Source organism: Panthera pardus, unplaced genomic scaffold, assembly GCF_024362965.1.
Source record: "Panthera pardus isolate Hobbes unplaced genomic scaffold, ASM2436296v1 HiC_scaffold_20, whole genome shotgun sequence".
Classification (NCBI taxonomy): Eukaryota; Metazoa; Chordata; class Mammalia; order Carnivora; family Felidae; genus Panthera; species Panthera pardus.
In genome coordinates, this window is record NW_026526766.1 from 33120078 (window position 1) to 33192166 (window position 72089).

The 72089-nt window shown below is 38.0% G+C and overlaps 1 long non-coding RNA gene and 1 pseudogene across 1 annotated transcript; both read right to left on the reverse strand.

Moving 5' to 3' along the window:
- Positions 1 to 28691: 28691 nt before the first annotated feature.
- Positions 28692 to 31609, reverse strand: LOC109247119 (methylcrotonoyl-CoA carboxylase beta chain, mitochondrial-like; annotated as a pseudogene).
- Positions 31610 to 38753: 7144 nt separating this feature from the next.
- LOC109247110 (uncharacterized) lies at positions 38754 to 47841 on the reverse strand. Its single transcript, XR_002071592.2, has 3 exons — positions 46601 to 47841; positions 40140 to 43080; positions 38754 to 39192 (listed from the first exon to the last, which is right to left on the reverse strand). It is a non-coding gene; the product is annotated as an uncharacterized LOC109247110 (long non-coding RNA).
- Positions 47842 to 72089: the final 24248 nt, after the last annotated feature.

Below are 72089 nucleotides of genomic sequence, written 5' to 3' on the forward strand. Positions count from 1 at the left end.
CTGAGCGTGGATCTCACTTAACATTCTCTCTCTCTCTCTCTCTCTCTCTCTCTGCTCATCTCCCTGGCTGGCACACATTCTCTCTCTGTTTCCAAAGAAAGAAAAGAAGGAAAGAAAGAAAGAAAGAAAGAAAGAAAGAAAGAAAGAAAGAAGTGGTGATACAGAGGAGTAAGGAGTAAAAATGGGTTAAGGAATAAATGACAGGAAACTGATGAAAAGCTTTATGTCATAAAGTACAGGAAACATTTACAGCCACACGTAAGTTTATTCATGTGGAATCTTCCTTTCCTCCTTTGCATATATGTTTCCATCTGTAAATGATCCTCAGAGCTACTCCTCCACCAAGCTTTAAAGAGTCCTTTGCCCTACTTTGGCATTCCTTTAACAGACTGTAGGATTCCTTTACTTATCCATCCTCCACCTCCTCACCCACTCCCACATATTCATACATAGACACTGTTTCTACATATTGGAAAATAGGGTTATGTATGTCACCGTGGAAAGATCACCTCAGTTTGGGAATCCAGTTGTTTCTTGAAGACTATGATTCTTGGGCTTTGACAGATTGTAATTAAACTGCTAACATCCCATTAGAAGAATGGAATTCAAAATCATTGCCTTGCCATAGGTCAGATATAATCCAAATAGAAACTAATCCAACTAATCCAAATGCTATATGGAATTAGTGCTAAACTGCAGTGAAAGAAATACAGACAAATCATATCAAGAATCAAGGAGTTTATAATCTAAAGAAGAAAAGAGAGATGAGAACTAGCATTTAATTGTACCTTCTATGTGTTTGAATCCTGAGAAAATTCAGTTTCTTTTAAACTACCTGAGAATATTTAGTTTAGTGTTCAACTCTTAGTACAGGGTCTACCAGAGTATTAGACCTTCATAAATATTTGCCAAATGGAGGAATGAATGCATAGTCCTATGAGGAATAAAAAACTCAAAGGAGTCACATAACTCTGAGGTTAAGACTTACTGTACAAACAGTAATGGCTACCATTTATTGAGCATTTTCTGTTTGTTCAAACCTTTCAGTGCAGGAGCTTGATCAACACAGCAGCCAGGTACATAACTCTTTGGTGTTCAGCAGACATGGGTTTACATTTTTGCTCTGCCAACATAGGATTATAAGACCAGAAGCTTCACATTTCCAAACCATAGTTTCTTCATATATAAAATACAAATGATAGTACCTCTCTTTTGAGTATTTCATGAAGATTAAATGAAAGAATATGTAAAGTGCCTGGCATAATGCCTATCACAGGGTAGTAGGCGAACAAAACTAAAATTGGAACCTAGCTGTGGAACAATGGATTGTGGTCCCCCAAAGATGTCCATATTCTAATCCCCAGAACTTGTCAATGTCAAAAGGGACTTTTCAGATGTAATTAAGTTAAGGTTCTTCAAATAGACAGATTATCCCCAATTATTTGGGTAAACCCAAGGTAAGGACATGGATCCTTTCAAGAGGGAAATACAAAGGTCAGTGTCAGAGACGGAGATGTGGTGATGAAGGGGAGCTCAAAGTGATACAGCCACAAGAAATTCAGGAAACCTCTAATAGATGGAAAAGGCAAAGACCTAATTCTTCTCTAGAGTCTTCAGAAAGAATGCAGCCCTGTCAACACCTTGAATTTAGCTCAGTGAGCCCCATTGTGAAAAAATGTAATGTAAAAATTTGCATTGCTTTTAAGTTTGTGATAATTTGCTATAGCAGCCATAGGGGACATGTACATGCTCTTTCCTCTCTCTATACCTTGCTGCCTTTTGCAATCCTCGTGTTGATTTTCTTTTGAATTCCTATCCTCTACCTGTATGCTATTTCTCCCCTAGATGATTTAGCCGGTCTGTTTCCACTGTTTGATTGCTTTTTCTGTGGCCACTAACTTGGGAGCTACATGAAGGAGAGAGAAAAGGGGGAGGAGAAAAGCAAATGAAACATTGGGTGAAATAAGAGCTTTTTTGAGGAAAGGTAGATCTTCTGTAACTGACTCCTAAACTGGAAACTGTATGCCTCCCTTGAGAAGGATGTGTTTTTTCCACCATTTTCCAAACATCCTTCTTCATGTGTCTTTCCTGTCTCTCCCAGGCACAAACACAGAGAATTTTGGAGAATCTGGAAGCCTCATCTAATGGAGGCCTAGGTTTGGACTCCAAATCTCCTGTATATTTTTTTCCATTTAAAAATGCATCCCTTAAAATATTGTTATTGCAAAATAAATAAATAAATAAAATATTGTTATTGTAGTAAATATGTGGGAACATCTTGGAGCTACATTTAAAGATAGTCATTAATTTATTCATTTATTAATTCAAAAAATTTATTTTTGAGAACTTTGCATGAGCCAAACACTCTTATGGGAATGCAATAGTAAGTGAACAGGTCAGATATAGTTCCTTCCCCCATTCAATTAAAATTCTGGTGAGAGAGATAGGACAACACAAGTAAATACATTTAACATGTGTGTCAAAAGAATTGCAAATTGTGCTAAATGTTACTAAAGAAAGGAAACAAAGACTGAGATAGCTCATAGGGTGTATGGGGTGTGAGATGAAGGGAGAAGGTTGCTGTAGATCGGTTACTTAAAGGAAGGTGTCAGATATTTAAACTACGTGGTGAGGAGAATAAGCAAATGGGTGGAGAGAGATTGTTGATGCATGACAGAAAGTGGGTAGCTAGAAAAGCAATGTTTTTGAGAAGACAGGGAAGGACATGAGCTTGACCTTCTCTAGCAAGGACAGTGATGAGGCAGGGGAGAAGTGCAAGTGTCAATGGTAGGAAGATGTTGCTGTAATCACTTAATGGCTTTTATTTTTCAATGAATTTATGAAAAGTCATCAACTGAGTATGAAAGTAAAATAGGTTAGTAGAAGGTTTGAGGAAAGAAGAGAGCACAAAATTGTCTCATTTGAATTAGATAACTAGCTTCCCTTCAGCTGACTCCATGCTTATCAAACAACTCTGTGGTTGTAATTAGGCTTCCTGTGGGAGTTGCCTACAGAGAGATGTGCAGGGCAGAGCCTCCAAATGTCAGCCCAGAGAAAGTTAGTGTTCTAGTAAAATGTCTCTTGTGAGTTTGTCTATGTGAGCCAACCTGGTCAACTCAGAAATGCAGAGAAGTTCAGACTGGAGGTGTAATCTGAAATGTGATGACCTCACCAACTTTATATATGGTTCTCCTGGAAAAATCCTTGACTTACCCAGCACTGTTTTTAAAACATTTTTTTTAATGTTTATTTATTTTTGAGACAGAGACAGAGCATGAACAAGGGAGGGTCAGACCGAGAGGGAGACACAGAATCCAAAGCAGGCTCCAGGCTCTGAGCTGTCAGCACAGAGCCTGACACGGGGCTTGAATCGTGAGATCATGACCTGAGCCGAAATCGGACGTTCAACCAACTGAACCACCCAGGCGCCCCATCCCAGCACATTTTTTTAAACTTCAGTAGGAATTATATCATTTACCTTCATTAGAGAGGCAAGTAAGGCTCATTCATTTAGGCCCACAACAGACTGTGCATTCCATCTCTTAAACAGTATCCTTGAATAATTATTACTTATGATCATTAATAGTCTCATAAAAATATCAGTTTATACCTCCAAATGCTCCTGCCTTTTATCTTAAAATGGCAAAATTTATGCTCTCTAATTTTTGTAGAAATAAAATGAGTAAACAAATAATAGAGACAAGGAAGATCTGAGATAAGCCCGGGAATTAAGGCAACTTCAGACCATGTCCAAGCTTGCAGCTAAATTTCCCTTGAAGATTTATAAAATATCCAGCTGATGTGTTCTTAATCCCTAGAAAAATAAAAGAGGGGTAGAAAAGTCAGTGAAATATAAGATTATCTAACTTTAGGTTATAAAATCTTGGGTAACCCAAGTACTGGTCATCTTCCTGCTCCCATTATGAAGATGCTTTTGGTTTCTAAACATACAAGGAAATGTAAGGAAATGTAAGGAGAGAGAGAGAGAGAAAGAGAGGGAGAGGAAGAGGGAGAGAGAGAGAGAAGACAGAAAGACACACAGAGAGAAACAGAGAAACAGAGAGAGAGAAAATAAAAAATTTTGTTGTAGACAAAACAAAAATTGCCTTGCATGATTGAACTCAGCAGAAACATCAGATCACAAAAACATGGCAGTGAATTTATTCAAAAATATTTATTGAGCATCTAATATGTACAAGTCACTGAACTAGGTATTGGACATACAGCAGCATATAAAATAGACTTTATGAAAAGTCCTACCATTGTGAAAACTTAAATTCTGGTGGATGGCACCTGACTTGCCACCCCACTACATCAGTGAATAGGTATATATCCTTTACCAGAAGTTTTCAACACATTGCTCTGAGATCCAGGGGAGTTGAAGGTCTTTTTCTTTCTTGGGTCAAACACAATTTGGCTGGGTACTTTGTCTCTCTCATTGACGTAAATGACAAAAGAAGTGATTTTCAGGTTTATAGTGATAATAAAACTTGAGCAGAAGGGACTGATGGTATTATTTACTATAGAAAAGGAAGTATATCTGTAGAGTAGTGATATTAGATCTATCAAGGTAGCATGCAAGTAACAAGAAAGCAGCCACCAAATATGATTGAATCCTTCCCTCAGTAGCAATAACATTGTCTTCTGTTCTATTGTCTTCTTTTCCATTTCATTTTCTGAGGAAACAAAATATTCTCTCTCTTTCACTGGAAGATTCTCAAACACACACAGGCATTTTCTATATGTCTCTGTCTCTCTCTCTGTCTCAGTCTCTCTCTCTCTCTCTCTCTCTCTCTCACACACACACACACACACACACTGCTTCACGCCAGCTGCTTCTGTGATTCATCTCAAAGCTGTTATCTAGAAACAAAGCCCATTTTCTCCCTCTTATCAATCACCTTAAACTTCTCTTTGAAGTAAAATCAGAAGTTCATCAGAGTCATTTCCCTGGTTGCTGAAAATTCCATCCCTGCATTTTCACACCAGGATTCTTAGACTGCCAGCTTTGCTCTTGGAATAACACGGGAACAGTCTTCCTCCTTTTATCTTTGCTCATGTGGTAAAGGAAGCACATTAGACAACACGGGAGCACATTAGATCCACACTTGTCTCTTTGGCATCGTTTATAGATTCTGCGTCAACGCTCAAGATCCTCCATGATAACAAAGAGGGTAATTAGTCTATAATTAGCAGTTAATCACAAATCTATAAAAGAAATTTCAGCATATTGACAAAGGCTTTTCTTTAAGTGACATTTCTATGCATAGTTAATTAATTGCTGGCCTCAAGTTGGGTCACTAGAAATGTATTTTTCTGATCTCTAGTAATTTCTCATCTAGACACACTTAAAAAAAAATCAGAGTATATTTCTAGGTGTCCCTTGTGCAGTTGAGCTATATTGCAGTGGGAGAAAAGGCAAACCATATAGGACACGGTTAATACAGTTGCTAACAAATGACCATGGTGTAACTGATGCACTACTGGAGTCTACTTTTGTGAGTAACAGGACATACTCACCCTTTCTCAAATGGCATTTCCTCTCCCCCCCTCCAACTCCTTAGGAAAACCAATGAACCAGAAAGAGCTCACTGCACAAATGCGAATTGCAATATGTAGCACACAAGATTAATAATGAGTAAAAACGATAGGAGGAAGCAAGTCAGATTCTTTTTAACTCAGTATATTTATATAAATAAATATTATCTATAATATAGGTACCTGTGAGACTGTACTAAGTCTTGATAGATGGAAATTCAATGGAATTTTAATAGAAAAGAATGTGAGGATTGCTATGTAATTACATTGGTGTTATATTCACTAATACCAAATGCATTAGTTACACTTAATGCTGTTACCATTACTGGCTAAACAGGGGTGCTCACACCACCAATAATCTGCTGAAAAAGTTTCATAGAGACTTTCTATCAAGTAGTAATAAAAAATGAAATGCTTCCTGAGGCTTTACAACTAGGGAGAAAGATATGTTGGAATTGTGAATTAAGCCTGAAGCAATGTTCATTTCCTGCATCATGTTCCAGCTAAAATAACACAGCCATGGGCAAGTATGTCAGAGAATCTTATTCCATAGTTTGAGTAGTCCATGAGGAAGAGCCATCCATATGGTTCAACTGTTAAATCGCTGATTCATACCTAACTCCATCCACTGGTAAGATTTCTGCCCTCTGTATTATCAATGGGAAGCCATTTGGACAAGTATATAATGGTTCTCATATTGTTAAACAAAGGAGTTCAAGGATAATCTGTGCCCCACCCCTTGGCTGATGCTCTGGAACTATACAGCAATGCTAGTGCTAATGTTCTGTAGTCAACTCTATACCTACAACCTCCATGAGATATCCCTATGAGAAAGCTAAGCTGTTTTTCTGACTCTTACATGGCTCAAGAACTTGGAATTTCTGATATTTTATGATACTGGTATTTGCTTATTTTAAGTGTGAGGGAGCTGAGACTCAGAAAAAATTTAGTAATCTAAATAGCAAGTAAATGGAAAATTTGGGCATCAAATCCAAGCTGACCTCATGTCATGTTATCCACATGCTAACCTTATGTTTCTTCCAGTATTCCTGAAACTGTGGCCTAGAGCACTGGTTCCCAGGCCTGACTGCACATAAGACACATTAGCAGGCTTAACAAAAGTATAGACTCCCGAACATTCTTCCTTCTGATATTTTGATACAGCATATCTGGGGTAGAGCCCTGGAATCTGGTATCTTCCAATAGTATATCCGAGGTAGAGCCGGGAATCTAAGGTCTTCCAAGTGACTCTAATGGATACCTAGATTAAGGAACTGCTGATGTTGATCAATGCACCACATTGGAAACTCAGACTGAGATTCATTCATTGTTTCTTTCAACAAATATTTCTTGAATGCTGACTATATACCACGTACTGTTCTGAATGCTTAAAATAGAGCAGGAAATAACACAGATAAAACCCCTGCTCTTATGAAACTTACACTCTAAGCATGTGTGTGTGTGTGTGTGTGTGTGTGTGTGTGTGTGTATAGAGAGAGAGCCATGATAAATGTTATATAGAATAACAAAGCATGAGATCTACAGGAGATATGAACAGTGTGGCTGTTTGTGAGAAAAATTAGGAGAAAATGGTAGGGGATGAATCTGGAAAGGAGAAGGAATCCCCTTTCTGGTGGAAGAAGTCAACAGATTCATGGACAACTTCAAAATAGGTTGCTACAAAAGACATTTCTAGAAGGGAAGTGAAGATTTTTTAACTTTTTTCTCCCATTGTTGTGGTGACAAAGGTAACAACACATCTGCCCTTATTGGGGAAGTCCTCACACACCTCACACATGGAATCTTGACTCCACAGATTCATCTCCACTTCCTCAGGCAGCAAAGGAGAATTAGCTCAGCAGTGCTGATGAAGAACCCACTCTTTGGAATCAAAGATAAAGTTCATTGCCCAACCAAAGATCCTGAGGGTGCTTTAAAACCATTTGGTTCTAGGCAGTCCTAGTCCTGAGAATCCTTGAGGTTTCAGCACAGCAGTGAATGGAAGTTAACAGAACAGTTCACAATAGATCCTGGAGGATGCTTCTGCTGCTTGTGGCAGGCCCACAGCCTACACACAAACAGTCAGCATCTTCTATAAACTAGGAACTTTCAAGTGCAAGTTCAGTGCTTCCCCATAGTGTTTCCTAGGTGGTATCAGTGGAGAACTTGATGCTTCCAATTTCCACTAAAATTCTCCAAGATGCTCAGGAGCTATAGTCCCTACATATTACTAGAAGAATTTTGCAAAGTGTACTTCCTCAAATCATTACATGTTGAGAACAGAGCTAAACAGATTATTCCAGTCAATATTTATTTAGCTCTTTGATAGATACACAGGAAACTTCTTTGAGGTATTGTCAGAATTTAGGGGAAAGATCAGGAAAAGGTGAGTCCCCAAGAGAGGGAGAAACACACATGTAGGGTGTATGTTTCACATGTGGAAGTGCCTCATTTTCAGATGGTTTATAGTTATTCTGCTGCAGAGACTATGCAGATTACTATGGCCAACATGTGTCCCTAGGGCTATGTATAATTTCAGAAACAGAACCTAGTAATAATGTTGCTCCTTGCCTGGCTGAAGCAGCAAAGCTAATGGTAACTAAAGGGTGGCAGTCTTCATGGAAACTAGAAAAGAGCAAAATGGAAAGGAAGAATAAGCCTCTGTATCTCCAATCTTGTCCAAAACAGAACATTCTGTTCAACTAGCACAGGCATCCACTTAACCTTTACCTACTTAGACTGGAAATGGGTGTGTCTGGCCTGAAATCTCAAAAAGACAAAATCATCTTGCTCCCTTGACTCTGGCTCTAAGATAAACACACTGTATTCTCACAGAATTGGGGCATCCGTGAAGAGAATACACTGAGCAGTTAACTTAGATAGCTGCTTTGTCTTTTTAACATCTTTCTTCCAAACCTAAACTGAGTCACTACCCCAAGGCAGTTTTAGACATATTTTATACATAATAATATATGATATAATATATAATTTGTTTATTAATAGTGATGATATATTCCTAATAGTGATCTGAATAAAAAGTCACTCTTACTTTAGAGTCTGATGTAGTTAAGGTAAGAACAATAATATATATAATATACATATATATACACATATGTACAAGTAGTGAGTACATATGTGGAAATATAGATAATGACTCACCATTTTAGTACAGTAACCTAGTGATAAATTGATATCAGATTCCCGTTTTCTGGTCACCTGATTAAATATTCTTTTCCTACTGCTACCATACTATTGATACTATACTATTCACTTTTATTGATGAGTCCAGTGGATTAAGACACTTGCCCAGAATGGTATATGCCATTTTATTACTCTCAGTAATGTTACCTGAAAGTCAGCTGCAGTATAGATTTTATATATCAAACAATAAAGATTAATAAAGACATTTGAGAAAAAGAAAATGACCTATTTAATTTTTATCTTTATTTCAATCTTAGTTCCTGTTTTACAGTTGTCTTCTTCAACATTGTTTTTTTTTATAAGCTCACTTGCCAATTCTATCTTTTGGATAAATTTTTTCTGCCATCTATGTGTGTGTGTGTGTGTGTGTACAACTTTTCTTAAATGTTTATTACCCTTTAGTGCAGAATTATTTGTCCCTAGATTCTTTTGTTTGTGGATATAAGCACTGGGGTTATTTCAATATTGTAATGATTTGCCTTTAAGTAAGTTTGTTTGGATTTATGTCAGCAGTGTCTCATTCCCATTAAAGTAAGTCACCCCAAGGTTTCCAACACCATAAGGTCAAACTTATTGATGGCTTTAATTCTTAACAGCCAGTCTTCTTGTATTGCATGCAAAGCCTCAGCTCAGTAACAAGGTCTTATTACCAAAAGAAAGCATTAAGTGGTCATTATACTGGATATTGTTGTGATAGGTTATTATTATCCACTGAGAGAACTGCAAGTGTGGAAATTTGCTTGGAGTTCTGCCATTACTAATCTGCCTTAGATAAGCAACTGATTTAGGTGAGATTAAAACATCCAGTCCGTGGAAGACATATTGAGTTGTCCTACAAGAAATTGAAAATATGAATGTGCCTTGAGTGTTAGATGGTGAAAATCAACACTTGATGAATAAGGACAAAGATATAGGAAATCATCTTGAATATGTCGAGTGATTTCCATGATAGAATATTCTTGAGTGTCAACACATTTTTTTGTTTATTTATTTATTTTGGGAGAGAGTGAGAGAGCAGGGGAGAGGCAGAGAGAGAGAGGGAGAGAAAAGACCCCAGTAAGGCTCCATGCTGCCAGTGCAGATCCCAATGTGGGACTCAAACCCATGAACCATGAGACCATGACCTGAGTTGAAACCAAGAGTCAGATGCTTAATCAAGTGAGCCACCCAGGCTCCCTGATAATGTTAGCACATTTGAACCAAGAATGAATCAAAGCAAAGGGGATCATTTAACCACAAAGTGTAGAAGTGCTCAAAGCCAACAATACCCAGCAAGAGAGGGGCATGTCTCAGTGAATGTACATCAAGTTTGATTAGACGATATTCTGAGATATTACCAAATCCCCAATGGTATAGAATTCTGCCAGTGTTCTCATCTCTAAAATGGAAATTGAGAGCATCAACTTCATGGCACTGTTATAAAGTTTAAATGAGGTCTTGTATTAAAATGAGAATGCCCAGGATGTCTGGGTGGCTCAGTCAGTTAAGCCTCCGACTTCAACTCAGGTCATGATCTCACCATTTGTGAGTTTGAGCCCCGCGTTGGGCTCTGTGCTGATAGCTCAGAGACTGGAACCTGCTTCAAGTTCTGTCTCCCTTTCTCTGCCCCTCTCCCACTTGTGCTCTGTCTCTCAAATATAAATAATGAAAAAGAGAGAGAGAGAGAGAGAATGCCCTGAGTAATGAATGTAGGTTCACTCTCCAAGTCTGCATTTCCCATAAGTTAGTTGTATATTGTATCTCTTTCTGATTTCTGCCATTATAATATATGCTGGCCTATTATTTACTAATGCTTATCTTGAAAATAACTCACAGTCATGCTACCTGAATGGCCAGAAGATATAAATTACTGCAAAATAATAAAATTGACACCCAAATTTATGTAGTCATCTCTGAGAATCTGGTTAATATCCATTTAGAAACTTAGATATATTCTAGGTTTGTTGCCAACTCACATTTTTGAGCCTACAAGGTTTCAACTCAATCATTGTGGGCCAATGAGAGGTCTCATGTGGATGTGGTTAGTAAACCAGGAAAATTCCATCCAGTGAAACCAACCTCCCTCTCCTGTGCCACCTGGACCACAAATGTTATTTTATTATAAGTAAAACACCAAATCTTGCTGAATCTATGTCTACTGAAAATAATAAATAATCCATTGGTTCTGAGTCTCACCTAAAAGTATTAACTCTTTTATATTTCTGGTTCCTAGGCAACACTGAGGTGCTTTGAGGGTTCAGCTCACCAAGAGGCAGAGACCATTTAAAAACTTCATATCAACTCTTCCCAAGTTAGGTCACTACAGCAATAGGTCTATATGGATTCCCGACTCATAAGCAAGCTTTCTCTATTTTATGGTGAGTTCTGAAGACTGGCATATCTGAGAAATCCATCTGGGCTGCACCTGTGATAAACAGACATGTAAAAATGTAAGTGAGGGTAGAAAAAGACTTTGAAGTCCGGAATCAGAGAACACAAGAACTTGAGAACCAGGAAGGACTTTAGGGATCAACCAACCTAACTAACTTTTGGGACACTGAGGTCCAGAGTTGTGAGAGTTTGGCCCAAGGTCATGGAGCTGATGATTAAGTAACAGAGGTGGAATTAAAATCAGTCCAGATGACAACACTTTCACTATAGTGTATTCTTCAAAGCAGTGCTTTGAGCTAATTGCTATTAGAAAGCAAGAGTGATAGGGAAATGAACCAAGAAAGAGAAAAAAAAGGATAAGACTTCTGAACTTGGTTTTCCCTGAAAAAAACCTTCAGAGGTTGCTCTCGCTTTGATAGATCATGTATTCTTCCAGCAATATTCCACTTTTCTTTTCCTTTCTCAGCTGCATATGGTTCAGCTGAAGGTTTTGGGATTTTTCTACCATAACCATGGTACTATTTCTTAATCATTATTCTCCATCCCTTTTCCATTTATCAAGTAGTTCCACTGCATATTGTCTGCCTTGAGACTTATTGAACTCTACCAGCATGCAACCTTTCTCACCACCTACCTCTTACTGAGTCTGACTGCACTACTTCATTGCTTTCTATGGCCTGCTGACAGTCATGTGTTCCCCTCTGTGTTTCCCATCCCATAGCATCTCTGTCCCAGAACCTGGTAGAGCCAGGCTGGGGACTTGGAAGAGAGGAGGGCACATAAATGAAAAAGAAACTGTCTTGGTTTTTATACAATTTTTGTGTTGTTTAGATATAAAGAGTTTATTATTCTTTCTTCTCATGACCTAAAATCGGAAAAACTTTGCAAGGCTTAGGTGTATAGATTATTGAAAACTAAAATCCAGTGTCCACTGGGCACAGACTGCCATAAATTCATTCCCATTTAAGGGATTAAAATGTCAAAAAGGAAAATGAAATTCTCTAAAGGAATTTAAATCTTCTTCCTTCTAGAGAATTTAATGCTCTGAGTTCTGTTTCTAAATGTTACAGTCTTCAGTGTAATTCAAGAAATCCCGAACCTATTACCTTTAGCTTTTCCAGCCTCAAATCACTCCTATTAGGGCTCTGTGGCCCAAATGAAGTAGATGAAGCCAACTCTCGGAAGTGGTTCTATTCTATAAAATTCTTAATTTATACTCCATCAACCAAAAATAGATAATTTAACTTTTTCCAAAATGACAGACTTTTTTGGGTTTGGGAAGAAATATGCAATCACTGTGTCATCTCCTATAAAGATCCATCAAAAACCCAGTGATTAGTGTTGTTCAGTAAATTAATGGAAGACCCACATTGGGAATATTGGATGTGGGGTTTTTCTGGTCATGGACCCTCAAGAGAGATCAAATGGCACTGGAAACAACTTAGGGGATGGCAAGGGAAAGTAACTAAGGAGAAGAAAAAGCAAGAAAAATAAGGAAAACTGACATTAAAATAAAACAAAAACGAATCAATATTCTTGCCTAGAGAGATAAAGTTAGATATACTTGAAATTGAAAACATGATGAATGTAACAAACACAGATTCTTATTTGATAGAACATCTTATATGTCTGCTCAGTGTAAGGATCTATGTGGAGTGCTCTGGGGGAACAGAGATGAATAAGACAAAATTCATGTCATGGAGGGTGTACATTTTGGTGTGCTTAAATTTAGAAAAATAACTTAAACATCAGTAGTGCAAGCAGAACACTGCACATGTTTAATAGGTGTGTCAATAATGCATTAGAGTATTTCAAGGGAGGAACAATCCAATTGGAAGGATCAAGGAGGCAATAATTGATAAAGTTGTATCTCAAATGATGAATGCAGTCAAATGCGTTTATATTACAGACAAGGGCATATGATATAGAGGGATTATAGGAAACAAATTTATGTCAGTATATTAGTTAAGGAAAAGTTTGCTGGTGTAACAGATAAATCACAAAATCTCAGTGGCTTCACAGTATATAGAAATTTAATCCTTGCTTCCAAAATGGACATTCCTATTCTGTGGGTGACTGATAAGTGATGATTTAATGACCAGGTTCTTTCAATCTTTTGACCTCACCTACTCTTGCATCTCCAAGGTTGCTGTACTTACTTACCTATATTCAGCTAATAAGAATATAAAAATAATGGAAAGAAATGGTTAGGAGATTTTTTGGGGTCAGGTCTGGAAGTTGTACATTAGTTGTACTTATAGTCCATTAACTATAACCTAGTCATGTGGCCACACAAGTGTAAAGGATACTGGGAAATGTAGTTCAGTGAGAATAACAAAAAGAAAATGGGTTTGATGAATGAATAACTATCTTATCTCTTCCACTGGCAGGGAAGTCTAAATGGAGAAGTAATTCAATTTGGTTGAAATAGAGGATGGGTTGGTATGCAAACATGATGGGGAAGTAGAAGGACCTGAAGTTCCCTCATCCCTCAAACACAGAAGTGTTGAGGCCAAAGGACTGTGAATTCCAAGAGCCCGGGCTGCACAGTAACAAAGATGTCTCCTCGAATCCACGGGGCAACCTGGTAGGCCATAGGTGCATGATAGCGAATTGGGAGAGATAAAACAGGCTACGTAGGCATGGATGGAAGGGATCCCCTTCTGTGGAGAGACAAAGGGATGAGAAAGAGAGGCTGAGGAAGTGTGTAGGGCTGTATCTGGACAAGAGAAAAGCCACTGGACCAGGACAGACAAAGATCAAATCTCTAACTTGGTGCTTCCTCAAGACTGAGGCCAGCTGTCCAGTTCGTTCACCTGGGGAGGAGGGACACCAGCTCCAGCCTTGGTAACTAGTTCAGAGGCATAGTCCACAGTGGTAGAAAGCAATACCCTCCCTGGAGTGCTGTGGGAAGAAGGTATATAGCCATTCAAAGGACAAAGACTGCCTGCGCCTGCCAGCCAGAGGCCATATGTTGGGGCATAGAGTGGCACTTCTCCAGGACTGGAGTGCATGGAGGGCCCTTTAAGACACTGGGGTTTAAATCCCAGTCGAGTGTCAGAGAGGCACGAGAGTCAGCAGAGTAGGACAAACCGTGCACGTGGCACTGTGAGGCAATGCAGAGTGGCTCTTCCCTGGAACTGGAGCGCACAGAGCACAGTCCTTTAAGACATCAAGGTTTAAATCCCAGCCGAATGCCAGGGAGGGGCCAGAGTTGGCAGGACGGGACAAACTGTCTTGTCCGTGCCTGTGGCACTGCAAGGATGGCCTGAACAGAGTGGTTTGGGACACCTGGTCTGTGGAGGAGAGACTGGGGTGTCACCATTTTCCTTCCCATCAGCAACAAGGTGGGGGCTCAGTGAACAGACAGTGGCCCCACAGTGGAGGCAGGGGCCGTCTACACCAAAATACACCCCTCTGTGCCTGGTAACTGCATATCTACTGGAGCAGAACTGATGCTGATGAACTAGACAGCCCCTCCTCCAGTGGTTTTGCTTTTTCTGATTTAATTCTTGGACAATTTTATTTTACATATATATAGAGAGAGAGATAGATGGTCTGGTTATTCTGGTTGTTAGTTTGCTTAAGCAGACATATTTATTCTCTTTATACCTGTTCTATATCTACTTGTTTTCCCTTCTCTGTCTCTGGATTAAGCTGAAGAGTTTCTCTGTCTGGTCAATTTTTTGTTCTTTTCTCTTTCCTCACTCCTGTTATATCTCTTTTTGTATGGGATAAGGCCTCTTCCATCCACAACACCACCACTCTGTTGTTTTTCTGTAGCTGATACTTTTGTGGTTTTCTTTTCTTTTTTCTTTTTCTTTTTTTGTTGTTGTTTATTTGTTTGCTTTCTTTTCCACGGTTACTTCAGTGAACAAATCAAAGCACACCTGGTGGAGTCCAAAGCATCATTACAAATAGGGAGATAAAGCAACAAGAGTCACAACAACAGACAGCAAGTAACACAATTCAAAAAACACCTCCTGAAGGGCCAGGCCCTGGTCAATGTATGACCCCTCTTTAATATAGTAGTGCTTGCAGGTCCAGGACACATAACAAGCTTTTAAAACACACAAGGGACAGAAAACTAGACAAAATGACAAAATGGAAGAATTCTCCTCAAAAGAAATTCCAGGAAGAAATGACAGCTAAAGAATTGAACAAAAAGGATATAAACAATATAACTGAACAAGAATTTAGAATAGTCATAAGATTAATTGCTGGGGTTGAAGAAAGCATAGAAGAAAGCAGAGAATCTATTGTTTCAGAAATCAAGGAACTAAAAAATAGTCATGATGAATTAAAAAGTGCTGTAAATGAGCTGCAAAGTAAACTAGAGGGAGTGACAGCGTGGATTGAAGAGGCAGAAGGAAAAATAGGTGAAATAGAAGATAAATTATGGAAAAAGATGAAGCTGAGAAAAAGAGAGATAAAAAAAAAAATTCTGGCCCATGAGGGGAGAATTAGAGAACTAAGTGGTTCAATGAAATGGAATAATATCCATATCATAGAAGTTTAAGAAGGAGAGAGAGAAAGGGGTGGAAGGTATACTTGAACAAATCATAGCTGAGAACTTCCCAACCTGGGGAGGGAAACAGACATTGAAATCCAAAAGGCACAGAGAACTCCCTTCAGATGTAACTTGAATTGATCTTCTGAACGACATATCATAGTGAAACTGGCAAAATACAAAGATAAAGAGAGAATTCTGAAAGCAGCTCAGGATAAATAAGCCTTAAACTACAAGGCCAGACACATAAGGGTAGTAGCAGACCTATCTACTGAAACTTGGCAGACCAGAAAGGAGTGGCAGAAAATTTTCAATGTGCTGAATAGAAAAAATATGCCACCAAGAATCCTTTATCCAGCAAGTCTGTCATTCAGAATAGAAGGAAAGATAAAGGTTTTCCCAGACGAACAAAAACTGAAAGAATTCATCACCACTAAACCAGCTCTACAAGAGATCCCAAGGGGTACTCTGTGAGTGGAATATTGCAAAGACCACAAAAACCAGAGACATCACTACAAGCATGAAACCTACAGATAACACAATGACTCTAAATCCACATCTTTCAGTAATAACACTGAATGTAAATGGACTAAATGCTCCAACCAAAAGACATAGGGTTTCAGAATGGATAAAAAAACAAGACCCATCTATTTTCTTTCTACAAGAGACCCATTTTACACCAGAGGTTACCTTCAGATTGAAAGTGAGGAGTCAAAGAAATATCTATCATGCTACTGGAAGTCAAAAGAAATCTGGAGTAGCCATACTTATATCAGACAAACTAGACTTTAAGTTAAAGGCCATAATGAGAGATGAAGAAGGGCATTATATCATAATTATGGGGTTTATCCATGAAGAAGAGCTAACAATTATAAATGTCTATGCACTGAATTAGAAAGCTCCAAAATATTTAAAACAATTAATCACAAACATAAGCAATCTAATTGGTAAGAATTTGGTAATTTCAGGGTACTTTAATAATCCACTTACAGAAATGAACAGATCATCCAGACAGAAAATCAATAAAGAAACAATGGCCCTGAATATGTTGGACCAGATGTGCTTGACGGGTATATTCAGCACTTTTCATCATAAAGCATCGGAATACACATTCTTCTTGAGTACACATGGGAATTCTCTAAGATAGATCACATACTGGGTCACAAAACAGCCCTCAATAAATATAAAATATTTGAGATCATACCATGCACATTTTCAGATCCCAATGTTCTATGTTCAATGGTTGAAATCAACCACAGAAAAATATTTGGAAAATGTCCAAATGCATGGAGGTTAAAGTAGATCCTACTAAATGAATGGGTCAACCAGGCAATTCAAGAAGAATTTAAAAACTATATGGAAACAAATGAAAATGAAAACACAACAATCCAAACCCTTTGGGATTCAGCTAAGAGGAAAATACATTACAATCCAGGCCTACCTCAAGAAACAAGAAAAATCCCAAATATAAAATCTAACAGCACACCTAAAGGAACTAGAAGCAGAAAACAAAGAAAACCCAAGGGCAGCAGAAGAAGAGAAATAATAAATATCAGAGCATAAATAAACAATATAGAATAAAAAAAATAGTAGAAGAGATCAATAAAACTAAGAGCTGGTTTTTTGAAAAAAAAATAAACAAAATTGATAAACCCCTAGTGAGACTTCTCAAAAAGAGAAAAGAGAGGACCCAAATGATAAAATCATGAATGAAAGTGGATTTATTACAACCAATGTCTCAGAAATACAAGTAATTATCAGAGAATACTATCAAAAATTATATGCCAACAAACTGGACAACCTGGAGGAAATGAACAAATTCCTAGACACCCACACACTACCAAAATAGAAAATTTAAGAAGACCCATAACTAATGAAGAAATTGAATCAGTTATCAAAAATCTCCTAACAAAGAAGAGTCCTGGGCCAGATGGCTTCCCAGGGGAATTCTACCAGACTCAAATTCTATTCAAAGCAGAGTTAATACCTATCCTTCTCAAGCTGTTTCAAATAATAGAAAGGGAAGGAAAACTTCCAGACTTATTCTTTGAAGCCAGCTTTATTTACCTTGATCCCCACACCAGACAGAGACCCCACTAAAAAAGGAGAATTATAGACCAATATCCCTGATGAACATGGATGTACAAGTTATCAATAAGATACTAGCAAATCAAATTCAATAGCATATAAAAAGAATTATTCACCATGATCAAGTGGGATTCATTCCTGGACTGCAGGGCTAGTTCAATATTCACAAATAGATCAATGTGATACATCACATTAATAAAAGAAAGGATAAAAACCATATGATCCTGTCAATAGATGCAGAAAAAGCATTTGACAAAATACAACATCCTTTCTTTTTTCTCAAAAAATTCAGGACAGAAGCAATATACCTAAACATCATAACAACCATATATGAAAAGCCAGCAGCTAATATCATCCTCAATGGGGAAAAACTTAGAGCTTTCCCCCTGAGATCAGTAACACGACAGGGATGTCCAATCTCACCACTGTTGTTTAATGTAGGGTTGGAAGTGCTAGCATCAGCAATCAGACAACAAAAGGAAAGCAAAGGCATCAAAATTGGCAAAGATGAAGTCAAGCTTTCACTTTTTGCAGATGACATGATATTGTACATGTAAAACCCGACAGACTCCACCAAAAGTCTACTAGAACTGATATATGAATTCAGCAAAGTCACAGTGTACAAAATCAATGTACAGAAATTGGTTGCATTCTTATACACTAATAATGAAGCAACAGAAAGACAAATAAAGAAACTTATCCCATTTACAATTGCACCAAGAATCATAAAATACCTAAGAATAAACCTAACCAAACATATAAAAGATCTGTATGCTGAAAACTATAGAAAAGTTACAAAGGAAATTGAAGAAGACACAAAGAAATGGAAAAAAAAAAATCCATGCTCATGGATTGAAAGAATAAATCTTGTTAAAATGTCAATACTACCCAAAGCAATCTACACATTCAATGAAATTCCAACGAAAATTGCACTGGCATTCTTCTCAAAGCTAGAACAAACAATCCTAAAATTTGTACTGAAACCACAAAAGACCCCGAATAGCCAAATTAATACTGACAAAGAAAATCAAAGTGGGAGGCATCACAATCTCAGACTTTTAGCCTCTACAACAAAGCTGTAATCCTCAAGACAGTATGGTATTGGCTCAAAAACAGACACATATACCAATGGAATAGAATAAAGAACCCAGAATTGGACCTACAAATGTATGACCAACTAATTTTGACAAAGCAGGAAAGGGTATGCAATGGAAAAACGACAGTGTCTTTAGCAAATGGTGCCTGGAGAACTGGACAGCAACATGCAGAAGAATGAAACTAGACCAATTTCTTATACCATACATAAAAATAAACTCAAAATGGATGAAAGACCTAAATGTGAGACACGAAACCATCAAAACCCTAGAGGAGAAAGCAGGAAACAATCTCTTTGACTTCAGCCGCAGTGATTTCTTACTCAACACATCTCCAAAGGCAAAGGAATTAAATGCAAAAATGAACTATTGGGACCTCATCAAGATAAAAAGCTTCTGCACTGCAAAGGAAACAATCAACAAAACTAAAGGCAACTGATGGGATGGGAAAGATATTTTCAAATGACATATCAGATAAAGGGTTAGTGTCCAAAATCTATAAATAACTTACCAAACTCAACACCAGTGCCCCCCAAAAAATAATCCAGTGAAGAAATGGCAGAAGACATGAATACACACTTTTTCAAAGAAGACATCCAAGTGGCCAACAGACACATGAAATGATGCTCAACATCACTCCTCATCAGGGAATTACAAATCAAAACCACACTGAGATACCACCTCACACAGGTCAGAGTGGCTAAAATTAACAACTCAGGAAACAACAGATGCTGACAAGGATGTGGAGAAAAGGGAATCCTTTTGCACTGTAGGTGGGAATGCAAACTGGTGCAGCCGCTCTGGAAAACAGTGTGGAGGTTACCCCAAAAATTAAAAATGGAATTACCCTACGACCCAGCAATAGCACTACTAGGAATTTGTCCAAAGGATACAGGAGGGCTGATTCATAGGGGCACATGTACCGCAATGTTTATAGCAGCACTTTCAATGACAGCTAAATTATGGAAAGAGCCTAATGTCCATTAACTGATGAATAGATAAAGATGATGTGGTTTATATGTACAATGGAATACTACTTGGCAATGTGCAAGAGTGAAATCATTTCATTTGCAGTAATGTGGATGGAACTGGAAGGTACTATGCTGAATGAAATAAGTCAGTCAGAGAAAGACAGATACCCTATGTTTTCACTCATATGTGGATCTTGAGAAACTTAACAGAAGACCATGGGGGAAGGGAAGGGGATAAAACATTATAGAGAGGGAGGGAGGCAAACCATAAGAGACTCTTGGATACTGAGAACAAACTGAGGGTAGATGGGGTGTGGGGGAGAGGGGAAAGTGGGTGATGAGCATTGAGGAGAGCACTTGGTAGGATGAGCACTGGGTGTTGTATGCAAGTGATGAACCATGGGAATCTACCCCAAAAACCAAGAGCACACTTTACACACTGTATGTTAGCCAATTTGACAGTAAATTATATTAAGAAAATAAAATTAAATTAAATAAAAAGAAATAGAGGATGGGAGATAAGAAATCATTGAGATAAAATTAAAGAAGTAGGTTGAGAAGACTTTTACTTTGGATTGATGGATTGATTGTTTCATTCATTCATTCACCAAAATGTATTTAGCACCTGCTATATGCAGATACTGTATTAAATGTTGAGGATTCAATAAGAAACGTGTCTATTGGAGAAGACAATTATGAGTGTAAGTGTTGTAAGCACAATAATGGAAGTGTGTACAAAATGCCATAAAATACAAAGGAGAGGAAATAATGCTGCTTGGGGAGTCTGGGATTGGAGCTAAACCAAAATGAGAGTCTTTTTATGTGAGGTTGTGGACACTGGGGATTTGAAGGAGATATTCCAAGTAGGAGAAACATCCTAGGCAAGTGACAGGTATACAGAAGGGCATGGTGAAATCACAAAGTCATAGAGAATATAGAATTTTTCATAGAATTTTTTACTAGAAATTGGCCAGCTTTACAAGTCTGAAAAATATAAATTGATGACAAAAATAAAAAAAAAAACATCAATTAATCCAACATTTCATGGTGGATCATAAATTTACGAAACTTTTTTTTCTTTAAGAGGTGGTATAGGGTAGTGGTATGCACACTTACCAGTAGGTTAAAGAGATAAATTCAAGGTTGAGAAATGTACAATGTAGAAAGGTTCTAGAGGTACATCTCTGGTCCCTTGCAATTTAATGGTTTGCTCAGAATATATTATTTGGAGATGCTGTCAAAGACATGGACTTTGAAGTCAGATAGACTTGGGTTTGAATCCTAGATGCAGCCCTTGCCAGCTCTACAGGGTGATTTTTGTGTCTTGGTGTTCCTTGTCTGTAAAACTGGGACATTGCTATTATATACTCCAGTATATCAGTTAGGCTTTGTTGCCCATAGTTTAATGGCTTAAAAATTATTTATTAGGTCATGGTTCTAAGAGTTGACAATTTCAATTGTACTCAGTTAAAGAGTTTTCCTGTTGGCCTCACCTGAACTCATGCATATGGCTATATTCAGTTATAGGATTAGCTAATGTCTATACTGACCGCATATCTGGTAATTTGTGCTGGCTGTCAGTCAAGGTCATGGGGATGAATGGACCATATGTATCTAGCGAATTAGTTTGGGTGTATTCAGATGGTGACAATCCCAAGATTCCCAAGAGTATATAGATAGGGCAAGACTCAATGCTTAAGTGATTTACAAGCCCCTTTTTGTCTCATGTTATCTCACTGGCCAATACAAGTCACATTGTTTCATTGGCCAAGCTCAGAATTAGTGTGAAAGTTGATTATCCAAGGCCATGGATAGAGGGAGAAAACACACACACACACACACACACACACACACACACACTCGGACTACAATAATCTACCACATCCAATCATGGTGTCGTTGAATAAATTAAATACTATAATGTACATACTATGTTGATCAAATACTTATGTAGTAAATATTTAATAAATGGGAATGATGAAGTTAATAATGATTAAACATGGATCACTGACAGTGTATAATATTTAACTGTCACTTACAGTTGAGGAAAATGTCTAATGGGGAATAGGGGACCTGGATTCTAGGCTAGCTCAGCTGTAATGTCATGTGAGGCAGGGAATTGGGACTAGAAGGACTAGGAGTAGTTTAGCCACAACAGTGGAAAAATGGACAATATTTCTTTGTTAATTTCTGCGTCATATAATTCTTTTACCACTAGTCCTATCACATACCACCCTACTATATTGTTCCTCAATACCTATCCCTTTCCCAGTTCACCACAACCACCTTTTTTTCTTCCCAGCACTGTCACCATTGCACACATGGCTTACTATAGAACTTCTCACTCTATGTTAGGTATCCTGGGTACTTTTTCTTTCTGAATATGTGATTGTATTTATTAGAATGCTTATAGATACATGTAACTATATAATCAACTGAAATGGCTTACAACTGAGGAATTATATCTTATATAATAACTCTGGAGGAAATGATTCCCAAGTTGATTGATTTGGACACTCAATAAATGATGTCAGTGCTCAGAGATGGCTGCTCTGAGATTCTCTTTGGTCCCCCCTCATGCTCCCTCCTATACTGTTATTGCAAAATTGTAGTTTTCATTTCCAAACATCACAGTTAAAAGACATCCAGAGGCAAGAGAGAAGGGTTACTTCCTACTCCCACTTCTAGCCCCTTACACCCTTTTGTTTACTTATCAGAGAGATTAACTTCTCTCACAAACTCTTCCTTTATTTCACAATTGACTAGCATGTGGCCACATGATTACTTCCAAACCAATCAGAGGCAAAGGGGAATAAGATTATTGTTATCATAGTCAGATTAGATTTCTCATGATTTATTTACCAGAATAGAAAGGCAATATTCTTTGTATATATTGTTGCAGAATATATTGTTAAAGGAGAGTTGTTTTTTATTTATTTAAAATTTTTTTAACATTTATTTATTTTTGAGAGATAGAGAGAGACAGAGCACAAGCAGGGGAGGGGCAGAGAAAGAGGGAGACAGAATCTGAAGCAGAGTCCTGGCTCAAGGCTGTCAGCACAGAGCCCGACGTAGGGTTCAAACTCATGGACCATGAGATCATGACCTGGACCAAAGTGGGACGCTTAACCAACTGAGCCATCCAAATGCCACTAGGATAGTTGTTTGTTTGTTTTTTTTTAAACTTTAACAATACTCTCGTAAAGATATAAAATGGATAGATGTCAAATATTTCATTTAACACATGAATTAAGAAGGAAACCAGAAAAGAAGTTACAATCAGTTCCAAAGAGATTCCAAGGACCAAACAAATATATAAGATCATCATGATTGCTGAAGTGAATTTATTTAATCAGTGAAAAACTAGCTTCTTCCACTGTAGGGGAGAAAAGTCAATTGAACCTCCATGGAACAGAATTTATTTGAATATCTATAGAAAGGAATAAAATTTTGGACTAAGGGTAACTTGTTCTGTGAGTGTTCTGCAAGATGGGCAAATGTTTCTAATAAATTTTAACTTGATAAACAAGCGATGTCTTGCAATGCAAGTAGTATGTGATGTTGAATGTCACATGACCACAACTGAGCCAATAGTTCTTGAAATTCGCTTTGATATCCAAATGCTTTGGATTACAAGCATGTTTCCAGAATGAATTATGCTCACAAATCAAGGTTTTACTGTAATTTGTTTTACCGTCAGTTTTCTACAAGTTAACTTCTATCTCTCCAGGCTTGTAAGATAGCTCAAAGACAATGAAAGTCACAACATAAAATCAGATGCCTTGGGAGAGTGGGCTCTAAAAAATACATAATGTGGGGTGCCTGGGTGGCTCAGTCGGTTAAGTGTCCGACTTCAGCTCAGGTCATGATCTCACGGTCTGTGAGTTCGAGCCCAGCGTCGGGCTATGTGCTGACAGCTCAGAGCCTGGAGCCCATTTCAGATTCTGTGCCTCCCTCTCTCTCTGCCCCTCCCCTGTTCATACTCTGTCTCTCTCTGTCTTAAAAATAAATAAATGTTAAAAAAATAAAAAATAAAATAAAAAATACATAATTTTCATTTGAAGACATCTTAGAATCTTTTGGTACAGTTAAAAGTCTTTCAATTTTTTCTTATAATATGTGCAAAATCAGATTTTCTTAGCAAGGAATAAACGCACATGACTCTTGGATAGACCAACAACATTGTCTGCCACAGTTACATTGCTGGAAATTAGAGAAATAAACATATTCTAATTTGCAATGAGACTTTCACACCTCCTTACAAGGATCATTTTGGAAGTAAATGGTGAAACAGGCAGTTTTGGCTGAGGCAGAGAAAGCCTGGTGATTTGTCCTTAGTCTAAGCCTGAGCCTGCAGTGGAATGGAACAGCAACTTGGTATCTTCATTCCTGAGGAGTTAAAATTGCACACTAGGAATTGCAGCCAGAGACACTTCTGCCATGAGGGACTGGACCATGAATGATTCCCTTTTGGAAGCTGCAGAATTTTAATTTTTCTAATGTGCATGACCAGTCTTTTCTCCAATTCCACCCTCTTCCTTGGTTCTTTCTGCATTTGGTGTAAATTGAATTCCAAGGGAATTATACCAGGGATCACATACTATTCATTTCAGTCTGTTGACAGGCAATTTTTTCTGTAGTATCCTGCTGGGGATTTGATAGTGAGAGGGGGTGGTGTGAAAATGTGATATCTGGTATTCTTACAGCTTTTGTCCCCAATCTGGTGTTTATGGGCTGTTTTATTCCTGTGTCTTATACAGTTCGGAATACTATATCTTTGTACCTTAATTAGTTTAAAAATTAATAAACCTTTTTTTTTTTTTTTAAGTTTCAAACCACCCAGTGTGCTTGTTAATGGCTCAGCAAGCCTGTCCTGTCATAGGAAAGAAATCTAGTCAGGCTTTTGCTAACTGCTGCATTTCATACATATACATTTCACACATATACATCAGATTTTGACTGTAAATAAGTTGCTCCTTAAGAAAGAATTGCTCACACTTTAGAGGGATAAAAAATTTATTTTCACTCTGTTTTATTACAACTATATAATGCCTGTTGACCATTTCCAAGCCAAAGTCTAGGTCTACCTTTGAAAATACTGATTTCTCTAGGCTAGTGGTTCTCAAACTTTAGCCTGCATCATAATCACATGGTGGGGGGGGGGGCTTATTGACACATAGATGTCTGGGAGTTTCTGACTCAACAGGTCAAGATAGGCTTAAGAATTGACATTTGTAAGAAGTTCCCAGGTGATGCTGATGCTGCTGGTTTGGGAAATACAATTTGAGAACCACTGTTTTAGAACACGTACCTTCAAGACATTCTTTCAGTCTCAGAGGCATCCCAAATGTACATTTGAGAGATAAGGGAAGTAATTTTATTATTTGTAAGAAATCTTTTTTTGCCCTTCAAAGGAGCCTATGTGACTTTCTATTATTGTCATCCATGAAAGTATTGATGTGAATAATCAAAAATGGCAGACCATTAAAAACTCATTGGATAGAAATCGCTCTAGTACTTCGAACTCTCTGTCAATGCATGACATAGATAGGTGAAAGAGTCTAACTGAAAATCAGCAGACATATAAACCTGAGTACTGTTCTTAGCATGCATGGCTGTGTCACTTTGGCCCATCACTGATTGTCTGTAAATTTTATCTGTAGACAAAGATTGTGGATGTGTTGATTGCTAAGTTCCCTTCCAGGGTGAATGTCCCATGAATCTGATCTTAAGCAGGCCCATCTGCTGGTATGAACATCTAGAGTAAAGGAATCCAGCAGGAGAGGGGCAGTACCTGTCTCATAGTCCACAGCTATGGTTATGCCAACCCTGATAACAGAGAGTGAAGAGAAGAGACCAGTGGAGTTACAAGGGACCCAGGTAAAGTTGATATGATTATCATGATATTGACCTGCTCATTTGATAGAGCTGTCATCGGATTACCAATGATCTCCAACTGCCTGACACAGTTTTACACCTTCTTACACCTGTGCTCTGAGAATTGTTTCAACACCAAAGCTCTTCAATGGAAGGAAAAGCACCATTGCCTCTTTTCAGTAGAAACTCTGGGGGATTTCCTAGGAAGTGCTATGGATAACTAACAAGACTGCCTTCACTTTAGGCATCTGAAGGGTCACAGAAGAAAGGCAGAACACCTTCGGTTTCACCTCAGTATCCTTGAGTTCCATGTACAACCTGTTGTGAGTAGACAGGAGGTCAGAGACCCTTTGAAAGGATATGTATTGTGAGTCTTGCAGCTATTGCATATATGTGTGTATGTGTTTCCTTTGCAAAACTGTGGGCTCTTAGGCTGCTGGCTATGCTTCCTCCATCACTGAGTGTGTCTATTGACAGAACCTGGAGCAGAAGTGCTTTATACAGGTATGCTGAATGGATAAACATATGGATATACATGCTTTGCATGAATGAAATGCTTTATGTGTGGCGGTAAATTTAAAGGTTGTTTTGTTGGTTTGTTTGTTTTTCTCAGAAAACTTCAGAATCAATAAAGTTATGAATGAATGAATGACTTTTATATGAAAACAGAAAGTTACATCTAAGGCAGAACATCTGTTGTCTCAATAAAGAGTTATTGAATGGATGGATGAATAAATTCTTCAATAGAAGTTTTGATGAAAACGAGATTTTTTTTTGTGACTTGCAAAGCTAACATCTGCATATCTAAGTCTTGATAAACTTTCAGTGGGTCCCAAGATAACTATGCAATAAAAAATAAATAAGTAAACAGCTTCTCCCTGATCTTCACATGAATCATACATATTTTTATGTCTCTTCATTTTTTGGAATATTAATTTTATTAGGAAACCATTTGATAGTTGTATTAGATCATTTAATCAGTCACTTAATTTTAATGTGGCCTGAGGACATCAATTAAAATATGGATTTTTCATTGATTCAATAAACATGTGAGCATCTCCAAGTGCTAGGGAATGGAGATGCAGGCTAAGATCCTTGCTCTCAGGGAGCTTACAGTCTAGCAGGGAAGCAATATTAAAGAAATATTTATGTTTCTCATAAATACATAGGACAGAGAAAATCGTTGGTGCTTTTCAAGAGCACATAGTGTCTAACCCAGCCCATAGAAGTCACAGAGACAAAAAGTAAGTGTTTCAGAGAAAGTACAGGCAGAGGGAATGTTAGGTGGTGGACCCTAAAGTGGGAAGGACTGTGTAGGTTTGAGGAGCTAGAAGTCTAGAACAGATGGAGCACTGAGTGTGGGGAGGAGTCAAGGAGATGAGACAGAAGAGGGGATGTGATGGTCACAATTATGGAGGGCATGAGGGGTCTGGTACTTCTACAGGGAACCCATGTGACACTGAAGCAAGGGAGCAGCATGACCAGGTGTGCACTTAGAACGGTCATCCTACCTCACAGTGATGGAGAGGCAAGACTAGCTAAGACTAGAAGCAGGTAGATCACTTCTAAGGCCTTTGGAGGTGAAAGACAAAGATAATGGGGAATTTAAGAGATAGTGAGGAGGCAAAATCAATCAACCTTGATGACTGAATCTGAGGTTCCTAAAAGACCACCAGTGCAGATATCCAGTAGATCCAAAAGATACATAGGTCTAGAGCTCAGGGAGAACAACGTCGACACAGGAATCATCTGCATTTAGATGGTTTCTGAAGCCATAAGAAGGGCTGAAATGACCAAGAGGGAATAAACCTAACCATGAGTAACATATACATTTAAGAATGAGCCTGGGTGGCTTAGTTGGTTAAGCATCCAACTTCGGCTCAGGTCATGATCTCATGGCTCATAAGTTTGAGCCCCACTTCAGGCTCTGTGCTGACAGCTCAGAGCTTGGAGCCTGCTTCAGATTCTGTGTCTCCCTCTCTCTCTCTGCCCCTCCCCTACTCAAGTGCTGTCTCTCAAAAATAAAAACATTAAAAAAAACTAAAAAAAAAAAAAGATGAGCAAAGTGCCAGAGGAGGGGAAAGAGGGCATGCGGAGTTACTATTTAATAACAGAGTTCTGTTTGGAATGATGAAAAGTTCTGGATATGGATGGTGGTGATGGTAGCACAACCATGTGAATGGACTTAATGCCACAGAACTGTACACCTAAAAATGGTTAAAATGATACATTTCATGTTCTATATATTTTAACACAATTTTTTAAAAACAGAACGAGGGGATACTTTCATGTTATCTTTGTATGTTTTAGAATAATGATCTATTTATGTTTTGCTAATGAAAAATCAGGACAGATAGTAAAGGGAGTAGGAGAGAAATCACCAGAGGAACAGGGGCAGGCCAAGGGAGACGTAACAAGAAGGGGCAAAGAGGTTGGCAGGAGACCTAAAGTTTCAGTTTGGAAGCTAAGGACAGCATGACGGGGAGGAAGTGTTCAACTGCACTGAATGCCTCAGAGAATTCAGTCAGATAAAGTCAGAAAAGAACGCACCGAGCAACATGGAGGTAAACCTTGGAGAGGGCTATTGGCAGGGGAAGGCAATGAGGAGAAGGACGGAGAGATAATTGGTAGGAAATAGAGCCCTGAATGCAGACAACAAGTCTGACTGGTAAGGGAAGGAGTAGTGGCTAAAAAGATGAGTAATAGATGCTTTTAAAAATTGTGTGTGGTAAAATATCATCATGCATAATCAGCAAAGCAATCATTTCAGAAGAAAAATGACTTTCTGTTAATAATCTCAATCATACCTGCAGTGTATAGGTTATGGGACTTTTCATGCTACTTGTGGGTTAGAAAGGATAACAGAAAGTTATTCTTTTTTTTATGGGTGGTAAAGCTGAACCACAGAAAAGTTTCTCGAAGAAATAGACAAGGAATTGAAGTTTATCCATAAATATCTTCATTGATTTTTGTTTAATGCAGAAAAGTATGATGCACTGTGTTAAGAAAACAATTTTGCCGTAATAGCCACATGTTGGAAAAGTCTAAAATTTTAAGGCTACTCGTATATTAATTTTGGTACATGTCCAATGGAAGATACTTCACACTCCAGTAACATCCTCAAGATACTGAAGTCAGTCTTCTGGATTGGTGCATTGAAGGCTGGACTAATACTAAGACCCAGGACCAGTCCGGTGTCCACTGGATCAATAATCCTGTCATCCTACAGCCTTGCACTGGAATAGTAAGGGTTTCCTTCCTCTTCAAACTTCTTAATGATTGGCTCTTTTAAAGCTGCTTCATCTGCACTGGAGAATTGTTTTCCTTCACGTGCTCTTTGGTCCTTTGCTACTGTGGCCAACACATTGGCTGCCTGCTCTCCTCCCATCACTGAGACATGAGTGTTTGGCCACAGGTAGAGGAATCTTGGGCTATATGCTCTGCCACACATCCCATAGTTTCCAGCCCCATAGGATTCCCCCAATGATGACAGTTATCTTAGGCACATTGGCACCGGCTACAGCAGCCACCATCTTGGCACCATCCTTGGCAATTCCTTCTGCCTCATAGTCTCTACCAACCTAAATCTGGTAATATTTTGAAGGAACAGCAGAGGAATATTCCTTTGGCAGCATAACTGGATGAAGTGAGCACCCTTTTTTGCAGATTCAGAAAAGAGAACTCCATTATTTCCTATGATACCTATAGGGTATCCAAATATTCTAGCAAATCCTGTAACTAATATGTCTCCATATAAGGCTTTTGAATCTGCTTCCATCCATGATTCTAGCAATGACCTCTTGGATATCAAAGTTCCTCTTAAAGTTAGTGCCAACTATTCCATACAATTCATTAGCAGGAAGCAAAGGATCTTTAGAAGGCTCAATGGAAACATCCAATTTCTTCTGATAATTTAGATTCCTCACAATTTTCCTAGTTATGTGAAGGGCATGAGGATCATCCAAAGCATAGTAGTCAGTTACTCCAGACTTTCTGCAGTGCAGATTGGCACCTCCAAGATCCTCAGCTGAGACCTCTTCTCCAGTTGCGTCTTTAACCAACTGGGGTCCTCCCAAGAAAATGGTACGTTGCTTGCGTACAATGATGTTTTCATCAGCCATTGCAGGCACATAAGAACTACCTGCCATACAGGAGCACATGACCACCGCTATCTGTGCAATATTTTGAGCAGACATAATTGCCTGATTATAGAATATATGGCCAAAGTGATCTCGATCTGGAAATATTTCTGCTTGCCAATGTAAGTTTGCGCCTCCTGAATCAACCAAGTAGATGCAGGGGAGCCTGTTTTGCATTGCAATTTCTTGTGCCCACAAATGCTTCTTCACAGTCACGGGATAGTGGGTCCCTCCTTTGATGGTGGCATCATTGGCAACAATTATAATTCTACTCCTGATACTCTCCCAATGCCTGTAATGCCACTGGCACGCACCTCCTCATTAGCATATAACTGGTAACCTGCAAACTGGGATAATTCCAGAAATGGAGACGCTGGGACTATAAGACTGTCCACTCTTTCTCTGGCTAAAGGTTTTCCTCTTGATATGCGGCGTTCTCGGGCTTTCTCACTGCCTCCTAATCTTATTTTCTGTGCTTGTTCATGGAGCTGATTTACAAGTACTTTCATCTGTTCATAGTTTTCCTGGTAGATGGCAGAACCTGAGTCCGGCTGGGTACCCAGTGTGGCCACTGAGTCCCTGTAATAAGTGCGCTGGCCGGGGACAAGGGCGCAAGCGCACCGCTGCAGGGCTAACCTCAGGGAAGCCCACTTGACAGCCTGTCCGGAGGGAAGAACTAGCGCAACACAGCGGCCCGCGTAGGTTCAGAGTTGGCTATTTCCCAGCTGGCTTCCCTGATTCGGGATATAGCTCAGCTCACGTCCTTACAGACCAACCCGCCTGAAACACCGCAAAGTCTCAGGCCAGCCACAGTGTATGTCTCTTCATTTGTAACAATAATAACAACAAAAATAATGAGTTAACCCTAACTGGGCATTGTGCAAGCCTTCTTTTTTGTTTAAAAGTCATAGCAATCTGAGAAGTAGTCACTAGAATTATCCTCAGAAAGACTGTATAACTTACTCAAGGGCATCTAGCCATTGATGGAGGGAGGCAGGATTTTTGCCAAGGAAGTTTGACCACAGTGCCATGCTTCTCACTGTTGCACCATACTAGTAGCATTGATGATAAATGAGCCTGTGGGGAAACAGCTTGTGGCAGACCAAATAATGGCCCCCCAAAGATCTCTATATCCTAATGCCTTCAACCTGTGAATGAATTACCTTACATGGCAAAAGGGACTTTACAATGGCAATTAAATTAAAGATATTGAGATGGGGAGATTACCTTGGATTATACAGATGGTCTTAAAATAATCACAAAGGTTTTTTATAAGCTGGAGGCAGGAGGATCAGAGTAAGAAAAGGTTATGGATAACAGAAGCAGAGGTCAGAGTGATGAGCAGAGGGGCCATGAGCTGAGGAATAGAAGCAGTCTTGAGAAGCTGGAAAAAGCAAGGGAACAGATTTCTCTCCTAGAATCTCCAGGATAAATGAAGTCCTGTCAACGTATTTTGGACTTGTGACCTCCAGAGCTGTGAGATAATAAATTTACATTGTTTTAAAGCACTAAGTGGTAATTATTAGCAAATATTTAGTTTTGGCAATTTGTTACAGCAGTCATAGGAACTAATACACAGCTGATGTAACCTGATGATAGTTACACCCTGCCCTTGTTAGGAAGATACCTACACAAGGCCTCAAATCTGCTTAACTGCTCCATAGACCTTACTCTGGAGTGAAATGCCCTGTTGGTTTTGAGGTTTGGATTTGCTTGCTGCTTTATTTATCAGTACATAAATACATGCCATTTCAGAAAGTGGATGCCATTCCCCAGCATATTCACAGCAATCAAAATAGCAAACAGACTGAAAATTGCCATAATAGCGCTTATTCTTGTCCTCACTTTGACTTATAAAATGACATGCTTACAAGATTTGTAAAAATCTCAGTTTTGCTTTGCTCCCTCCCTTTTTTCTAGATCTTTCTTTTCCCTCTCTGCTAAGAAATTTAGCCTCTTAGCATAAGGTTTCCTTACACTGACATATATTGTGAGCTTTGTTTTTCTTTTTTTTTAAGTGAGCATATTTTTCTTTTTTAATTATTTTTATGACATGTGTTGGGTTAGCAACAAAAGGGAGCTTTGACATGGAAAACATAAACATGAGGAATGCAGAGTCTAAATTAATTTCCCCTCTGACTTAGGGGAAACCATTGTTGGTCTCTATTTGAGTATATCAAAATTATGTGGTAAAGAAAGCAGGATTATTTTAAACTTTAAAAAGAAGAGAAGGACATTAATATCCTTTGGATACCTACTATATGTCTAATGCCTTATGCATGCCATCATATTTACTTCTAATAATTTGTAAAGGTTAGGTATTTTCCCCATATTTTGGATGTGGAAGAGCAAAATAATTTACACAAAATGTCACAGATTTGAAAGAGAAGAGCCAGATATTACATGAGGCCTAGACTATTATAAACCCCACGAAGAATGGTTTTCCTTTCTGTGCTGCCTCCAAGGCAAAGAGTGCATTTTCCCTCATGGGTCACCATCAAGTAGCTTTCAGAGAATTTCCTGATACCTGGGAGCAGATTACAACTATGGGTCCTACTTCTTCTGTTCATGCCATTTTCCTCCTACTTGGAAGTTTCCTGTCTGCCTTCAGTATCCCCTCCACTTCAAAGTCATCCTCCTGTTCTCTGAGTTCCTCATTGACTCAAATCCTTGCTTTCATTCTTTCTTTTCATGAGCTTGTAATGTTTGATAGAGACAGAATGTTTGGCAGAGAAGGCCTTTGCAATATTACTATGGCAAACCTAGTCTATCCACAACACACTTCACCCCAAAATATCATGGTCTCCCATATACTTGGAAAACTGGATTGTTCCCTTGGCGATTAATTTCAAATGCTGGTGTCTGTTACAAATAAATCTGCTAAAGATGACACTTTTGTAATGTTATCTGATATAGGTAATATACAAAGAGGCAGAATATAAATTTGGACAATCAAGTATAAGGGGAGAGAAACAGAATAGTGGGATGAAGAAAGATCATAAATAGGCACCTTGGAAAAAGAAAAGCTTCCATGATTTTATGTTAAGCAAAGCTAGATAAGTTAAGACTGAGACACTTGGAGTTGTGGCAAATAGTCCCTTGACAAGCATGGGGTTTTACATTTCCACTGCAGTTTGCTGGTGTAGGCCTCAGTGTTGCTTAAAACCAAAATACGATCCTGCTGAAGACAGGAAAAAGAACATTTGGTAGACAATAGCCTGCCTCAGCATACTGTCTGTTTCCTTTTTTGTCCTCCCACATCCCCCTGATTCATGTTCTGCTATAACCTGAGCTCCTGCAGACTGAACCTATGGGGCACATCATCCAGGCTCCTTTGAACTCTCTTCTCATTGGGTTCAGCCATTGAAGGCACCAGCAGGAGATTTTAGCTTTGGAGGGCAAAGAAGTTGGGGCATTTCTTTCTTGCTGCTTCTTGTTCCATGCTATGGTTCTGGTAAGGTCTATACCTTTTCATTACTGTAGATACTATAGATAGGGACCGATATATGAAGTCTCACTGGACTTCAGTAACACACTTTTCTTCCTTTGCCCCATCATATGTAGGAGCAATAATGACTCTCCACTCTTGCTAACTTCTGGGTGCCTCAACCTCTTCACTGGTCAGTTTAAGTCACCCACTCTTAATATGAATAGTCCCCTCATCAAAACCTCTTCAACTCAACCATCTGTGTATAAGTCTATTTCCTGATGTTACCCTAACTGAGGACAATTTCCTTTTCACGACCTCCTGAATAGAGAGCTTCCCTGAAACCATGATTATTTCATTTTTCATTTTGTTCCAGTACCAGAGTCACCCATGTTTTTAAATCTCAAGATCATTTGTTTACTTGTTTTCCTTTGTATATAGGGAAATAATCTCACCTGTTTCACAGGGGAAAATAAAGTAAAGTAGTACCTCCTTAAAAGTAGCATGGGTTTGTTCCTTTGGAGGATCAAATTAGTGCCTCCCTAGAAATAAAATCCACTGTTGAAACAAGACCCCACTCTATTTCCTTAGTGTAAAATCTGACAAGGTTTTCCCTATCATAGAACATTGGAGTCACAATGGGGTTCCACTGTGCTTGTTTCTGAACCCTACAGTGTCACTTTATGGGTGCACAATATCTATGTCCCTATATGTTCTAGACATTTTTAGAAAATTTAACATAGCTATCTGCAATAAAATGTTATGAAGAGTTGGAGTCTTACCTCAACCAGGCAAAAGCCTGATTAAAAAGATCTTGTGCTGGCCCTGAAGGTCGGTATTTATAGCACTATATTATTTATAAATAATGTGAGAATTATTATAGCAATAAAAGTTGGTGTTCCAAAGAATGGGCATATTAGGGATGGCTAAATTATGGTGACATTGAGACCATAGGTCACATCTGAAGCTTCCTTTCATACCAGTGGAAAATTACTACCAATTTGACTGCAAAGCTATAGGAAAGTCTTGAAAGACATAGAGAGCGGTGGGGAAATTTCTATACATTTAACTAGGGGGAGAAATGAGGAAGACTAGGTGGATCCAAGGAGGCTGGAAGACTTGAATGATCTAGCATTCTTGCTCAGTCTCAACGTTTCTGCCTAACTTTTTTTTTCCTCTGAATCTGACTAAAGTCCTGCTTTCAAATAGAAATATGCAGCTGAAGAAACTCCTGCGAGGGGATTAGATTGGATACTGTGTCTTCCACTCTCTCAAAAGAGAACGTGTCAGGTTAATCACAAATCATGAATCAGACCTTAATCCTCAAGCCCCTCCACCCCTCCCATAAAAGATCAGACAACCCTGTAGTTCCCTGTTCAAACCACTGCATGGCCAAGGCTCAGACAATTGACAAATTTAAGAGACAGCTATAGGAAAGTCTCATTTTCTTGAAGGAAAGTTTTAGAACTCAGAATTGTTGGAACACTCTCAGGAACTGTCCCTATGGAGATAGGGTCCACTTGATTGCCGGTGAACACAATCTTATCACAAGACCTGTGACTTTTTTTTTTAATTAACACTCATTTTGAAAGACTGTAGTCTATATGATGTCCCTACCTCACCCCTTCTCTGATTTAAATGCCTCTTAAACTGGAAGATCAGTTTTCATTCAAAAGCTGAGTTAACAGGTGTTTATTACTCTAGGAATCAATCCAGTTTTAAAAGTTCAAGTCCACTTCTGGCTAATTCTGAAACATTTGAGATGGGAAAGAGCTCAGAAAATGATTTTCAAAACCAGTCATCTAATCATACATACTGTTTCTGGCTATGGGCAAGAAATTGATTTAGTGAAGAAAAACTATTCTGTGGCATTTGTAATATAAGAACTACCAGGAGAGTCTCACTCTGCTGGAAGATCTCTTTGTCCAAAAAGTATCAGAGATGCAAGTACACTTCTGGGCAACTGGGGGGAAGCAAAATAAACTTCCCATCCTTTGATAGACTGCCATCTCTCTCTCTCTTTTTGTTTTGTTTTCCCCGTGTTTTAGCACTTTAAGTGTTTACTTTTTTTCCTTGGGGTTTGTTTCATATAGCATAAAATTTGTGTAAATATTTTTTTCTTTCTTTAGAGAAAATTCATTCTTCTGGAGGTCTGTTAAAGTTCTTAGGCAACCTTCAAACTACTAATTATGTAGAGATTATACCGGGAAGTAAGCAGATTCTATTCAAGGGTGATTACCATGTAATCCAGACAGCATAAATAGTAATGTACTTAGTGCAGAAGAGTTTGCAAAATGCACAACCATTTTTTGGCTATGTGGCCTGGGGAAAAAAGAAGACCCACACACTTGTGATTTATGATTCCTTCATTTCTGTTAGGAGCTATCTTATTTACATTTCTAATCTTTTCCTTATGAGAATAAAAATAATCTTTGGTATGGCATGTTTCTTCTTCCCTTGACATTCTGCATCCTTGGGTCAGTGTTGGACTGCTTAACCCTGGAGTTTGTAGGACAGCATTGTGGAAGTAGAAGAAAAGCCACTAGATTTAGTTGGCTGGAAGGCAAGTTTTACCATGTATTTCTATAATCTGTATTCCTATATTATTTTCAGTTCCTGCCACACAAACTTTTGCACTTTGGAAAAACATAAAGATCTAGTTTTCCAGATTCAAGATTTAAGATTTCATGTTTGAAAATTCACTATGTACTCTCCTGTGGTTTCAAATTCCTCTACTCTTAAATTAATAGTGGATTGAAAGATACTAACAAAAGGTGTTTAAAAATTGACATTTAATTGAGACTTTTCCCCAAATGGAACCTGAAGAATTCCAAGGCACTTCCAAAGAGAAAGTTGGCATGTGTCTCAAATACAGACCAAATTTTATGAATTTGCCAGTCTTAAGTATTATAAATAGTCTATTCCATCTCACTTAATTAGGGAGGATAAAATATGTCTTCTATTATTCTTCATTGTGGTGACATTTAGTTGATCTTGAATGTATGGATTATTTCTCCAGTTGCTTCATATGTTTATTAACCACATGAACCATATCATTTAATATTTTGTCTCCACCCCAACACTGCACACATATTCTTATGTACTCAAAACTGACACAAACCTCTGAAGCTAAAGTTCATTGTAATAATTCTGCAAAAGCATCATCAGTCAGAATAGACTAGAATATGCTGCAGCAACAACAAATGAAAATATCATCAACTTATAGCACCCTGGGATTCAAGCAAATACAACATTCTCTAGATGGCATAGTGCTTATATCATGGCAGAAAATGAGAGATAATGAACCACGTGTGGGGTCTTAAAGCTGCTGCTTTGAGGGGACATGCATTGCTTTTGCCCACATTTCATTGCTCAAAGTCTTATGGCCACTCACTGAAGAGAGGAGAAGTGAAATACTGGGCAAACAATAACATAATCTCCACAGGAGACATAGGGGTTAGAAAGAAGACATATTGGAGCAATGTTTAGTCTGCATATCCTTCCAGCCTTAGGCCAAGCACTTAACAGCCATTATTCACCACTTCCCTGTCTCTCCTAACCTTGGGTATGATTAAATTAATTGGTTAAGGAAAGCTGGTATGTATTTCATGTGATTAATGCCTTGGAAAACAATTGCCATAGATTGCATTGATTTGTTTCATTTTACATACTTGAAATTAGAGGCTTATGAAGTCTACATGCAAATTTATGCAAAGTGGAATGCAAATTCATATTGTGAGCTCTGAGTCCTGGCACTCCCCCCTCCCCCTAGAAAAAGAACTGCACCATTGAATATGCATGTGCTGCATATGGTGCTGCTCTTTTCAAATACCGACTCAGAGCCAGCAGCCAAATAAATCCCAGTGACATCGACTGAGCTACAAACAAAAGTTTAAAGTCATTTAAGAACAAAAATTGAGCTCCAAAGTCTCAATATTTTTAGGGTCAATATCTTCAAACAAGATTTGAGTTAACAAATGCACTATTCCCTGGACTGAGCTCTGTGTAGATGGGCAGAGGCATATTGTTGAACAAAAGATGTACTGGCGGAACCCATCCTAGAATTTCATTCTCTTGATTACTTGCTTCTGGTGATCACTTGGCTGACTGGATCAAATAAATCTTCATTGCCACGAGCCAGTGCCCATGTGTGCTGACAATATTTCTCCCTCATTTGTACCCATCAGTGGGGGATTCTGGTTCCAAGATTCAGACAGGGAGTGATTATTAAGATAGTCTCAAAGAGAGGAACAAATTTTGCACCTGAGTGCTTTCAAGTCAGGCATAGGGGAAAAATTAACCACTTGTAGGAATCCCAATTAGAAACAATATTTTGATTGGCCTGCAGGTGGTACTCAGATGATTCTTTGGAGCTCATTCTGTTCTTGTGAGACCCCCAATTTTGCTTTGATACTAAATACATGTAAAATATTTTTGGTAAATGTTTATAAATAAACTGATAAGGGGCACAGTCTCAAGAGGCTTCTTCTAATTTGATGCTAATGAATTCAGTTATTTAGTTATTCATCCATTTATCAAATACTATTTTGGTTACTCTCCAAGTACCAGGCAGGGACCTGGGGGTACAAGAATGAATGACAAGCATCCCCTGTCCTTGAGGAGTACCAACCAACCTACTGAGCTACCTGAAGCTTTTCATAGTGTCAAGGACACTGTCTTTGGGTGACTTTTAAAACTAAAGGCATATGAATCACATTAAGAAATATACTAGGTGGGAGGAAGAAGCAATGATAATTTTTTCATGTGATGTTTATGGAACAATCCTCCATTACAGCAACTGTTTTTATAAAAATCTATTCAGGAAAATATTTCTCAGCCACAGTTTAGATTTCAAACAATATTTAGTACAACAAAATTTCAGTACAATAAATGTGTTTCAAATGTCCCCTGGAGTTTGTCATAATAGGATTTGATCTATGAGTTTAAAAAATATGCCCAGTAGTTTAGATATTTTACTTATAAATAATTTCCCAGAGAGAATGGGAAAGGGAAATATAAGCTATGTTGGAAGCATAAAATGACCTAGGGGCTAAGGGACGTACATCTTCTCTATTTACCTTTGGACTGTGGCCTTAAGACAATCATTCAAGGGGCTCCTGGGTGGCTCAGTCAGTTAAACAACCGACCTTGACTCAGGTCATGATCTCATGGTTTCTGAGTTCGAGTCCCCGGTTGGGCTCTATGCTGACACCTCTGAGCCTGGAGCCTGCTTCAGATTCTGTGTCTCCCTCTCTATCTGTCCCTCCCCCACTCATTCTCTGTTTCTCTCTGTCTCAGAAATAAATTAAAAAAAAAAAAAAACATTAATTTTTTTTTAAAAAATACAATCATTCAAAATTGGCATACCAGTGACAAATGTGGCACAGTCCCCCACAGAGATCAATTCAGGAGTGCAAGTTAAGTCATATAAGCTGAGAGGAAGTCTGATGAAAGAAACAATCAAAAGATGGCTATTTTTTTTAAGTTTATTTTGAGAGAGTGAGGGATGGGGAAGGAGTAGCAGAGAGAGGGAGAGAGAGAGAGGGGGAGAGAGAGAGAGAGAGAGAGAGAGAGAGAGAGAGAGAATCCCAAGCAGGCTCCATGCTGTCAGCACAGATCCTGACATGTGGCTTGATCCCACAAACCTGTGAGATCATGACCGGAGCCAAAAACCAAGATTTGGACACCAAATAGACTGAGAGAACCAGGTGCCCCAAAGGATGGCTATTATTAACAAAAGGAATAATAATCATTATAATGGCACCAAGTCATAGTGTTTAAATATACAGTAAGTACTGAGATAAGAGCATTTATTTGTTACATCAACTCAATATGTTCATTTTATAGGTTATGACACTGAGGCTCAGACAGGTATATAAAGCCTGGTATTCAGTTTGGATCCACATCCTCTTTTTTCCCCAGGTGTTAAACCTCTTCCTGAGGAGATCTTCTCTCCTTCAGCTGAGAGCTAGGGAAGCTGTCAGAACAGGAAAGTACACATTAGCTTAACCTCAGTGAAGGGCAGTTTATAGAAGTCTGCTCATATGTGGGCTATTCAATGAGCTCAACTAATCCAATCAAAGGACCAAAAAGACTACTTCTTCTTTTATTCTTTTTACTAGAAAAAAATCATGGAAGCAGGAGAATGGAAGTGACCCCTTTCTGGTTTCCCACATCTTAGCGTGTTTCAAGTTTGTGGTTACCACGTATAGTAGGTTGAACTGTACAAGTTCTAACTCCAGTACCTGTGACTGTGGTCTTATTTGGAGACAGAATTGTTTATATAGTTAACTAAGATGGGTTCATGCTGGATTAGAGTGAGCCCTAAATCCAATGACTGGAACTTTTATAAAAGAAAGAAGATGGAGATTTGGACACAGGGACAGACTACATGAAGATGGAGTCAGGGATTATTAGTGATGCAAGATATAAGCTACAGAATACCAAGGATTGCTGACAACAACCAGAAACTAGGAGACAGTCAAGGAAGGATGCTTCTCTAGAACATTCAGAAGAAGCACAGACCTACTGACACCTTGATTTTGGATTTCTACCCTCAGACCTAGGAGAGAATAAATTTCTATTGGTTTAAACTACTTGGTTTGTGGTATTTGTTATGGTAGCCCTTGGGAAGATAATCTACCACATTTCTTGTCCCTCTCCATTATATCCTCTGTATAGCCACCATCTATTTCAGACTTTTGTCTCCATCACTTGAACTGTTGTGGTGGGATTTTCTCTGCTGTGGCTGCAAAGTATTCTTTCCTTTTGCAGTGTATCCTTCCCACCACTGCCAAAATCATTTTTCAGAAATCCAGGTCCAACTATGCCATACCTCTACTGTTCCAAGTTTTCAGTCATCCCTCAACATTTGACATGCCCATCTGTGGACTCAAAACTCCCCATGAGAAGGGTCTAACTCACCTGCACATTATTGTGGTCTCCCATGTCTTTGTCATCTCAGTCCTATGAATCGATGGTTAATACTCACAGTTACTATTATTTCTTAAATATGAATTCAGCCCAAATGGAAGTTTTGCATGCTGTTTCTTTTAACGTTTTATTTATTTTTGAGACAGAGAGAGACAGAGCATGAATGGGGGAGGGGCAGAGAGAGAGGGAGACACAGAATCGGAAGCAGGCTCCAGGCTCTGAGCCATCAGCCCAGAGCCCGACGCGGGGCTTAAACTCACCGACCGCGAGATCATGACCTGAGCTGAAGTCGGACGCTTAACCGACTGAGCCACCCAGACGTCCCTTGCATGCTGTTTCTATCTGTGCCTCTCATTTTTCTTCCTTGTTACTTTCCCATATTTACATACTACAATCTTGCTGAAGATGTCACCATCTCCTTCTCTTTCAACTCTGAGGCCCATGGTTGTCCTTCCTGCTTCACAAATGCTATTTCCTCATAGCCTTTCCCAGTTGTACTAATTTGGTGGTCCCTTCCCACTAATGACACTCTCATAATTTCCCCCTCCATTAATAATAATTAAAATTTACTGAATTCTTCCCATGTACCAACCACTGTGCTAAGAACTTAACTTACATAGATTATTACACTTCATCCTCACAACAATCCTACTTGTTAATTTTACAGGAAAAAGAATTAAGGTTAGAATTAGTAAGTGTCTTAGTGGAGATCACATCTTGCTGTAGTTGGCTTAATCTCTGGGCTACTGAAATGTCAGTCCCATGCTGCTCATTATTACACAATACCACCTCTGTGATAGCTTTCTTGCTCTTTAGTTATTGTGATATTTTGGCTCTTCTTGTCTCATATTCTCTACTAAATTTTCAGCCCCTTAAGAGTGGGGTCTACATCTAATTTATGTAGATGTATCAAGCCTCTACAGGGCTTGATGTAGTGTGGAAGACTCTGGATTAGGAGGTAAGGCATATCAGTTTTAGATGAAACTCTGCCATGAAGCAATGGTATGACTTTGACCAATCATATCACCTCTGTAGATATCTCTGTGGGCCACTCTGCAAGATTCAATAATTATCATGGCTCAGAGCTTGGGCTGTATTAGGAGAGCAATATACATTGATTTAACTTAATTAAGAGCATGTCTAGTCATGAATGAGACCTTTAGAAAAACTTCAAGGCAAGAGCCCTTGGATGAAATGCTCATTTGACTAATTGTTCTTTTGTCTAAAAACATTGCTTAAAGCTTAAACTGAACACTTTCATGAAAGATCCCCTTAAAACAGAGATGAATTATTTGCTAAAGGCAAGCCTGCTTAGTTTTTTCTATTGTCACCTTAAATCAGATGGATTTTCTATTTGTAACAAGTCTTAATTTATTAAACAGCTCACAACATACAATGTAAGGCATAATATTTAGTAGTAGATTTTAAAGCCATTTTTAAGGCATCTGGGGTAGTATCAAGATGTTTAAAGATAATATTTAAATTGAAACATTAAAAACAAAAAGATTTCTCAGCTCTTCAACCATCAAAACATTTGGCATCGCTTTCTTTCCTAGGCCCCAAATAGCCATGTAATCATTGCTCTGTGTTTTACATGCAATTCTACAGCTAAGTACATCATTATTTAGACTCCACAGATTATATGGTAATCATGGATTTACTGTAAACCCAATTTAATTTCTACAGAATTACTGACTTTAAGGTTGCAAAACAATATTGTTTACAAGGCAGTATAATAGCACTCAGAATGAATGCTGATTAGAACTAATAAACAAAGGAATGCATAGCTTTCAGGACTAAGCCTAAATAGTTATAGTGATCGATATGGCAATCAACACTTTTTAAGAGCATACCTGTTGAGCACCTGCTATGCAGTCTCTGTACAATTTTACTAAGGATATGGACAAGAAGCAAAGAGTATTTCATTATAAAATTCAAGAATAATCTTTATAATTGGTCAGCTCATTGTCTATTCGCTCGTTCTAACTAATGACACTGATCCTGTGCTTGAGTTCTTGGTTGGGTTAGTATTTGAAGAATTTCCTTAAAACCTAAATGTTGCAAGTTTAATCCATTACACCCTAACCTTTCTCTCACTATTATTTGCCTATGACCAAATAAATGTGTCTGAATTTAGATGCACAGGTGGGAACATGAATGAATAAATTAATACTCGTCAACTCAACGAACTTTGGGATGTATTGGACAGGAGTAAGGATATGGTTTAAAGTTAGTGGTGTTTATTGGTCATAATCTCTGGTGCATAAATTTTAATTGTTGCACAGAGATGAAAATTAGCTTAAGCAAAAGTCAACCTGTGTTGGCCTTATTTGAGGGTGGGGTAGAAAACATGTGGGGAGGATCCATGCAAACTATAGGCCAAATAAAACTTTAGCAGACTTTTGAGAAATCCAGATTGCAACCTAAAGAAGAAAGGTAGTAGGTCTCAAAAGAAGGTGGTGGGGGGAGGGCAGGGGTACATTCTATAATTTTTCTAATATTTCCTATGATAGGAGTTATATTTGAAAGTATCAAGCTACTAGGAAATGCTGAGACTTTTTAAATTTAATAAGGATTGCATATGGTAAAAAGAAGTTACAAACTGGTCAGAAATGGAAGGGAAGAGGATAAATTAGATCTTTTTTGGAAACAAGTGCCCCCTCAAGCCTTTTCACTCATCAGGCTAAAATATCCCTAGAAATCAATGGCAACAATCCAGCTGCATTTGAGATAGTGAATCAATTCTAAGCCAAAACATCCTTGAGTATGGGTATTCTATTTTTTTTTTTCATGCATTTACTCAACCAATATATAATGAGCTTCTACCACATATCAAGCGCTCTGCTAGACACTGGGGATTTAAAAATCAAAAGACAGATGTGATTCCTTCAGTCTTCAGCCTCATGGAGAAGACAGATATCCATTGAGTTATCTGAAAGAAAAATTATAAATGTTGCTTTAGTCAAATTCTTTTAGTTATAAGAGACCAAACAAAACAAAACCCCAAAACCTTGGCTAAATTAGAGAATGATTTGTTCACAGATCAAAATGGCCCAATCTGTTGGTCATGGCTAAAAGCAGAGGGTTTAGAGTATATATTCTGACTTGATCTCATTCTTTCCATTATTCTTCTGTAATGGTTTCCAACTCAGACAGACTTGCTCCTTGTGTTGACAGAATGGCTGCTAGTAGCTCCATTCATGGCTTTTATCTTCTTAGTGTCCTTATAAAAAAAAAAAAAAAAAAGAGTCTTATTTCTTTCCCTGCAGTTCCACAGAAATCTTGAACCTAATTTGTGTTGTTCAAGATTGGTTTAGTTGCTCATTCCTGAATCAATCATTGTAGCTAACAGGATGCATATGTTTATTGGCTCAGGCCAAGGCTCACCTTGCACTAGGGCAGGGTAAACTCCAATCAAATCATATGAAATGAGAAAAGAAAGGATGATTTCATAAGGAAAATTTGGATGAAGTCCTAGGCAGGCAAAAATGATGGACATCTACCACAAATCTTATGATGGCAAAAAAACAAAACAAAACAAAAAAACATAGGTCATTCTCCATGCTCTCTCCTCTTTCTCATACGAAGCATCTTTTCAAATATGGTTATATTAAAATAATTTTAAAAGGTATTTTGAGCACCTCTTATAGTGTGTAGTGGTTAAATTTATGTGTCAACTTGGCTGGGCTAAAGGTTACCCAGACAGCTGGTAAAACATTATTTTTGGGTGTGTATGTGAGACTGTTTCTGGAAGAGATTAGCATTTGAATCAGAAGACCAAGAAAAGAAGATGGTCCTCCTCTGGAGGAGGTTACTGAGAGGACTTGACAGCTGCACCTGCACCTGGGCAATTGGAGATCCTCATCCCTCCCCAGTTCTCGAAATGTGCATTCTGCTTGTCTTCCCTGCACCAGAAACTGCCTTAAGGACTGCACCAGAGCTGTTCTGAGTGAGTACCATGTTGTTGACACCATGTGGACAGTGTATGTGAGTAAACCCAGTTAAGCCCTCTATTTAACTTTTAATATTCTGGCATGTGGGTGCAGAGATCTACTCATCTTGAAGTTGCTCCAGTAAGTTCCCTCTCTGGCTTGTTAAAACTGCTACCTACCAATCTGGAGTGGCCTGCCTCTTTATTCATCTCCTTGCCCTCCATGCAGCAGGGCTAATTTGTAAATTAATACCCTCACTAATATGGATGAGCATCATCAAATCTGTTGAGGACCTGAATAGTACAAAAATAAAGAAGAAGGGCAAATTTGTTCTCTGCTTGGGTTGGGGTGCACACCTTTTCTTGCCTTGGGACATCAGTGCTCCTTGTTCTCAGGTCTTCAGATATGGACCAGGACTTTGTACACCATCGATTTCTGGTTCTCATGCTTTTGAGTTTGAATTAGAATTATACCACTGGCCTTCCTTGACCTTCAGCTTACAGACAGCAGATCATGGGATTTCTCAGCCCCTGCAATCATTGAGCCAGTCCTTCATACTAAACCTCTTTCTAGTTATTAATGTATACTCTACTCATTCTGTTTCTCTGGAGAACCCTGACTAATATACAAAATATTATTTTTTAGTTTATTACCCAAGAAATAAGAGCCAAGGATCTTGGTGTCTATTTTCAACATTAGATATGCTCAACTAAACAATCTAAGAAGTTCCAATATATGTATAACATGATACATTAGAATTTAAATGTTTAAGTGCTAAGTAAGGCATGAAGACATTATGGTCTACTATAATAATTAAAAAAGGCAACTTCTATTTGTCCTGTATTTTGTGTTTTAAAAGCATTTTTTGTGTTCTTTCTCAGTTGATTTTAAAATCATCCTTGTCAGTTTGTCGGGGAATATATTTTCATGACCCACATTTTCCACAGGAGACAACAGAGACAGGAAGGGGCACCAAATTCCAAAATAGAGGTTAACAGATGAGAGGGGTATTTCAGTCCTGGATGTAACTTTTCCTCTGGTCTCAGGTGGGTCTATTCTCAGAAGTTCCTTACAGTGGAAGTTCCTGGGTAATCACAAGCACAAGCCAAAGTGGCCTGTCATAAAAAGGCTCTTCTTTTTTACTTTTGAAAGCCCACATTCTAGCTAGCTATGTGCAGTTTTTTCTATTCCATAATATAACTGTACTTCTTTTAGTGCTAAAGACTTTTTGCCTCTGTCTTTGAGTAACACTGACCCTAGCTTATTCTGTGACTGTGAGTATCCCCATCACACTTCTGACCATGGGCCCATCACCTGAATTCATAGAGCACAGCACAAGGTTGCAGGGATACGGAGACCTGAGATGTGATTCCTGAAACTGTCATTTTAAGGCTTGAGGAATTCTCTCTTTAGGGGACAGAGAGTGTTGGGTCACAAAGTAACACTCTTCTTTGTGAACAACAGTGACCAGAGAATTATTCAAGTCTTCCCCACCTCAAAAATTCCTTGAAAAAGAAGCATAGCCTCAGTGAGAAAAAAAATATATATATATTTTGCAAGTTTCAGATATTATGCACAGAAAACCCATGTGCTTCTTTGTGTGATCACGTGTTGAGTCCCTTTCACAAAGATATGAATCATACAGAATGGTTCTACAGGTTTTAAGTTTGCTAAAAACAAACACAATTTCATACCTTTCCAAAATACTTTATTGTTTAGCATCTTCCATGACTTTGTATTCACTAAGTACCTTACAGTTTATTCTTTAATCATCACAGAATCCTTGAAACAGTTTGGCCTGATATATTGCTGTTTTATTCTTTTTATGGATGGGGAACCTAAAGGGAAGTCATGTTCAAAGTTACACACAAGGACCAAAGTTAGAACCCATAAGTCTTAATTACAAATATATTCCAATGAGTCTGGCTTCCTCTCTGCATTTAACCTTGGGTCATTTCATAACCTCTTTAAGTCAAGTGAGAAAAAAAAAAATGTCTGTGTCTGATTTTGCCCACTCTTTATTCTGACCTTGTCACTTAGTAGTCTGGTGATGAAGGGCATGTCACTGAACTTGGACAAGCTTCAATTTTCTCACTTGTTAAAAGGGGAAATTAAGCCATGTTTTGGGTTGTGATTACTTATAACAAATGTAACAAATGGTAATTGTTGCCATTAAGAATCTTCCCAGTCTTCATTCAGCTATTTCTAATCAACATAATTTATCCAATTTTCTCATTTTACTCTGTATTGTTGTTGATGATAACCCCCTCGAGGACACAGGCTTCCCCTTATAAATTGCTTCAAAGAGTGGTTCTCAACCTTAACTGAACCTTAGAGTCAGCTGGGCAGCCTTCTGAAATTATCCACTCCTTTCTTTCACTCCAGAGCTATTAAAGAAAAATAAATAAGGGGTGGGTCTCAAGCATCATACTTTTTAAAATCTCCCCAGATGACTCTACTGTGCAAGCCAGGTTGAAAAATCTCTGCTTTATAGACATGCCTGTCATTCCTACCACCTACTTGTAAAGCCATAGCTCTCTCAATATCCAAGATGTGAGTCTTCAGCAGTTCTGGACCTATTAAAAGATAAATAAATGCATAAATTAAGACATATACACTAAGTACAACTCCTGTCAAAGATTAAAAAAAAATACTAAACACCTCTGGAATTAGCTCAAGAACCAGAAGGAATGGAAGCCATCCTGAGGACTTGTTTTAACTGAATCTTTGCCACATAGATTCCTCTAGATCTCAAGATTTCCTTATTTGCAATGCTTTTCCAGTAAATAAGATTCTACCATTAAGAGGTGTTTTTAAATTAACAACAACAATAACAAAAATCTATACCCTAAAAAAAAATATGAATGATTTAAGATGGGCTTATGAAAGGGACAGAGAGTGATCTTACATGGGGTAGGGCTGCCTGGAGCCTCAGGCATACTGGATACCCCCTCCTCCACCACACCTTTCTGAGGTGGAGACTGGCCTGCCACCCCAGTGGGTCTGGAAAGCAGAGCATTGAGCCAAACAGGATTATTCTTAAGAGTTCAGGTAATTGGCCTTAGGGGTTTTAGACTTACTTGGGATCCATTACCCCTTCCTTCTATTCTACTTCTCTCTTTTGGAATGGGAATGTCCTGTGCCTGTCTCAACACTGTATTTTTGTGGAAGCACATAAATTGTCTGGTTCCACAGGTTCACAGCTGAGCAGTTTGCCTCAGGATGAGTCTACCTCACTCTCACCTATATCTCACTTAGAGGATATTTTGGATGATACTTTGGGCTTTAGACTTTATAGTTGATACTGGAACAAGTTAAGAATTTGAGAACTGTTGGGTTGGAATTAATGTAGTTTGCATTTGAAAAGGAAGGGGAAGAAAGTTAGACCAAATGTGTCTCTCCAAAATTCATATGTTGAAATCCTAATCACCAATACTCTCCCTTTGGGAGGTAATTAGGCCATGTGGGTAAGGCCCTCATGAAGGGAGTTGGTGCCCTTGCAAGCCTGTCTCTCTCTTTGCCCTGTGAGGAAATGAGAAGGCAACTGTCTGCAAACCAGAAAGAGTGCCCTAATCAGACATTGGATCTGCTGGTGCTTTGATCTTGGACTTCCCAGTCTCCAGAACTATGAGAAATAAATTTCCATTGTTTAAGCAGAAAAAAAATAGTAATCTGGGAATACTGGGCCCTTTGGTGGGATTAGGAGGCCTGTAAATAAAACTTTAGTCTCTACTTTTACTCATTATTTGTTTCATGGGACTTTTCACACTTTGTAAATATCATGCAAGTTTATTTTACATTTACTTATTCCTCATCTCCCTCACCAGTGGATGCTCAATGCCTTACACAGTGCCTGGACACAAATTAGTAGCTAAATATATATTTATTGAATGAATAAATGAGTACATTAATGAATGAAACCAGTGAGCTTGAAGGGTTAATGAATTAGAAGACTCATTTATCTTTTGTCAAGATCCCTCTCACTTCTGAACATACTGAGAAGCAGTCAATCACTGCTCTAAAGCTAGTGAGGAGATGTTCCCTTTGAATCCTTCATCCTTCAGACCCTTGAGGCTGGGGAGCAACTTTCCACAAGTTCAGAAATATCATAAACACCAGGCATTTGTAAGGCATTGTTCCCAGGCCTGAAGGTGGGGAATAAAACAATCAATAAGTCAGGATATCTGCTCAGATTTTTTTAAATGTATTTCAAGAGTCAAGAAAGAATCTGAAAATAGCTTAAACCCAAGGCATAATATGAAACATAGAATAGGGCTTTGAGAAATGCTTTCCTGAGGTTGCTTTAGTTTTGATGATTGTTTATTAATCCTTATTCTGATGATGTACTATCTTGTCATGGATCAGGCTGATATACGGTATGCAACAAAAAGTCTCACTCTTCCCTCTTTTCCTTACCACCCCCCAAAACTAAACCAGGTAGTCTCATGTCCTTCTAGAGTTTCTTTCTGCAAATCCAAGAAAAAAATGCAAATACATGTATTCTTATTTTTCCCCTTTCTTGCTCAAAAGTGGCATATTATATATAATTTTCTTCATAGTGCTGTTTGCAAGGAACAGTGTATCTTAGAAATCTTTGCATTTCAGTACACATAGAACTTTAGAGTTTGCTTTCAAGCTGACTCTTGTAAAATAAGGAGTCTTATAAAAAGCAGGGGAAGGTCATTTCAGAGGAATGGCTTGGAGCAGAATTAGGCCTTGGAGGTTGGGAGAAAGCAATGTCATCCTGTTTAGTGGTCATACAGAGTAGGGGAAGGAAAGTTATTTTAGATAAAGCTAGTGGGAACACCTCACAGGTGCTGCAAATACCCTGGAAGGACATTATAAAATGAACAAGGAAGTGATGGATCATCAGAATTACGCTCTAGGAAGATTAATCTACAGCCAGGTCAACAGTGGGTTGCAGATGGGACAGAGAATAGAGAAAAGGGGCAGAGAGATCAACTAGGAAGCAAAATTATCTAAATCCAAACCAGGCATCGTGATGAAGAGAATGGAAGGGAAAAGATATAATTATGAGAGACTTCATGGAGATTCATTCTATAGCCATGGTTCTCTCTACCCTTTCTGTCCAGCTCTCATACATTATAAATAAAGTTCAACTGTACTACTTAATCCTGTGGGCATATTTAGTGATATATACAATTCCAAGTGTGTTAACTTCACTTCCATCTATTTCTCTATAATTAAAGGAAAAAAAAATCAGAATTCATATGAGTGAGAGTGATGACTTCTCTAGAGTTGATTTGTACCCCCTCTATTGTATATACTAGTTAAGAAGTAAATTACTTATAAACTTTGGCATTTTATTATTATCAATAGTGAATTATTTTGCAGCTGATTGACAGGACAGTTTAACATGTTAATTCAATTGGCACCACTGAATTCCAGAACTTGTAACTAACCCTGAGTGGGGTTTGGGAAAAAAGTATGGGCAGAAGAAAGGAGTTGATGCAAATCTGAGCACCTAGATGCATAAGATGTAATTAATAGAAATGGAAAATGCAACAAGAACAGGGTTTTGTAACAATGAAAGTATAGAACAGTAGGCATAACCAGCTATGCCTGGTTGAGTGATATTTAGGAATGGCGATACTAACATGCTCAGAGTAAAGATATGAATAAGCACATGACTGAGACCCCTTTATTTATTCAGTCTATTCAGCAAAACACAGTGGCTAAAAGAATAATTCCAGAGTCAGACTGCCGGGGTTTAAGTACTATCTCTGCCACTTCCTAGCTTTGTGACACTGTGTAAGCTACTTACAGTTTCTTTACCTCAATTTTCATATCTTTCAAATGGGAAAAGTATAGTAACTGTTTTCTAATTACTGGGAGAAAAAAAATGAGCTAATTTATGCAATGTGCTTAGAACATTCCCCTGCATATAGTAAGTGCTCAATTAGTCACTACTTATGAGAGGAATATTTATTTAGTGTTTACCATGTACTATGCACTGTACAAGAACAGACTATGCACAGTGCTAAACAAAGCACATTTATTTCCCTCATAGAAGTTTGAGAGGAATGATGATTGATTCTGAAGAAGAAGAAGTGGGAAGTATTTATATTACCATATAGGGAGCTCTCTAATGACTTAATATGTTTAAAGATATATAAAGATGCATGTATAGAGGGAGAGGAGTACACATAATAAAGGCAGATGCATAAAGGAAATAGTCAAAGAAGCTAAAGTCCAGAATAAGGTAAGAGTTGCAAAACTTGCAAAGACAACTGAAAGGACCCTTAGTAACATTTTCAGAGCAAAGCAACTCACCAAATACAGTATAGAACAAATACCAAAGCCAGACAAAGATTCTACAAGCAAAGAAAACTACAGACAAATATCCTATGAATACAGATACAAAAATCCCCAACAAAAAAACTAGGAAATGAAATCCAGCAACAAATTAAAAGGATATTATATAAGGGTGCCTGGGTGCCTCAACGGATTAAGCATCCAACTCTTGATTTGAACTCAGGTCATGATCTTATGGTTCACCGGATCTAGTTCCATGTCAGGGTATGCTGACAGTGCAGAAGCTGCTTAGGTTTTTCTCTCCCTCCCTCTCTCTCTGCCTTTCCCCCCTTCTCTATCTCAAAATGAATAAACATTTTTTTAAAAAGGATATTATACACCATTATTAAGTAGGATTTATTCCAAGAATGCAAGTGTGGTGCACCATAAGAAAATCAAGCAATGTAATAAACTGTAAAAGGAAAAAAAAAACACATGTGATCATCTCAATAAACATGGAGAAAACATTTGAAAAAAAACTCAACACATTTTCATGATAAAAACACTTACCAAACTAAAAATAAAAGGTAATTTCTTTAACATGATAAAGGGCATTTATTAAAACCCGTAGTTGATGTCATATAAAATAGTGAAAGACTGAAAGCTTTTCCCTTAAGATCAGGAACAAGAAAAGTATGACCATTTCCACCACTTATTCAACATTGCACTGAAAGTCCTAGCAAGAGTAATTAGGCAGGAAAAAGAAACAAGAGATGAAACAAAAGAAATTCAAATTGGAAGGAGGAAGTACAACTATTTTCAGATGACATGATTCTGTATATGAAAATTCCAAAGAATACACACACACACACACACACACACACACACACACACTACTAGAACTAATAAATACATTTAGCAAAGTCGTAGGGTAGAAAGTCAACAGACAAAAATCAGTTGTGTTTCTATACCCCAGCAATGAGCAATTCAAAAAGGAAATTAAGAAAATAATTCAATTTACAATAGCATCCAAAATAATAAAATACATAGGAATAACTTTAAACAAGAAAGTATAAAATTTGCACAATGAGAGCTATAATACATCGGATGAAAGAAATTAAAAAAGACCTAATTAAATTGTAAGACATCCCATGCTCATGGATTGGAAGACATATTATTGTTAAGATGACAGTACTCCTCCAAATAATCCACAGATTCAGTGCAATCCCTACCAAGATTCCAATGGTGGGTTTTTCCCCCCTGAAATGGAAAAGCCAATCCTCAAATTTATATGGAATTGCAAGTAGCCCAGAATAGCTAAAACAATACTGAAAAAGAAAAACAAAGTTGTAGGATTCAGACTTTTCAATTTCAAAACTTACCACAAAGCTAAAAGAGTGTGGTACTCACATAAGGATAGACATATAGACCAATGAAATAGAATTGAGAATTAAAAAATCAATTTAAATATTTATGGCCAATTCATTTTTTATATGGCACCAATACCATTCAATAGGGGGAGAATAGTCTGTCCCTTTGAAACTGGTACTGGGGCAACTGGATAAAGACATTCAAAAGAATGAATTCGGACATTACTTCATTTACAAAAATTAACTCAACATGGATCAACAACCTAAATATAAGAGGGAAGGAGGAAGGGAAAGGACTAGTCTCAAATTAACAAGGAGTGGAGAGGTGGAGAGCTGTCAGGCCTGTTCAATTGTAAAGCATAAAACTGAGGTTTCTTTTTTTTTCTTTTTTGTTTAAGAGAGAAATGGAAACTGATCATAAGATATTGCCTAGTTTCTTAAAGTTAGTTCAAGTTGTCAAACTCAAGAATTACCTCCCAAGTAACCAAAAGAATTGCCTGATGTGATATGGGACCACTGTTTGTTGTCTCTGAGAAATCATGGACAATGAGAAAGGTGCTGGGACAGTGGGGACAGACAACTACAAAGTTTTCAGAGGGGGAAAATTGTCCCTGGATTCGAGGCTGCTAAACTAGATGGTGTTTCCCAACATAATTTTCCAACAGATATTATATGAGCAGTTTATACAAGGTGACATGAAGGAACCAACATAGACTCCCTACATAGAGATAACAAGTCAAACCATAATTCACATTTTGCATGTAGTTACCAGGCTAGGAAATTAGGGGATCCTATAAAAATGAGGAAGCTAGATTTATGAAGGCATTAAATAGAGACTTATCTTGCTAATAAAATAGAAAACTGTGGATTGGGATAATGGGGTTAACTGGTTTGATTGCTGGTTGAATAATTGCTAGTTTAATTGTTTGCTGAATACCCAAAGGACTGATTTATGGATGTGTACCAGTCTGGAAGGAGACCTCAATGATCACATTCTAGGGCCCTATTGGATTGCTTCTTCCAGTTCAACTTATTTAAATTTAAATCCAAAGAGTATAGAATTCTAGTAAGAGAACTTTGGAAGAATAAAAAGAAAATTTTTAGCTTAGTTGATCAAAAAACTATTAGTGAAGTTACAAATGGGAACGATTTAGTTTGATAACCTTTCTTGTGAAAAATGTGGTCAAGGTCAAGATGCTTTCACTCCTTGCATGTCATTTGAGTGACTGCTATTTGCTAGGCTAGCTAGTGATCACATGAAGATATTGTGGTCACCCCAGGAGCATACAGCAAGCTAGCTACTGCAAAATCCTCCCCCAGATCTTTGTGGTTTGTGTCTTGCTGAAGCCCCAGAACAATGTGGGTCAGTAGTGAGAGACACTTTTTCAAGTAGGCTTCCAGGGATCTAGGCTTTACCATCTCTAAAATCTTGGAGTTCTCCACTGTTTCTGCATCTGGCCAGCAGACAATGGAAGAGAGAGCACATGGAGGACTATGCCTCCTCCTGTTTGGTTAATATCACCCTATGGTCATATCTAACTGCAATAGCACTGTGTGCCTAAGTGAAAATCTGTTTGGGCAGCAACTAGCCAATCCCTGCTACAAACAGGGAAAGACAGACATATAAAAAGACACTTGTAAAACAACATAAAAAATAAAATCAGTATTCGAGATATACAGAAGGTGCTATAAAACACCATGAAGGACCACTGAAGCAGCCTGAGCCAAAGTGGTCAAAGAAGATATCCAAAGGAGATAGTGACCTGTGTAGAGTCTCTGAAGATGAGTTTGAAATAATGAATAGGGGTTAATCAGGAAAACAGGAGAGGGTGTTAAAACACACACACACACACACACACACACACACGCACGCACACACACGCACTTAAAAAGTGTGAAGGAAAGAAAAAGAATGAGAAGGAATGTGGAGGGACTCTGAGCCCAGAGAGAACTGGCAGCCTGCCAGGGGGTTTGGATGCCTCCCTTGGGGATCATGTAAAACCTGGCATTTGAAACACATGTCTGCTTGAATAGGCAGGGGGCATCCTCTTCTGTTCCATGAGCCAGTTTACAGAGCTCCTTTTGGAGACAAACACAAGAAATTAGTCCCTTTTTGTGCTGCATCTTACCTTATAAAGTGTCATGTAACTTCTCCCAAAACCTTGCCTTGTAGGTTTCAGTAGCTGCTGTTCTATCAGCCAAAGCTGTGAAGGCAACTTGATACAAACTCACCATTATGTTTCATTTAAGTCAGATGCCTTTTAATTCCCACTCCCCAAGGAGAAGCAACAGATGTTATTTGCATCTCAGTTGAAAGCCATCATATCAGGGCACTTTGGTGGCTTGGTCAGTTAAGCAGCTGACTCTTGATTTCAGCAAAGATCATGGTCTTGCAGTTCGTGAGATTGAGCCCGGTGTCAGGCTCTGAGCTGCCATTGCAGAGCCTGCTTGGGATTCTTTTTCTTTCTGTCTGTCCCTTCCCCACTCACGCTTTCTTTCTCAAAATAAATAAACATTAAAAAATTATAGAAAAATTAAAGACAAGCCATCATATCTTTGAGGAAAAAGCATCTGAAAACAGAGGAGTCTGCACTTATCTCAGATTCAAGGTTTGGCGGGAGGACCTCAAAGTGATGAAAGAAAGTACACTGTGACTGTCCCCAAACCCCAAGAGAAAAACCCAGGGCCCACAGGAGCTCCGCCCAGTCTTGGTACAAACCCAGAAGTCTATTATGCTCAAGCCCTCAGACAAGAGACCAAAGCAAGTGTTGTACCCATGCTAGGGTGGTCTTACTAGCAGCCAGCTAGTAAGCTTACTACCAGACAATCTCCCAAACCACTGGTTTTGAGCTTATTTCTAGATCTTTTGTCCTTGGTCACTTGGCTGATTGCTAGGTATAAAGATATTTTAAGGAACAGAAAGGAGCAAACCAGCCTCAAACTGTTTGCTCAGGCTTTCATTTCCCAATCCCACTGGTTTCCACGTGGAAAGCCAAGATCCTGACTGCTGAGAAGTGCTCAAACTTTTTGTGTTTCAAAACCTGTAATGCTGATTCTCAGCTCTGTATTAAAATAAAATATAAATAGTATGTTTGTAGAGAGTGAGGACTATAAGACTTGATGCTTAAAACACAAACAACACATGTGCAGACCTCAAGACCTTATTTTTTTCCCCTGACAAGGCAGACAGAGTATTGTGGGAAAGACACGCATCTTGATGTCAAGGTGATGTATATCCAAATCCAGGTCTTTTGATCTGTGACTGAATTTTCCTCCATTTTGATTTCCTGTCTATGAAATGGCAGTAAGAATACTTACTTCACTATAGCATTTACTGAGAATGCTGATGAAACATGCCTGCTTCAGGAATGGCATGAACACTAGTAAGTGTTCATGAATAATACTCTGCTCTTTTGCTTTTCAAGTAAACCGTTGGCTTCCTCTAATCGTCCAGCTGTGGGAAATTCCCAAATCTCTGTCTTGTTGGTATTTTAGATTCAACAGGTCTGAAAGCAACATCATTTTATTTAGTTATAAATCAGCTCTCCCTCTCAGCATCCACTCACAAATAGCACCACCAGTTTCTCAATTAACTGGACTCATTTCTTTGACTCTCCTTCTTCAGTCACCAAGATCTGTTGGGTTTTTCTCTCTGGTATCTAAAACAGCCTCATTATACCTTGCAAATCCATAATTTTAAAGTTATAAGAACATCACAAATACCATAGAAATCACTGAAGTTTTTAGCATAGAATCCTGACCAGGAGAAATCAGTATTTAAATATTTCTTTTTATTGCACTGCTGTTAGGGACGTGGCTTCAAACTGCTAAATAGAGGAAGATCAGAAGTGGAAGAGGGTAGAGTTGAGAGAATCCCACAGAAACAAAACCAGGCAAATGGGGCATCAATATTAGGAGATTTTCTGTTTTACTGGAAGTTAAGGGGTTGGATGGGCTTCAGATTCTGATTAATCCAATGGTTCTCAGATACCTTTTGGTAAAGTTGCACTCCACCCTTTGTTCTGAGCCTTTTGCCTACTGGGTTAAGGATTATTAATTTATTTCCATCTTCCACCCCATTTAATATTTGAGAATGCTGGGGCGCCTGGGTGGCTTAGTAGGTTGAGCGTCCAACTTCAGCTCAGGTCATGATCTTGCAGCTTGTGGGTTCGAGCCCTGCATCGGGCTCTGTGCTGACAGCTCAGAGCCTGGAGCCTGTTTCAGATTCTGTGTCTCCCTCTCTCTCTGCCCCAACCCACTCGCATTCTGTCTCTGTCTCTCTCAAAAATAAATAAACATTAAAAAAAATTTAAAAAAAATTGAGAATGCTGAAGCTCCAGGAAGTAAAATGTCCTGTCCAAAGTTATCTAGTAGGTCAGCCAATAATGCTTTGGTTGCCCTGTTTCTTCTTTCGTCAGAGTTTTGCTCACTGCAAGCCAATCTACAATAAATTGATGTCATCAATTTCTGAGTATATATGAACATTAATGCCCAAATTTGAATGAGTGATATCGCCAACCTAAACAATTGTAGAGGCTTTGCTGACAGCCCCAGAAGGCTTTACTGGTTATTTCCAAGAGGACTAAGGAGAAAGAGTCAGCTTACAAATGTGCAGAGGCAAATCCATTCATGCCTGTGTCAGACTTCATTAAACTGCCTACCAGGCATTTCAGGGAGTCATGGCCTTTCTGTCACTGCTGGGTACTGCATTCCACCCTGCTCTTGCCTTCCTGAGCCTTTGGGGTTCCATGTCTGCAATGAAACCTGAAGTGGAGTATGGATGGTGGGAGAAATTCCCTTTTCTCCAGCTCAATTTCACACTAGCTTTCCTCAGCCCTGAACCAAGATGACTGTGCCTAAGATCTTACATGTTTTCCAAGAAACTTCCAGATTATGGCTCTAGTCTCTCCTCCCTGTCTTCCAATTGAAACAAATAAGCAATCTATCAAATAAACAAATGTCAGTCCTCAAGGAAGAACAGACACCACATATCCCATTGGCACCATCTCTCCTCCATGTTCTTCAAAACAAACAAGTTATTTTTCCTTTTTTCCAGATACATACTTGAGCAGAGAGGTGTCCCCAACTCCCTCTTCAGACACATTTAGATTCTCAGCTCCAGCTCAGCCAGGATTCCTTATCATGTTGCACAACTTTGGTGTGAAAGCAAAGATGCACGATCATGGGTTAGTATTTGCTATTCTTTCCCAATGCTAAGCCCAGTTCCTGCCCTACACATAGTAAAAGCTCAACAAAGACTTGCCTCTGAGAAAAGGTCTCCTAGTGGTACCATGTCTTGCAAAGGAATATCATTATCTTTGGTATTTTAGTTCCATAGAGACCAATCACGTAGACAATAGAAAACCATGAGTCGGAAGCCAGATCCCACACTTTTATCAAAGTATTTGAGTAGGCCTGTTGGGATGGACAATTATATACGTGAAGTGTTGTGATATTGTGACCTGTAATAAGAAATATATATTTTGTCCTCATCCCTGTTTCTGGCACAGAGTTCCTAAAACTCTTAGAATTTCCTAAATATTGAGATTGTGATAAAAGTGTCTTTTGTTAATGAGGTGACTTTTGGAAAGCACCTAAGGATGGGAATTGGCTGCCAGTGGAGCCAACCATGTATTAGAGATTTGGAACTTTCAGTCCCTACTCCATGACCTCTAGAGAGAACTGAAGATGGAGTTCAACACCAATGGCCAATGATTTAATTAATCATGCCTATGTATTGAAGCCTCCACAAAAACTCAAAAGGAATGAGTTTAAGTGCTTCTGAGTTGGTGAACATGTGGTTATTTCCCTGTATGTCTGGAAGGGGCATGGAAACTCCCTGCCCCTTACCATATACCTTGTTCTATGTATCTCTTCCATGTGTCTATTCCTGAGTTGTATACTTTTATAACAAATTCATAATCTAGTAAGTAAAATGTTTCTCTGAGCTTTGTGAGCCATTCTAGAAACTTAATTGAACCCAGGAGGAAGGTAGTGGAAACCTCTGATTTATAGCCATTTGTTCAGAAGTACAGGTAACAGCTTGGAATTGTTCAGAAGTACAGGTAACAGCTTGGACTTGCAACTGGCATCCTGGGTCCCAGAGGTCGTTAGAACTTATAATTTGTAGTTGGTCCATCAGAAGCACAGGTTACAAACTGGGTTTAGGACTGGTATCCGAAGTGAGGGGGCGGTGCAGTCTTGTGAGACTGAGACTTAACCCATGGGATCCGATGCTATCTGTGGATAGATAGAGTCAGGATTGAGTTAAATTGTAGGACACCCAGGTAGTGTACCAAGAATTGCTTACACTTGTGGGGAACCTGCTCCCCTATGTGATTGGAATTGGGATCTGGACAACTTTAGATGTGTACACTTGACACCCTGTTCAGGTAGTACTTTCTCCAAGCCTGGCATGATCTTCCAGTATAAGTTAGGAGACCTTCACAGCATTCCCACTGTAATCTTTACTTGTCTCCATCATAGTCCTTATAGTTCTGTTCCATGATTATTGTTTAAGCACCCATTATCTCCCATTGGGCTGTGAGCCCTTGTCATTAAGGAAAGGATCTACTTGCCTTTGTCAGTGCAGAAACTTATGTAAGACTTACCACTTGAGGAATTTGGCTTTCATTGATTTTACAAGAAATTACAATTAAAGCCCCCAATCTGGATTATAAATTACCTATATTCTTATTCTTGCCTGCTCCTCCACCTTCATCTTCCTCTTTGCTCATTTTTTCAAAGCTCAGTTATATTGTCTTCTTTCAGATCCTTGATTATGCCCTGGGCCCTCCTGACAAAGAATTTTTTTTCCATTTTTGTCTCCATCAGCTAAGATCTAAGCTGACGTTTTACTTTCATGAGAAAGCCTTCTTTGACCCCACCTCATTCCAACCCATACAACCTTATTGCCTCTTGTCTCCTAGAGTGGAAGAAAACTTTCTTCTTCTTCCCTTCTTGGTTCTTTGGGTGGTCTTATAAGTAAATTGACAGAGACAACAGAGAATAGCAAATTCAATTTTGTATGTAGGGGAGCCTATAAGAGATATGAAACACAAAGAAGTGACCAAAGCTGGTAGCTTTTACACCTTTTAGCCAACAATAACATCCATGATGAGGACAACAACAACAACAATAAAAACAAAACAAAACAAAACAAAACAATAAATTTGTGAAGAATTAACAAGACAAAGGGGTTTGGGCTTGGGTTAATAAATTAGTGAAGTAACAGTTTTGTTTATATAGCATTTCATCCTTGAATTCCCTACCTCTGCCTTTACCTTCCTCGTACAGGGAGGGTACCTTCCACATGGGAGATATATTTCCTGTTTCCAAGTGGCCAGAGGAGGGCTACAGTGTTTTTCTTGCACTGTTTCTTTAAAAAATTTTAATTCAAAATAATCAACATGCCAAAGAAGAGTGGCATATTTTGTTTCCCTTCACTCCTTTCATTTCTGATCCAAAATTAAGTTTCTTTGTGATGAGAGCCAGAGAACTATGTTCTTTTCCTTCTAAGCACTCACTTTGTAACACTGCACTTAACTGGTATGCTTTTGTGATAGATCCACCTACTCCCCCCCCCCACCCCATTCAATTGTAATTCCCCAAGAAGAGAGAATTTCATAGTATATGCCAAGTGATCAGCACAGTGCCTGGCATACAGAATATGTCAAATTATTACTGTGCAATATGATATGTTTGATGAATGGGTGAATGAATGAATTAAATTCAGATGGAGTATACTAGGTGTCTGAAGGCAGACAGAACGATTAGAGCGCAGAATACACTGGGCTTCACCATATCATTTTGCTAAATCCAGGTAACTGAGCTTTGATGAGCACTGAAAGCAAATTTGCTTAGTTATTGTAGTTGCACCATGAAAACATTTATGAGATGTATTTTCCAGGATGAGAAAATAAAACTCAGGTTAATTTTTGAATTAATATCATGACTAAAGCAAGGACCTAATATAGTTATTATCTACATATAAATATATGCAAAAAGTGTGCAGATAGAATTAATGGTGTGTTCATGATTTTCAAATGCTTCCTAAAGGTACATGCAGACAAAATGAAAGAACATTTAATTGGATATAATTAAACTACTAAGATACTTAAAGTCATGATACTTTAAGAATAAAGTCACAGAGGTATCTGAGGAGCCAATTCAAAGAAATTACAACTTGGTGATTATATTGGCAGAGCTAATGCTTCATGACTAAAATAGAATATGTGTATTTCACACAATAAAGACCTATAATACCTGGGAGAAACTCATAATTTGTTAGAAAGACAGACTTCCGTGTGAGACACACCCAGATTTGAATCCTGGTTCCATTACCTTCTGGCTGTATAAATTTGGGCAAGACAGCTATATTGGCTTCCTTTCTTTTCCTTGAAATTTGAAATCTCCCCCTTGGCTTCCAGCCTTTTTGCCTTTCTTCTCTTGTACGTAGCTGGCTTCTTCTCATCTTTCAGATTTCAAATCATCTATTCTCTCTGAGGAGAGGCTGTTTATAGCCATGTTCCTTGGGCAGCAGATTCTGACATGTAGGTGCATGTACAGAATGATGATTGGGGAATGCCCTTGGGAATAATACCTGTGAAGTGTGATGGAAATCAGGTTGGACAGAGGTAAAAACTGAGCTGTGATACAGTCATGACAGAGGCCACAGTCAATCTCCCAGGGAGCTCAAGAGCCAGAGTGGCCCTTCAGAATTGTCCTATATTAAGGAACAGATCTGGACCTCTGTACCCCACATCAGTCAGGTTTTGGATGCAGAATGATCCTGGGAAGGGGGAGTAATGTGGGTGAGGCAGCTCCTTTCAGCCAAAGACAGTTCCTAGAGTGACTCAGCAATGAACCCATGGCAGAACATCCCCACAGCTGGGGAAATGAGAGCTCAGGTCCTGGAAGGGGGTGTGAGCATCCACTATACACTACAGAGGCCTTGACTAACCACACTATACCAATTCTTATAATTATGCTTGTACATAGCATTCTACCAAACCACATTGTTCATCTCTATTCTATTACACCATAAATTTTAAAATTAATTTGTTCTTTTGTTCATTTTCTGCCTTCTTCCCTCAGGTAAGGACACCTCTTAAGGGTAAGATATTGTCTGTGGTAGAACAATGTGTAGTTGATAATGTGTAGAAATAAAAGTACTTAGTAAATACTGATTGAATAAGTGAAGATGTGAATAAATGATGCAAATTGATAACATAAGCTTGCTGCAGTAATTAGGATATCCAAAGTTACTGCATAGAATGAATGGTCATTTAAATCTTTTTTTTAACGTTTTTATTCATTTTTGAGAGACAGAGAAAAAAGGGTGTGAGCAGGGGAGGGGGAGAGAGAGAGGGAAACACCGAATGTGAAGCAGGCTCCAGGCCTGAACTGTTAGCATAGAGACCCATTGGGGCTCAAACCCAGAAACTGTGAGATCATGACCTGAACTGAAGTTGGTTGCTTAACTGACTGAGCCATTCAAGTGTCCCAGAATGAACAGTCATTTAAAAAGGAGGTAAGTCTGCAGTGTTTGGAAAGAATAAAAGAGTATTACGATCCCATCTTCATTCTGAAGGTAGGACAAAATATGCTCTCAAATTGAAACATCAGATGTATTAAAATTTCTAACCAAGCTTTTCAAACAAACCAAAAAAAGTTAAATGTTTTGTTCTAATTAGTATAGTAATGATATTTAATGTGGAAAATGTGTACTAAATATGACAATAAAATTCATCTATGAGCACAACACAGAAAATGATTGCCACTGTTAGCATATTCTGGTATGTTCCTTTCTCCATTCATATTTTAAACATAATTGAGATCATATTGCTGCTATACTTGTATCTTGTATTTTTTTTTTCTACCTCAGTATCATGGCAAGTTTTGAGGTCAACAAAATCCTTTAGGAAACTTATTTTTAAAGGACTGTCATAAAGTTGCAATATTATTTTTTAACCATACTATCATGATTAGATAATTAGATTGTTTCTAAATTTTGTGTGATTGTAAACAACTCCACATAAAGGTTTTTTAATAATAGGATTTATTAATGATTATCACTTTAAATACTCAGATGATTTAATTTGCTAATCATATGCCTCATTTGTCAGATCAAATCACTTTTTTTTCATTAAAGTCTTTTATCAGAAATAATTGAGTAGAACTAGTCACTAAGCTAAAAGTAAGAAATCCTGGGTTCCAGCTCAAGTTGGCATTTTACTAGTGATGTAGCCTTGCGAAAGCAACAGGCTATTGTACCCTGAGCCTCAGTTTCTTTGCTTTTGAATGGAATGGTTGGGCTAGATAATTTTTAAAATGCCTTTAAGCTCTAGTATTTTATACCATCATGACTGCTTCTTACTTTTCTCCAGGAAATGGCTTCATGGGCTCAATTTCAGCCTCTTTGACATTCTGAGTTTCCTACAAATCTTCTCTGATTTCCTGTATTTCTAATTTAATTTCCTTCCCTTTATCCAATTTTGGCTATTCCTTAATCTTCTTATCTAGGTTTTACTTTTGTTCCTTCTTTAACTGCCATCCATTAAGTTGAGATGAACACTCTCTTCTTGATCTTTTACTCTCTCAGTACCTGATTTTCTTTTAAATCTTTTCTCAACACTTAATTCTTTTTCTGTTAAACCTCTTGATGTTCAGTACTCACAAAGATTGCTCCTTTCTCTTTTTCTATAAAAATAAATGGAAATAATAGGTTGGGTAAAATAATGAAAGTGAAATTAAACCCAGTAACATGATATAGCATACATATGGTGTTATCATATATTTTGTCTGTAACAGACAGTATGGGGTTTGGTGGTGTGGAGAGGGCAGTATGGGCTAAAGACTGGCTGAAAGGCCAAAGATTATTGTCACCAACAAGGTCAATAGAGACTCATATGCCACATTACTCTTAATCTCATAATAAAAATGATGATAGTAATCCGTAATTAGTAACATTTTAAATTGCTTTTTATGTGGCAGACATTATAAAAGCATATTAATATACAATGTCTCCTTAAATGTTTGAAAACCCCTGTGAGGTAGAAATTATTATTATCTCCAATTTGTAGATAGGGAAACTGAAGTATTGAAATCATCTTGCTATATTATAGTAAACAAATTTACAATAATTATATCAAATCCCTGGAAGATGTTCAGTGTAATAGTTTGGATTTATCAGTTAGGATGTTGCAAATTGCCTTGGTTTGGTTTTGTCCAAAATTCAGAACTTCAGACAAGGATTTAGCAGGTGATCCCAGAAATCAAGAAGGAGGGAGGAAAGAAAGCAACCATGGAGTTTGTTGGAGGGTGCCTTACTGGGCAGCTGTTTGGGTATCACTGGAACTGAGATGTGTTTTTAGTATACAATTAGTTCATAGGTCAGCTTTTTTAATACTTTGTGGAACTTGTCCCGAGTATGAATTTTGCACACTAACCACTGCACTCCTGCTCTGTGCTGGTTGTCCTCATCTGTATCTTTCTTCTGTCTGGGCTAGTCAAGGGTCAAATACTTCTTGTCACATCAGTGCTTTTCAAAAATCTAAAGGGAAAGGAACTCCTGAGTAAATAATGGCAAAATCTGTCATATTCCTTTCAAACTAGCTTCTATATTAAAACTTACCTGATTTATTTTTATTCCCAGATGTAGAGAGACATGGGTGTCTCTCAGATGCTTCTCAGATGGTCCAGAAATACCATTTAGGCCCTGATTTCAATTTCTTCTTGACCAAAACTTGAACTGAGTTGGCTAACCAGAAACCCCAAATAAGCTTGAATTTCACTTTCTTCTTTTCAGAGAGAGTGGGCTTCAGACAAAGTTAACCATGATTTCAAATCCTAGCTCTGCCTATGACCTGTTGCATAACTTTGGGTAAATTAATTAAGCTTTCTGCTTTGTCAACATAAGGCGAGGATAAAATGGTAATGTTCATATTTACTTGAAAGTGCTTCTTTCTGAAGATAAAGGAAGCAATGTGTATTCGGCCAGTTTCCTGTCGCCAACAGATACTCAAAAAAGTTAGCTTCCATTCTGCTCCCTTTAATCTTTGCCCCTTATCCTGATGAAGTAGGTAATAGATTTTTAAGAATGTGTTTTTAAGGGGTGCCTGGGTGGCTCAGTTAAGCATCCAACTTCAGCTCAGGTCATGATCTCATAGTTCATAAGTTCAAGCCGTGTGTCAGGCTCTGTGCTGACAGCTCAGAGCCTGGAGCCTGCTTCAGATTCTATGTCTCCCTCTCTCTCTGACCCTTACTGGCTCACCCTCTATCTCTCTTTCTCTCAAATAAGTAAACATTTAAAAAAATGTTTTTAAGACAGTAACAATGAATTTAAATTTTTACTGTGCTAGATTTTTGCTGTATGGCTAACATTTAATGCCCAGATTAGGAATAAATTTCGGTGAAGTAAAAATCCAACTCAGAGACTCAGATTGTTTGTTTCTGGGAGAGAATTGTGTATCTTATTACTTACCAACTACCGTGCTATTCTCTCTGGAAAATCATTGGTTGAATTAGGTGGCCAGGAAGTAAGAATTGAATAAAGTCAGGAAAACAGCTGTGTCTGGATGGGGACAGCAACTTCTAGCTCTTGCTGATTCATTTCTCTGGCAGTTTTTACTTAAGAGAACCATCCATAATGCATGGCTGCAGGACTATATTGAAGGCAAATCACCCAAACTGTGAGCATTACAAGCATTGCACATTGACTTTTCCAATTCTGGGAAACTGCATGATGAGCTACCTACAATTTTTCTAGCAGGAGAATGAAAGCAAAAAGAAATGTAACTATTCAAACAAAAAAAGAGAGAGAGGGAAAGAGAGAGAGAGAGAAGTAAAAGTCAGTGATTTGCTCTTTTAGCGCAACTTCATTATCTTTCCAGTAAGATAATTGTTACTCATTTATCCTACAAACATTTGCTAAACATCTACTATGCAGCAGGTACCAGATTAAGTCTTGGGTATTCAGAGGGCAGCTAGATTACCATGATCCCTGCCTTTCATGGGGCTTGCAACCTAGAGAATCCAATAAACATGTCCCTAAATAAATAAATATGTATTTTCAATTAGATGAAAGTGCTATGAAGATAGTAGATAGTGGAAACCTGTTTAGAGGTGCCAGCAGCCATTTAAGCTGAGACTACAAGATGAGGAAGACCCAGCCACATAAAATGTCAAGAACAGGACACCCCATCAGAAGAATGTATAAAGTCTCTGGGAGGGGAAGAGCTTGGCTTGTTCTGGGAACTAAAAGGAAGGCAATATGGCTAAAGCAAAACAAGCAAGGGAAGGTGGCATGAATGAGAAGTTGGGGAGGAAAGCAGGGGGCTGGTAGACCATGTATAGAATATGTTTTTTATTGTAAAGTTACTGTGAAGTCATTTAAAGTTTTGACTAAGAGGAAGAGCATAATGAGATTACAATTTAAAAAAGATTGTTTTGGTTCCTTGGTAGAAGAAATCTTGTGCAAGGAGAGTACAAAATGATTCATAGAAAAATACTAGCTGTTTTATATTTCAGATGTGGAATTATGGTGGGGATGGAGAAGAGATGGGAAAGTTATGACAGTGCAGGTGAAAAACAGAACAGTGAGGGATGCACACTAGAGGTAGAATTGACTTGGATGGTATGAAGGGTGATTAAGCATAACTTACTAAGTTAAGAAATGGTTTAATGGAATGGATGTGTGGTGGTGCCATTTACTGGGTTGAGAAAGACTAGGAGAAGCAGAAAGACAATTCAAAGTTCCTCTGGGCTCCTTGAGAACCTTGTACATATCTTTGTTATAGAATGAACTAAATTATGCTTTGGCTTGTTGGCTGCATGACTGTCTTCTCTGCCAGCTTTTCCATTCTTTTGGGCAAGAAGCACAAGGATCGATAACATGGACTTCTGAATGGAAGAGAACAGGGGTCAAATCTTTGGTCTGTCACTCACTCACTGTGTGACCTTGACCCAGTTACTTGACCTCATAGAGCCTGGGTTGCAGCACTATGTAGCACTTTGTAAATAGGCTCTAATAATACCTATCTCAAGGGTTATTAGATGAATGAGATAAATTATATAATGCGTCCAATGCTAGTGTAAAATCAATGAATGTTAGCTATTGTTTTCATTAGTGTTGTTTCTTAAGTAGCTTCTAAGTGTAAAAACTTCTTTTTTTTTTTAAATTTTTTTTCAACGTTTTTTATTTATTTTTGGGACAGAGAGAGACAGAGCATGAACGGGGGAGGGGCAGAAAGAGAGGGAGACACAGAATCGGAAACAGGCTCCAGGCTCCGAGCCATCAGCCCAGAGCCTGACGCGGGGCTCGAACTCACGGACCGCGAGATCGTGACCTGGCTGAAGTCGGACGCTTAACCGACTGCGCCACCCAGGCGCCCCTAAGTGTAAAAACTTCTAATATATTTTAGTTCTTTGTTTTAATGCATCTATGTGCTTAATAATTCATGTGTTCATCTGCTTTCTCATTTGATGCTCACAATAACACTCAGATAAACAATAGTTCAGACGATATAACTCTTGTTTAACAGGTGAGAAAATTGAGTTTAAATGACATGTCCATGGTCATTACTTGAATGCAGACCTCATAACACTGACTATGATCATTTTCCTACTATACCACATGGCTTCTCAGAGTAAGTAGTAATCCTCAGATGCTGACATGGAGAATTTATTTCTAAGAACTGTATTATCTTTCAAACCAACCTCTTAAAAATGTTGAGTCATCCTAGGCTTAATATCTATTCTAGAAAATAATTCAAATGGGATTTCAGAGCCATGAGAAATCCAATAGAGAGCAATTCCAGTGTGCACTTACTTAGATCTTCTTGTCTCTATTACGTCGTCCAATTGAAATATAACATTTTAAGATTTTCTAGTAGCCACATTAAAAAGTTAAAAAGAGAGGTGAAATTAATTTTGCTTTTATATTTCATTTAATCTCACACTTCCAAAATATAAACACTTAACTATGTAACCAATTTAATCATTATTGATGTATTTTACAATCTTTTTTTCATTCTAAATCTTTTTTCAATGTTTATTTATTTATTTTTGAGACAGAAAGACAGAGTGAGCGGGGGAGAGACAGAAAGAGAAGGAAATAGAGAATCCGGACAGAGAGGAGACAGAAAATCCCAAGCCGGATCTGCACAGAAGTCGTGAGATCATGACCTGAGCTGAAACCAAGACGCTTAACTGACTGAGCCACCCAGGTGCTCCTAATTCCAAATCTAAGTTTTAAAAATCCAATGTGGTTTATGTAAGCGGTGAATCATGGGAATCTACCCCTGAAACCAAAAGCATACTGTATACACTGTATGTTAGCTAACTTGACAATAAATTATATTAAATTTTTTAATTAAAATATAAAAACCCAATAGGCATTTTACACTTCTAGGATATCTCAATTCAGCCTAGCCACAGTTTAAATGTTCACTAGCTAAATGTGACTCTTGGCTACTGTATTGGATGACACAGGATGTACAACCAGTATAATCACCCAATTACCAGTCAAACTTTTAAATGTTTTCACATTAACCTTTACAATAAAAGCCACATTGTGTATATGGCCTACCAGTTCCTGCTTTCCTATCCGTCTTCACATTCATGCCATAGTCCTTTACTCACTATTTCCCTGAGGATTAATCAGATCAAAGTTGGGGCCCCTGGGTGGCTCAGTTGGTTGAGCGTCCGACTTCGGCTCAGGTCATGATCTTGCAGTTTCTGAGTTTGAGCCCCGCATCAGGCTCTGTGCTGACAGCTCAAAGTCTGGAGCCTGCTTCATATTCTGCGTCTCCCTCTCTCTCTCTGCCCCTCCCCTGCTCACAGTCTGTCAATCTCTCTTTCAAAAATAAATAAACATTAAAAAAAAAACAATCAGATCATAGAATGGTGTCATAGTCTTATAGCATGCTTGGGTTGTAAGGTGCATCAGTTAATATGACTGTACTTCTTAAAAAAGATTGATTTAGCTGGTCAAACTTGGCATTTTACTTCAAACGGGTTATATGAGTCCATTCTAGGATTATATTAGTCTGTTCTGTCTCAAGTTAAGTTATATGAAAAATATTTTCATTCAGGAAATCCAAAGATCAGTAACAAAACACTGTGCATAGTAATTCTGAATATATGTACCTCCCTGAAAAAAGACCCTTAAATACACTCATGCATATATTGCTTATATATACATAGAGAACATCTGAAAAAAAATTTCAAGCAACTGGTCTCAGTAGTCAACTTGGCAAAGAAGACAAGCATGATGGATTGGAAGATAATTTTTTTTAATTATATATGATTTCATAGTGTTTGAAATGTTTACCAGAATTTTCAACAACAGTGATAAAAGTTGGTTTTTCAATCAAAATTACTACAATATAATAAATTACATTTTTAGCAAAGGTAATTATCAAATAAAAAATATAAATATGCATCAGAGAGGAGGAAGATTCCATTGGTTATTTACTTTTTATTTTTCTCAGCAGGTCCCATTCTTCAGCCAGAAAGTTGGAAATTGCAGTGGCATATTATCAAAGGTTATAATCAATGTATAAACCCAGGAAGGGTTCAACCATATCACTGCAGTGTAGGAGGCAGACATAGTCTGTTGAAAAGTTCCTGTGAATTTGATGGGATTTGTAGCTCTACATCACCCATGGGCTTGGCTGTCAAGCAACCACAGAAAATCAATAAAGACTCCTTACTTGTACTCTGAATTGCAGGGCATGTTTTATGTGTTATCAGCCACCTGGCTTGAACCATATTCTGGCAGATTGTGATCATGTCATTGCACTGATTCTAGATAGATCAGATCCCTCTTTTTTTCTTTTTTTATCTTTTTGAGGCAACGTAGTTTCGTGTAGTATTTATTTCCCAAAGTGAGTAATTCACTGAACACTAATTATAGAAGTTACTCTTAAAAAAAAAAAAAAAAAAAAAAAAAAAAAAAAAAAAACTAACAAAAGTTTCTGCTTACTATATTCTTGGACAATGAAAGTCAACCTCATCATATTAAAAATTCAGAAAGTCCTATAGTGAAGAAACCTTCTTGGTGTTGTTTAACCCAGAATTTACCAAGCTTATGTGATAAAGCAACTAATTCTTTGGGACAGACTTAATTGACACATCTAAGCACACTTTGGAAACCTATGGTGTGGTTATAACTGGACCTCTCTTATCATTTATGTGATCTTGGTCAAGTAACTTAATTTTCTTAAACTTTCTTTATGAAATGGGGATAATATATAAAGACTAAATTAATTTAAAGAAATAATATATGAAGGAAAGACCTCCATAATGGGTCTAGTAGAGGCACATAGGAACTCAACTGACATTAATTCTATTCTTTTCTGTTCTTCTGCCCTTACTTGTTTCTCTTTGTTATTAAGCAAACTCTTGTAGAAAGGATGTGAATATTGCTAAAATATGATCATTAGAAAATGAGAAGACTTTTTTTCTTAGACTATGACACACATTTCCAGTAAGGCTAAGACACAGAGGGGTGCAGATGAAATAGAAGAAAGGAGTGGCATAAAAAGTGAAGCACCCTAGGAATGCCTGCGTGGCTCAGTTGGTTAAGCATCTGACTTCGGCTCAGGTCATGATCTCACAGTTTATGAGTTTGAGCCCTGTGTCAGGCTCTGTGCTGACAGCTCAGAGCTTGGGGTCTGCTTCAGACTCTGTCTCCCTTTCTCTCTGCCCCTCCCTTACTCATGCTCTCCGTCTCTCAAAAATAATAAAATAAACCATTATTTTTTTTTTAAGTGAACCACCTTTGTATGTGTTGCTTTAATCAGGTTTTCAACACACAAAAAAAGATTTTGTTCTATAGAAACTCTTTAAAGTAGGGATTTCTTTAATTTTATACAGTTTTCTTTCTCTCTCTTTTTTTTCTTTGTTTTTTAACGTTACAATTAGAAATCCCTAAACGAAATATAAGAATATGAACTCTATGGGGGTGCCTAGGTGGCTCAGTTGGTTAAGCATCTGACTTTGGCTCAGGTCATGGTCTCACAGATTGTGAGTTCAAGCCCCACATCAGGCTCTCTTCTGTCAGCACAGAGCCCACTCCAGATCCTCTGTCTTCCTCTCTCTCTGTCTCTCCTCTGCTTGCATGCTCTCTCTCTGTCTCTCTCAATGTGGATAAATAAACTTAAAAAAAAAAAAAAGAATATGAACTGTATGGAATCCTGGATTCATTCACTTGGTCTTAAACATTTAGTGGAAGCTCTGCTTGTTAGTGTCATAAAAAGCCTAGGTCCCCAACAATGTTTCCAGCCTAAATTACCAGACACTGTCTTCTTGTGTGATACATACCCCCTTTTTTTGAAGTTAAGTAATATGTGTATATTTTGGGTTTAAACATAAGTTTAAAAACCAAATGTAGGTTTATTTATTTAAAATTGAATACTCATCAGTTGGAGTCACTGTTTCTTGAGATCTAAGTAAGATCAATTCAAAACCCCAGTGTGCATTCTGTGGAAGATCCAGTGCCATCAGAAAATGCTTTTGTGAATTCCTAGAAAGATTTGCCTTTCATGGCCACTTAGGTTCTTCTGCTAATGTAGTTCAGTTACACATTTTCCTGTCATGCCAAATGTGCTGTTCTTAAGACTCACTGTATCAATCCAGATGTAAAATGCAATCCCTTTACTTGATTTTCAGAATATAAACAACAAATAAAAATTAAAAACAGAAAATTTGTTATTAAGCTTTTATGGATATAAATGAATATTTAGGGAAAAGGAGAGGATTACATTTCAGAAATGTAAGCTATATAAAAATTAAGGTAGGAAATTTTTTCTTAAAGTCTTATAGCTATTTCTGCAAAATAGGGCTTCAGGCTTCCTCCATATGGCTAAATTCTGTGCTTTCATGCTTTACTCTCTCATTCTCTCTGTTATTTCTCCCTCAGAAGCAAAGGAGAAACAAAAGTCCTTATGCCCTCAAAATATCCTAGTAAATATTAGGTGTTTTCCCTATTGTTCAGGATGATAAGTAAATCCCTATTGTCATTTGCACTACTTAAAGGGTCCTATGTAAGCAGCTTCAAGTTAGAAACCAACCTTTGATTATAGCATTTGTCCCTTACATTTGTATTTTCATCTTGGTGTTCATATTTGAACCCATTGCCTCTGACATGTCAATATGGAAGCTCTGTCTGTACCAAGAAGCAGTTTTAGTTCGGAGACTAATTATTTAACATGTTCCCCAGGGGGCTTCACATTGAATTTTATATGAGTCACATATATTTTAGGCTAGACACAATCCCAAATTTACTTTTTCAACTTGGTGAAAGTCTATCCAAGTTTTTTAAGATGATACAGACATAGTTGGAAATTTAACTATTATATTTATATTTGTATATATGAATGTGTAAATACTAGAATTTAAAAAATTGTTATTTAATTCTGTTGCATGTTTTTTTTTTATATTCCTATTTTGTTTATACAAACTTATTTATCTGGCATCATAAAGGAATGAGGTATTTATTGCCAAACAATGAATGTTCCTCTTCACTGGAACATGACAAAATTTTATTAAAACATGTTCAATAAAAGCATTTCTAAAAAACATGTGTCTCTCACAAAATACATTGATCATATTGTACTCTAAGTTGGGATAAAAACAAGGAGAAATGGAGTGGGAGACATACCATTTGAGGAATCATACAAAGGAGCATTATTTAAATGTGCAGGCAGGAAGTCAATTTGGTGAGTCTTGACCAGTAATGAAATATAATGGCATAGAGTAGAATAGAAAAATTGGAGTATATCACATATAATGTGAATAAGTACTTTTCTGTGAAGTTTTGTTTGTTAGGGGTGGTGTGTGTGTGTGTGTGTGTGTGTGTGTGTGTGTGTGAGACCTCGGATGTAATGTAAAATATAATTCTTACTGTGGGTGACAAAGGCATTTGAAAGTCACTAGTATAAAGGCCAACCTGTGCTGTGAGTGTTGGTCACCACAGTACAGAGTCTGGTCCTTCCCCTTGCAGGTAAGAAATTGAATTTTTGTATTGCAATGATTCTCAACTGAATCCGATTGCTCCCTGAATAAAGGCCTAAGGTCAGGCTCAAGTTGGGAACTGAATGAATCAGACCTTTGTATCTTTTTGTTTGGAATTGGACAACCATGTTTCAGATCTTGGCTCTATCATTTACTTGTATGACCTTAAGACACTTAACTTTTTCAAACCTTGGATTCTTTCCTGGAAGATGGAGATAACAATAATTCTCATTTCCAGGGGTTACTGTGAGGATTATATAAGATCATTTAGTAAGTCTTCAACATAAAACCTTCATATATTAAGCTATGTTAACTATGATGATAATTTTTTTACGTTCTACAGCCGTAGTTATAATAAATATTTA